General features: G+C 41.5%; 2 protein-coding genes across 6 annotated transcripts in view; both read left to right on the forward strand.

Moving 5' to 3' along the window:
• Positions 1–20110: 20110 nt before the first annotated feature.
• On the forward strand, positions 20111–51933 carry LOC108918441 (monocarboxylate transporter 1-like). 5 transcript variants are annotated; one of them, XM_018725669.2, is made up of 6 exons: positions 35995–36076; positions 36352–36526; positions 40125–40357; positions 47702–47845; positions 48582–49406; positions 50423–51933. In XM_018725669.2, exons 3-6 carry the CDS (start codon positions 40141–40143, stop codon positions 50695–50697), a joined length of 1461 nt encoding a protein of 486 aa, XP_018581185.2. In that variant the 5' UTR covers positions 35995–36076; positions 36352–36526; positions 40125–40140; the 3' UTR covers positions 50698–51933. The 5 variants fall into 5 exon arrangements, with proteins under 5 accessions (XP_018581187.2, XP_018581185.2, XP_018581184.2 ...); XM_018725668.2 differs by having other exon boundaries at positions 36389–36526; XM_018725671.2 differs by lacking the exons at positions 35995–36076; positions 36352–36526 and adding an exon at positions 20111–20218.
• A 3237-nt stretch (positions 51934–55170) lies between these two features.
• sycp1 (synaptonemal complex protein 1) overlaps positions 55171–71854 on the forward strand; it is a 20160-nt gene continuing 3476 nt past the window's right edge. Inside the window, exons 1-23 of the mRNA XM_029247946.1 lie at positions 55171–55258; positions 57058–57193; positions 57503–57587; positions 57690–57733; positions 58054–58218; positions 58324–58391; positions 58627–58700; positions 58801–58859; positions 58978–59044; positions 60166–60239; positions 61752–61860; positions 61990–62084; positions 62438–62622; positions 62702–62769; positions 62848–62909; positions 63269–63385; positions 66505–66609; positions 66740–66843; positions 67272–67389; positions 71000–71070; positions 71189–71258; positions 71535–71597; positions 71729–71791. Coding sequence (XP_029103779.1) covers positions 57059–57193; positions 57503–57587; positions 57690–57733; positions 58054–58218; positions 58324–58391; positions 58627–58700; positions 58801–58859; positions 58978–59044; positions 60166–60239; positions 61752–61860; positions 61990–62084; positions 62438–62622; positions 62702–62769; positions 62848–62909; positions 63269–63385; positions 66505–66609; positions 66740–66843; positions 67272–67389; positions 71000–71070; positions 71189–71258; positions 71535–71597; positions 71729–71791 — 2001 coding nt within the window. The 5' untranslated portion in view covers positions 55171–55258; position 57058. The remainder of the gene's footprint in view (positions 55259–57057; positions 57194–57502; positions 57588–57689; positions 57734–58053; positions 58219–58323; positions 58392–58626; positions 58701–58800; positions 58860–58977; positions 59045–60165; positions 60240–61751; positions 61861–61989; positions 62085–62437; positions 62623–62701; positions 62770–62847; positions 62910–63268; positions 63386–66504; positions 66610–66739; positions 66844–67271; positions 67390–70999; positions 71071–71188; positions 71259–71534; positions 71598–71728; positions 71792–71854) is intronic.

Consider the following 71854-nt stretch of genomic DNA (forward strand, 5'->3'; position numbering starts at 1 on the left):
TGGGTGTGTCCCCTAACCCCCCCCCAGCCTTGCACCCTGTGGTGCTGGACTAGGCTCCGGCTCGCTGCGACCCTGCTCGGGACAAGCGATTTCAATTAATGTGTGTATACTTATTTGTTTCAAGTGATCTTTCTGTTGCTGCTCTTCTGGGGGTTGCCACACAGAATTTCATTGTATTGCGTACAGTGACAATAAAGTATTTTATTTATTTAACAGATGGTTCTCTCCAAAGCAATTTCCAATAAACTCTACATAGTGTTATCAGTCCACATACCTTATTTACCAATGTGACTTACACTGCTAAATACACTACTTACAATGGGTCACTCATGTAGATGTCAGCGGAACACACTCTCTGTCACTCACATACTATGGATGAACCTGAGCAGCATGTCTTTGTGAGTGAACTGAAGCACCCGGAGGAAACTCACACATACGGAGGGAGAATATGCAAACTCCACACAGACTGAGTGGGGATCGAACCTACATCCTCTTGCACCACCACGGTGTTATGAAACAGGAGCACTACTCACTGTCCCACCCCACTTATCAACACTATGCAGTATCAAAGGGATAATAGTCTTAAAATAAAGTATTTTACAGTACTATAGTTGATGCACAAACAATTTGATACAAACAAAAAATCTACCAAGATCGCTGTCCAGTTTGTTTCTTTGGTTTTTCTACAATTTGTGGTTTTATGTGCAATTGCTTGGTGTGGTATGTGCAATTCTATCTTGTTCAAACCATGGACAAAGTGCATGTTCTTCGTTATCTCTTCTTTCGTCAAGCTGCATGTTTGCCACCGAAAGCCGAGAAGGTCTGGTTTCCTGATAAGCATAAGGCCCATTCAGTCTGATGGAGGTAGGGAGATGACAGATGTTGGGGTTCAGAGGGCTCTGTCCGATCCATCGAAATAGTAACTGTCAACAGCATAACAGTGTGTCAGCATTTCAAGAAATGAACACAGGTTTTTTTTTTTCAATTTCCACCTTGCTCTACCTTTTTGTGGTCCTTCAGAAAGGTGGATGTGTGAACAGCTCTAACACGTAGTTTGCAGCAGTGGAATCTCTTCATTACAGTGTAACCTCCTTACAATCACAAGGCACAACTGTCAACACAAAGAGGAACCAGGAACCGTGGGTCTTGTGAAAAGTGTTACTGCAAATGCCCAAGAAAATTTGCCTTTTCAGGGCCCACACTCTGTGGAAATTGATAGTAAAGTGAAATTGTGTAGAAAATGGAGTCGTTTTGAGTAATATAAATTTGAACGTGAAACCCTAAATACACAGTTTGATATCCAGTGGTGGCTGTATGGGATAACAATGCAAAAGGTTTCATAGTAAAAAGTGTGCAATTAATACTTACATAAATTAAAATATGATGTGTTCTAGACTGAAAATGTGCCAGTTTCCTCTCCCAACCCCCCTCCCCCAAAAAAAGTGGCATTTAAATATGATCAAATGAGTCCTTAAGTGCTAGATTTCCCCTTCCTCAACTTGCCTTCATCCAGGGAATTGTTACGGGCTCGCCCTCCATAGTGCTGCAACAAAAATTTTAAGCAGCAGGAGCCGAAGCATAAAACTTCAGTACTGAAAGAAAGCCATTACATACTTTTATGGTTGGGGTGGAAAATTAGCACTCATCAGCATGTCTGTATTGATGGATTAACGTCACACTTGTATGAATGTGCTCCACAGAGTAACAAAATGCAAGGTCTGATGCACAGGGCCAAAGCAGCAAACTGTTTCTCTTTTTACTGCAGCCATTAAGATTTAATTGGCTGAGCTGGTCTTTAGACGCAAAGGGCAGTGAGCACACCGTACTTTAGCTGCCTGGAAAGCAGCTGTCCTTGAACCACCCTGTATATAAACATATGACAGGTAAACTAGATTCTCCTAACAAGAGTGATTATTTACAATTAATGATAATTACAATCAAGAAATGTAGCTAGGTGCACAAAAATGGTCGAATTTTATGCATCGCCAGGTTTTCAAAGAAAATTGCTATCCACTGCTGAAACGTGACTGGAAATCACTTTTATGTGAAATCATCCAATCAGACTGTGAAAAGCCAAACCCTGAACAGAATTACAAGAAGCCATAGTTTTTGTGCTGTTTTATGACTCATGTTATGAAATCTGGGCTTTCAATCTTGAGGGAAGAATATATAAAATGAACAGGGAACATACTGTAACGACTCCGCGTTACTGTTTTAGGAGGGAGTTGTGTGTTTAAATGTAAGTAGTTTCATTATGGGAGATAATGTTAAATGTGTGTAACCACTGGGGGCACTTAGGGGGGAAATGGTAGGGTGACCGTGTCTCCTAGGGTGTTAGGAGAGAGCCTAGGGGTGCTAAGGTAGGCGGGCTGGGAAGGCTGGCTGTAAGCGCAGGTCCTAGAGGAAAAGGGGCCCTCAGACCGAGAGCATCATTTCCCTTGTGCTGGTGTTAGAATAAATCGTTCATTATGAACGCTGCCTCCCCGTCCTTCTTCGCCCCATCCAAACCCACGGCGCTGCGCGCCACAATACATATTTCACCATAACATTACAATGTGTGTGTGTGTGCATATTGTACTGACAAGCATATTTATTAAACTGATTTTTTTTGATTTGATGCTGTCTCAGAAATATCCAATTAACTACATAATTTTTATTAGACTTCCCCTTGATTGTCGGAAGTTCAGAGTTCTCTTGTACAGAATATTAAAAAGCAAGGTCCTGGAATATTTGAATATATCTGCGGCACTATTTGTAAATTTCTGTCCACAGGCGTCACTGAAACAACCTGAGCAACGTTGAACAAATCTGCTGAGAGGAATGAACAAAAATGGCTATTACATCTTTACCCCCAGAAAACTTAAAGCTGATACCACAGGAAAAGGTGTGTTATGCCCTGGGCCACGCCCCAGCAGAACACACTTCACAGGAATTGGGGATGAGTTTAGGCCTCTCCTGGGTTGCAGAATCTCACTCAGAAACCCGTCCCCGGTCATATCCTGACTCCGTATCCCCGCTCAACTCCTCCGACTCCAACCACCGCTTGAATCATTGACAGCAACATTGGATTTGTCCCAAGAATAATATTTGTGCTTCGATTGTTTCACCCGCACTTGTCCCCAACCATGGCACCGACTTTTGCCCTCCATGCCACAGATGAAAGACACCGCATTTGGGTCCTACCTCTCGTCTCCTGGCGTAGTTGTGCGTGACACAGTTGCTATACCAAGGATTAAGGTTTTTTTTTTAAAAAACTTCTCCTTAAAATAGTAAATTGTCAATTCCAGCTATCTGAAATGAAATATCACAGGGAATAAAACATACATACCATTAAAAGACACCATTTTTAATTCAATATAATGAAAGCCTTGGTCAAGTATATAAATACTTTTGTAAGTCACTATATTTATACATGTACAAAGTCAGTCATATTATGACCTGTTTTGAGTAGGGGAGGTAGCTGGGTATAACAAGAGGTTGTCTTTAAAGAAGTCAAGGAACTAATAACAAGAACACAAAAACTGTGACAAAACATAACATGTGAATTAAACTACAAAACCATGTTCATAGACCAAGGAGCTATAGTCCTTATTCCCACTTGCCACTCTCTGTTCAGTCTAACTGCCCTTTCTACTTTCCTTAACTGTTCCTTCGTCAGAGGCAGCTTGTCTTCACCAGCATGGGATTCTGGCTGTGTGCAGCTGTGCACTGAAGGTTAGGATTTACCTGGGTCATGATTCTGACTCACAACAGCTTATCAGGTACTGTAATATATGCAAAATATATGTAAAATAAACTAGTTACTTACACACCCGTGGAGACGCCGGTGGCCTAAACTGAATGCTTTCATGACATTGTCTTCTTCATTAGAGGACTCTTTTTACCATGTTGTTAATGGCCCAGGGCCTTCTTGCAGACCTCCAGTTTGGCTGTAATGAAGCCATTAGTTAAGGTAACAAACTCTGGTCAGTCCCAGAGTTGTTTGAAAGCTACAGGGCACTGCTCAGTATCGATTCACAGTCAGAGATAACTGTTGGATGGAAATACAGTCAAAGGAGAAATGTCTCAATCTAAAAGATCCGGTCATACACAGGCAGCTCAATGGACTCTTTTCTTTCTGCCTCTTCACAATATCTGCCCCTGTTATTGAGAGAAAGCTGTTATTTTATAAATGAGCAAATCTGATAGGGTGCCTGGCTGGGTACTCCGTGCTTGAAGGAAATCCCATATGATATGAAATATGATTCTCCTTTGTTGTCATGCTTATTCCTTCCATTTGGTTTCTGTTCAGCATCAGGAGAAGTATCTGCGTTTTTGAGCTGAGTGGCCCACCCTGCTTCCATGTGCAGACACCTATTTGTAAAAAATTAGAAGAGACATTTTTGTAAAGTATGAAGCATAAGCAGCTTCACTCAGGACGATTCTCAGTTAATAAGGGTCAGGACTTTTTCATTGGCTTTTGGGCTTCTTCGAATTTTAAATACAGCAAAATAAATTTGTGCACGATTGAGCATTGTGGGGATGATTAGTTTTCATTCTCTCTGGCGAGCTGGGACAGCCCTGACAGAAGCCATGTAATGAGCGAAGTATATTACATCTCATGATTGGGAATTCATAGAGCGCTGGGGGGCAGGGGCAGTGTGATTAATCTAGATGCCGCCAGTCCACAGAAATATTATTATGTTGCAGACAATGGGATTCTGGCCAGAAAATCGTGTGATGTTCCCAATGTTCAGAAAAACAGGGTAATTCCAATTTAAGTAAATATTAAGAAGCATTGTGCAGCTGTTCAGGGCAGGGAAGAGATGTGAATTCTGCTTTGTTTTCTCCCAAAGAATCTCTGTTTAACAGCCCTTGATGAAAAGTACTGGTCATTTTGGGATATGCATGACACTCCAACACAATATGCTAGATCAAAGTGTTATATTACAAGTAATACCTCACATTTAAACACAAAAACCACAAAAAAACCTCTTTAGATGTGTGCTGAAAACCGCTGAAGAATACAAGTATAGGAAACACCAAGATGGTTTAGTGTAAACGAGCCACTGCTGTTTGGCATTTCAAGGTAATGGCGTGAATTGTTAAATTATGCATGAACTGCATTTTATCTGCCACCTCATTGATCCAATATTGCCTACAAGGAGCCCTATCTATGTGAATGTTCACCACAGTAAAAAGTCCCACACCTTGTTAACAGGGAGGTGTATCACTTTCACATATTCCAGGAGACTGGAGAAAGTGTGCCAGCCGGATATTGGTTCCCATCATATGATTTCCAGCAAAAAGGGAAAGAAGTCGGTGATACACAGACGACATTTGAGTCCAGATTCTTCAAGGGTAAAGTAAAAGCATTTAGGACACACCACGGTGTTTGTGTAAGACTCGCCCTTTCTCATCTTTGCCTCACCTGGGTCATTAATCTACTTAAAGAGAGAGATCGAGACCCACATTGCAGCATCCATCACTGAATGGTCTCAGTTAGAGCCTGATATCTCCAATTGGATAAAGGATCACTCACTGTCACTACTGAGTACCTGCGCTCCTTTATACAGGAGAAACAAAACGAGAAAATTTTTTCATTGCATATTTTTAAGGCTTATTTTTTACCCACAATGACCTTCTGAGCAGGATTTGCAAAACAGACATAAATTCTCTCTGATGGGAAAATAATTTGTTTTTCCAAAGTTCCTTTCCTAAAAGGAAACCATGCTTTTTTGGAATTTGGAAACATCTCCAGAAATCTGGTGAGAGATGAAAAAACAATGAGCATATATTTGCAACCTACCCAAAGAGGTCTGCAATACATCACTGTCTCAACGTTGTGAGTTTTCATTGAAGAATTTGTGTGGTGCAATGAATGTCAGACCTTAGACCAGTGAGCTTTTCCACCACACACTGCTGAGGGCCCATTACACTAAGAGCCCCAGACCTCCACTGGCTAGAAGAGGCTGTCTATAAGGACCCTGATTCATTGCACTAGCTTCCAGTTGCCCGTAGCAACAAGCCCTGAATTTGTTATGTCTTTTAGCACACAGTGCCTAAAGTTTGGACTAGGGAAACATAAAAATGATCCTAAATCAGTTAAAGTGACAAGAGAGGCACCCACAGGCAATGAATAAGTCCTGTTAGAGGTGCCATTTCAAGTTTATTCAAGGTGATCTCAAAAATCTTTGTTTTGTCACAGATTCAAGGCTGAGCCAGCTCCTCAACTACTGGGATCAGGCCAATGAAAAGTGAAAGGGTCTATGCTGGATCAGTGGACTTGTCCAGCAAGTAATGCATAAATTGTACTTTTGGTGAGATGTACATCACTTTGGACAAAAGCGTCTGCTAAATGAATAAATGTAAATGTAAGTAGGGGGGCGCGGTGGCGCAGTGGGTTGGACCGGGTCCTGCTCTTCAGTGGGTCTGCGGTTCAAGTCCCGCTTGGGGTGCCTTGCGACGGACTGGTGTCCCGTCCTGGGTGTGTCCCCTCCCCCTCTGGCCTTACGCCCTGTGTTACCGGGTAGGCTCCGGTTCCCCGTCACCCTGTATGGGATGAGCGGTTCTGAAAATGTGTGCGTGCGTGTGATTTACTTTTTCAAATTGTACAATCCAGACAATTTAAGTCACACTACAAAGGCACAGAGTTAAATAAACAGATAGATAGATAGATAAATAGACAGATAAATGTACCATAAGGCACCTTGTCTGAAGGTGTCAGCCATGGTAATCATGATATGACGCTTTGGAGAAAGGTTTCTCCTAAACGTCTATAGCAAATATAAATCTTTCTCAGAGCTCTGACAGAATTGCACACAACTTCTTGTAGTTTCTCATTTCAATGGAAGCCTAAGGAGAGTTAGTTCAGCTCCAGATTTAAAGAGTCGTTTTACCAAGCCAAGATAGGTCAAGGTATGTTTTTTAGACATGAATGAACAGGCTATATCTGGCATTCCAAAAACTGTACTGTAACACAAATACAAACTGATATGCTGGGCATCTGACAGGTTTTCAAAAAACAGAAGTGCGCCCGAAATGTGTTTGTTTGGACTAGTGAAAGCACATGAGTCAGGTCTGAGTCAGGTCTGTCTGTGCAGAACAATATGATCACATGAGGCATCACTGTACATTCTCTCACACAGTCTTTGCTTAAGAGAAGTTGCACCAATACTTTAAACTTAATTAGTACTTAAGAGCAGGATGTGAAGTTGACCCAATACACAATATTTTTCATTTATTAATAAGGCTCCACAATTTTGTTTTCCAGTCAAGTTTGATTTTGTGAGGAAACGTACAGTATTTCTACAGATGATACACAACATTGTACTTTTTTGCGCACTTATGAACGTTTAGTTTGCATCTTTAGAATCTGCTTGAAACCACACAATTTCTGTTAAACTGAATTAATAAAGATCATTTAATTGTATTTCTGACTAAAAAAGAAACCTTATATGTACATGGACCTTTTTGTGTTATGTACACAAACTTTATTACCATGTTCTTATCTGCAATGAGTCAATGCTGTACTTGTGGGAAAAGGCTTTAAAACTTTCAAAAACCTTGACTGTTTATTTCAAAAGTCACAGTATTCATTGAAATTGTAATAAAAACTTATGGTAAGAGAGGGTGGTGATGCCATGGCATTATGTTTGTGTGTAGCACTCAGGATCTCTTTCCATGTGTTTGTACCATCTTACAATTGTACTTTTCTTGGACGGGCAGCCACTAGAGAGCCCAGCAGAAATTACTCATAGATTTGAGTCCACGGCAATATTCAGCCAAAAATAGGCTGGCCATCGTATGGCAACAAATAATGAAGAACATCGTTCTCAGAAGCTCTGAGCTGTAACCTTTTCCGGTTCCCCGAACTTAATCGGATTGTGTTTCCGGGCATCACTCTTGCAGCTCCATGACCTCTGTGCCTTTGAACGTCCAGAGTAATCTTCCCCAGTACCAGCGCGGCAGTTCAGAGTGACATTTGAATTTCAAAAACACGGTAATCCAGAGCAGGATGTCTCTCGATCCCAAGGAAATCAGATAAAGTGCATGTGCTTTTTACAAGCGTCTGACTGAATAGGTCAACTAAAGTTCCTTTTTTAGTCTGTAGCAGTGTTTCTCAAAGTGTCTCTCCAAATATTCTTACAAACAGGCCACACAGTTATTTGTCATTGATAGAAAAAAAAGAGGTAGATGTTATTTTTCATTTTATTAGAGAGTTGGGAGCAGCTGGCAGCACGCTGGTTAGAGATGCTCCCTTTGAGCCTAAAAGGTTGTAGGTTTGAATACCAACTTAAGCAAAGTATGTGCTATAAATAGCTCCAGTAAAATTACACAGTTGTATAAATTGGTCAATAGTTGTAAGTAGCTTAACATTGTAAATTGCTTTGGATAAAAGTGTCAGATACATGAAATTCAGATAGCAAACAAAGATTTAATGTATTAGTTCATGCTCTCAGGCATTCGCTTTTAGACAGTTAATCCCCTCCCCAGATCAGGATTTCATTTTTGTGTCCTGTATTTTTTTTCCCTTTGGACATAATGAAGTCCTTTTTGCTGTAATGTATTTTTAACTGGCTTAGTCATCCACTACTGAAAAGGAACCATTGGTCAAAGTTTTTGCCCATTTGAGAATTGTATGACTGAAACTTGTGCAGTGTGCAGATTTGTTTGTGCTGCGCAGAGCTGGACTGTGAAGGTCTGTACCCTTTTGTGTCATTGTGCAGAGTGACGTGCAATGCAGTCTGAATGGAGCAGGTCACCTCGCTGTTCCTTTTCTGCTTTGAGGAAGCCACATTACACGCCCTCCATGCCATCTCAGACATCTGAAATCTAGACTACTGTGCCTTCTCCATCAAAAAGAGCCAGCAAAGTGGTTTTATGAATATTTCATCCCCTTGCCTTGTGTCTTCTCTGGCTGCATATGGCTGTTCATTCTACTGAAGGCTTGACACCGTGCCCCCTTAACACTTGTGAAATATCTGTCGGGATTATGGATTACAGGATGGTCAACCTCAGAGAATGGCCCTTCTTAATCCTCCTCTAACATTATACCTGTGACACATTTTTTAAAGTAACAAGACCCAATACATCTCACACGTATGGAGTTAAAAAAAATAAAGGGAAGGAAAGTATTTATTGTTATGAAGCAAGTATAATATCAGTAATTTCTCATTAACCGCTCATCTGAGTCAGGGTCGCAATGTTCTGGAGCCTGTTTTGGAAACATGAGATGCAAAGCCAGAAAGGGTACACCTTGGATAGTTCAGTGCAACGTGCACAAGTGTAAGGTACACATTTGGTTTTGGCAATTGTTTCCTATTGACAAAGATATCCTGGAGTCACTGCTGCTTTTACACCCAAGTGGATGGCTAATTACAGAAGATTTTTACTGCTTTTGAAAGATGAGCTGTCACGCAGGCATGAGCACGATAAGCAGGTGCATTTAAATGTGTTCTTCGGTCTGAGCAACCTGGGCAGAGTCTAACATTGATTTTTAATGCCTTTAAGGTGCAGGAGCATGCATACTGAAACGCTGCAAAAAGCATGGTAGGCAGAATGAGACAGGAACAATTCAACAACTCACTGCTTGATGTTAACTGGGTTTTGCAGATGAGGCCGGCGCATGCGGAGCATGCAGAGAAAAACGCCGTCTAAGTCAAGTTGCTTCTCATACGTGCAAGCAAAATGACCTTGCTGCAGGCTATCCTCTACTTCTCTCTTCCTAGTAAGGTGTCAGATGTTGGGGAGTGAAAAGGTGATTAATTCCTTTGACTGAACAGGGAGGACAGCGAATGACATCAGACAGCAAGGGCTCTAAGAGCAGGAGACACGCTCATACCCTGCACAAGGTCCCTCAGCCTTGGGTTCAGTTTCACCTGCTTTGAATTCATATAAATCCTGTCCAGCACATCTGATTCCGTGGGAGGATGACCCTACTGTTATACCCTTGTTTCAAACACACACCCAGGTGTTTCCTTGAAACACTGACCAAGAGTGAAGAAAGAGCAACAAAATGTTGTTTTCATTCCTGCTGAAAAGCAGCACCCACAGGCCCTTATACAGTCCCCTTTTTGAGTTCCAGCACACGCCGGTGCTAAGCTGAATTCTCTGGGATGTTCTTCTTGTCACATACATAATTCCCTTTCCAGGGCATTTCAGCCTTTTTTCAGAAAGTGCTCGTACTGGAGTGAGGGCCTTCGGGCCTCAGCAGTGCACCTACCCTGTGTAGGGCAGGAAGCTGGGTCATACGGATATGTTTGGTCAACACATCGTGGCAGTGTGGCAGTTTACATTGAATTTTACCTTGCTTGTGACAGCAGTGTCCAATTGCTGGCTCCTTCCAAAGCTGCATGTTTTATTTGTACACATCCCTGGGCATTTTGGCTGGGCCTATTAGGCCTGTCTGATGAATATTGCATGGGCTTGTGCGTGACTGGTCATCCAGCACTGTTGTTGAATAAAATCTCTGGAAAGCACAAGACTAAATTACCCAAAACAGCAGCAATGAAAATTAATAATTCATTAGCAACTTCTTGGGCTTGGACTACATAAATACTTCCTCCAGCAAGTTTCCTGTAGGTCAGATGAAATTAGAATTAGAAAGTGCTTTGGCAGGAAATGAAGAATAGTACCCTTTTCTTTAAACAAATATATTAAATCCAGATTGCTTACTTTTGGTTCAGTCCTCTTCTAGAATAATGTCAATGCCTCCCACGATATAACACTTTTCCCTTCTGTACATTGTAAGCCGCACAATCAAAATAGAAACAATACTGTATTTAAGCAAAATTGCAACAAAGCTGTCTTTATTTATTGGTTTTTACTTAAAGTTTACTCTGTCCTTTATTGTCTTTTTCTGGAGTCTGAAGTTTGCTGACTGTACTGCAGTTGAAGGATGTAAGAAGGATGTAGCTAATTCTGGTTGAACGTAGAAGAAGACGGAATGGATACACGGTCAGTTGACAAAATTTGAAGCCACATATCGTGTGAAGATGTGTGAAGGTTAGCAATCCATTCAAGAGACTCCATTCCTGGGATGTGGGTGGTACTTGTGATGTGAAATACACTCTAAGCGACATGCTCTTGGGGCAATGGAAAGTGCATATTAAACGGGTGCATGTTAAACATTGTGGTCCTGATTCATGGAGCTTCCAAGACATTGGAAGCCAGAAGTGACATTTAGAATCAAAACTGCTGCTCGTTGGGTGTTCCCGTGCCCCAGCCCAGGGCACTACTCACATCCCCAGCCGACCTACAAGTAAGAGTATTGATCAAGCCACTATGCGCGGCTTTGCACCAGGAATTTTTATTCTGGGTAATGTCCTAAAATTTATAGCCTTGAACCTCTTCTTGGTGATAGCCTGAGTGTGAGAGTTTAAGTATAACTCTCCCCAGAATTCAAAAGAGTCTGAAATTGGGTTCCAGCTCACGGTGTTCGTAGAAGCTTCAAATTGGTCATTGACCACTGGTCTGAAGGAACCACTGCCTGGCTATTCAGGGCTTTGGTCATTTCGTGTGAAAGGTCTTATTCAAATTTACTTTTAACTAAGGATGTCAAATGAGACCACACCACGGCTACAGAGCCTTCAGATTTTCATTGTGTCTGGGCATTCCATTCATTGATTAAAGCCCTTTCTCCAATATAAACAATCTCTTTGCTTTTTTCATTAGCCAACTGGGTCATTTTACAGTCAAGTGAAGATTTATAACTGCAAGAGCAGAGTGAGATTTCATTCTGTTCAAACAATGACCTAAATTGATGACATGAGCTCTGGGATACACTGGACTCCTCTCTTGCCCTGACCAGACACTGAAACATTGGGGATTTTATACTGCCTCTGCACTTGAACCACCGTTCTTTACAGCGTGTAAAAGAGAAACATGCTTTTTCCTCCCAAAAAATAAGCCTGTGTGAAACCACTCAAACACTGTCCACATGATGATGAACATGCAGGTATTTGCATAATGACATCACCTACAAGAACTGTGAATTCATTATATGATTGAGTCTACATGTTAATACCTGGCAAAATAGATTTATCTGACACTTTTCTCCAAAGCAACTTACAATAATTTACCCATTTTAACAGCTTGGTGTTTTAACTGGAGTAATTTAGGGTAAGTACCTTGCTAAAGCATAGTATAGCTGAAGAAGGAATTCAAACCTACAACCTTTGGGTCCAAAGTGAGCAGTTCCAATCACGATGCTACCATGTGGCCCAGTAGTGAATGATGAATGTGTTGACCTGTTTCATAGCTTTGTAGAAAGGAAAGTGGACCGGTGAACTGAATGAGTGGACCAGTGAGCAGGGTGCACACACTCCTGGTCATCTCTACCACCACTGCTAACTTGTGACACGTGAAGCAGCCGAAGTGCTGTTGAGCAGCCCTTGTGCTGGTCTATGTGAAAGGTGGACAGTGGCCCAAAGTGCCTCCATAATGCCAGCTTTGCTCCTGTCCGAGCGAAGGCACCAGGAAATCTACTTTACATGCAGCAGCTCAGTCAATTTCCCTGACTTCACCATGTGGAAAATGGGAAATGTGCCGATGAGCAGTGAAAGTGCAGCTTGAGTTCTGCGTCTTCCTTACGTCAGCATGCCACCCGGGGGGGGGGGGCGTTGGGTTTGACTAGATTTGCCTCTGTGGCTTCATACACGCCCTGTCAGGTGGCAGCACTCCATGAATCCGTCTTTACTGACAGCATAGGATGAAGATGAGCACGTTCACTTCAGGGGTTCAGCAGTGGAGACACTTGGGTCTGGACAATTTGTCTGAGGGGGGGTTAAGCTGTAGGTTGTAGGTGCGTGGGTGCTTTTGAAGGACAGGGACTTGGCTGGCTGCCCCAGCATCATGAAAAGTTCATCATGCTTGGTGCCATGCTTGGAGATCCACTGCGGGAATTAGAGCACATAGCACAATATTGATGTAAATGAATATCTTTGTGGGGGGCGTGGTGGTGCAGTGGGTTGGACCGGGTCCTACTCTCCGGTGGGTCTGGGGTTCGAGTCCCGCTTGGGGTACCTTGCGGCGGACTGGCGTCCCATTCTGGGTGTGTCCTCTCCCCCTCTGGCCTTACACCCTGTGTTGCCGGGTAGGTTCTGGTTCCCCGCGACCCCGTATGGGACAAGTGGTTCAGAAAATGTGTGTGTGTGTGTGTGTGTGTGTGTGTGTGTGTGTGTGTGTGTGTGTGTGTGTGTGTGAATATCTTTGTTCCCCAAGACAGATGGCATTCTGGGAAGCGTGATAAATGATTCTATGAATTGTTCCGATGTTTCTTTTCCCACTGGTCCTTTAAATCCTAAATCACCTGATGTGGGACAATCAGTTTACACAGAAATTTAATAATACATTGTCTTGCATTTTTCAGAATCACGCTGACATTCAGCAAAGTGATGTTTAACCTTCTCCGACCACTTGGTAATGTAATTTTGTGTCTTTAATACACTTTTTTAATTACCAATTGGAAATATTTAATGCTGCTGTTGTTCCTTATTTGAAGTTCATGACATTCATGTTTCCGGACTTTATTTTAGCATCACTAAACACTAATTTCTGTTCTGTGTATGCTACTGTTGCTTCAGTATTGTGGGGTCAAAGATTTTTTTTAAAAAAAACTCACATCTACAGAAAGCCAGTAATAATAAAATAATAAATGCAGAAATGGATAATGTCAGCATGGAGCTGATGGGTCCAGTTTATTGATCTCCAGTTTACAGTTAAAAGCTTGATAGGTACAGCCACCCCATGGTGAAAATTAATAACTATTTGCTGTCATTGCCTAAGTGCAATTTATCTCATTCCAGTGATGCTTGATCCCCAGTAGCTGAAATGATGTTAACCCAAGGGCTCGGACCAGTACTGATACTTTGTATGACAACATTTCTGGCAATGAAGTGATTCAGGGATGGCAATGTCAGCCACCACATTCCCCTCCGTCACTGCAGGACAAAACCACTGAAGAATCATACGAACTCCTGGCTCAGGAGAGCCGCCTTTTGAGGATCTTTGCGGCTCGCTGTTGGATTTCTGTAGTGCCTTGGAAAGGGCCTCATGGTGCCACATCATGGTCTGCTGCTGCTCTTCATCCAGGTAACACTGTGTCCCTGTGCTTTTCGCTGCCTCCCCTAGGAGGCGCTCTTGAGTTGTGAAAAACTGCACTTTGCCGCCATTCTGAGGTTCAAAGTTTCCAAAGTTACAATATGGAAAATATCTTCCTCTGCTTTTCTGCCTTGTTCTTTTGAAGCTATCAGCACAGAGTACTGTACGTTTTTCAAACCGTTTGACAACTAATCACTTCTTTTGAAAATGCCGCGCCTTCGGTTCAAAAACCTTCATCACTGAAAGCCGCTGCCCTCCTCTTCTTCTTTTATTTTCTTTTTTTCAGAATGGTGAAATGTGTGAGAGGGATGTCAAGTTTAGCACGAAAAATAAATGGATGCTGCTGGTTCTCAGTAACACTGTAACTGGCGCTTCATTTATTTGACCTTTTAGTAACTGTTGAACATCCTTTGCTTTGGGACCATTTTCTGGTCCCTTTTTAATTGGACACTATTTGCATATTGGTATTTCAGGCGCTTGTCATTAAACTCATAATCATCCCTTGCTTTGCGCTTTTCTGAATGTACAAACAACTCCTATGACATTTGTTAAAGATGTGGAATTAATTGAATTAGTGCCATGCTTCATTACGCAAGTATGAACGTTCAGTTATTGGTTGGAATATTCTCATCCTCCATGTGAACAGTTTTTAGAATTTATCACAGTTTTTGCTGCACATCCAGCGGTCTGAAGCCATTGCTGTATTCAGTGTTATAAATCAGTTTTCTCTGTCAAAAGAGTCAATTCTGGTGATGGGATCACTAGAAATGAGTAGTTTCAGAAATTCGACTTGTTTGTCAAGCCTTCAGCTTACCATTAATGTGGTACTTTTCTTTTTTACTTTGTTTACATTTATTTATTAAGCAGGCGCTTTTCTCCAAAGCGACTGCCAATGAACTCTATGTAGTGTTACCAGCCCACACACCTTATTCACCAAGGTGACTTACACTGCTATATACTTTACTGACGATGGGTCGCTCATCCATACATCAGTGGAACACACTCTCTGTCACTCACACACTATGGGTGAACCTGAACACCATGTCTTTGGACTGTGGGAGGAAACCCATCTAGACATGGACAGCTGGGAGACCAGTAGTTAGTGCAGTTGCCTTTAGACCCAAAGGTTGTAGGTTTGATTCTCAGCTGTAGCACCCTTGAACAAGCTACTTACCCTGAGTTGCTCCAGTAAAAACTACCCTGCTAAATAATTGTAAATACCTCAGTGTTGCTGTGGAGAAAAGCATCAGCTGAACAAATAAATGTAAACTATATATAGGTAGAACATGTGAATGCCACACAGACTGAGCAGGGATTGCCCCCCCTGGTGCTGTGAGACAGCAGTGCTATTTGCTGTGTTTTTATTTGGAATCTGTAACCTACTTTTACCAGAGAAATTAAGCTACAAACAATGCTCTTGTGATGTCCCTCTAGAACAGTCCCCACAGATCGTCAGTGAGATTTATGTAACAGGGTATACTGGGTGTAGTATGAATTTATGGTTTGGGCTGATGTGAAACACTGGGAGGACGAGACGCATGACTGTATAGGAAACAGCCGTAACCAAATGGGAACTCTTATTATAAGGAGAGGGAAATATTTCCATCCCAAACAAACCAGAGCTTTACAGGGGACACAATAAGTTAGCGTACTGGTCAGAGTTGCAGAGTTCAAATCCCACCTCCAGCTGTAGTACCCTTCAGTAAGGTGTTTACCCTAATTTGAGCCAGTAAACTTACCAGCTGTATAAATGGGTAAATAGCTGTAAGTAGTTAAACGATGCAAGTCACTTTGGAGGAAGGTGTCAGCTAAAGGAATAAATGTTCCATTGCAGTGGAAGGATTTTTGGAAGCAGCATAAACAAGTGTACATTGTTTACACGCTCAGGAGCACAATGCCGTCACTGTATCGTGGCATTAGCTCTGGAACTTGTCCAGCGACCTCATGGATGTGACACTGTTCCCGTGTCTGAGATTTTATTGTTCTGTCACCCAATCTGAAGCCCATGAACCCCCCCCCACAGAAACAAGCCTTTGCACCTTGTGCTCTGGGGAATATTCCTTCTTTGATGCACATTTCTATTTTTCTCTTCTGTCTGTGGTTACTGAATGTTTTACTGCCACAGTGTGACACCACTTCTATGGCAGTTGAGATGAGCAGTGAAAGTATGACACATTTTCTTATCTGAAGATCACACACATCTCTGTCCTCCTGCTTTCTTAAAATTCATGAAATGCTTCATTTCTGAAATGTGTGTCTGCTTTTAAATTATGTAGTGAACCACTTTCTTCATGTTTGATGAGAACCAATACACTGTCACTGAAACCAGGAAGCTGTGGTCTTGTGTTCAGCATGGTGACTCAGTGTTAACACCATCAGTGTTAAGGGTTTAAATGCTGAAGGACACACAGACCTGGAGATCAGTTTGCAGCGTCAGTCATATGGACTGCAGCATTTCCATGTGCATGAATGTGCTTCTGGGAAAAAAATGCCCCCTCATTGCCTTACCACAGTCCACTCTGAGAAAGGGAATGTTTTTACCCTGCTCAAACTATGATGCCAAAGGGGGTAGCAGGGAAAACCTATCATTGTGTCTTAGTATCTTTGTATTCTGCTTCATTGTTCTCAGATAGCCAAACTGAACACTGGTTTCCTGGAAGAAGAGAGAATGTGGGACTCCAAACCAGCGGAAGCAAGGTCCTGGGATTTGGAGCTATTGGGCTTTGTATGAAATTAATTTTTTAAAACTCACACACACATTAGTAGTGGGGCAGGTTCTGTTTCTGATAATGCACATCAGCTCTTTATTGAACTCTGCACATGTTCAGAATGAACTGAATAATATGAATGAATATGAATGAATCCAATAAGCACATGTGGGAACCTGCAATACATTTGAAATTATGTCTCTAGAAACTGTTCTTCAAATAGACTGAGTAGAATAGATGACATCAGGTAACAGCTCACCCTGTTACCTGTACAGGAAGATCTGGTAGGATGTAATCCAAATAAAAACATGTCTGACAAATAAAACACCTATTTTAAAAATATGTGATTTTTTTTAAAGTGATGCATTTTCTATAGAGCAGTGCAACAGCACCAGTACTAACTTCTGGACATCCTGCAGAGGTCTTTTTGCCAAGCCTGCATACCTGGCACTCCTGTTAATGGAGTGCATAAACTGCCTCAAGGTGTTTGATGGTCTTTTTTGGGCAGGAGTGTATAACACCAGTCAAACCAGACCTCAGCTTATCCCTGCCACACGAAGATTGGTAAAATCTGCCAAAGCCACTAATAACATAACCACAACTTTGTTATCCTTTTTGCATTCTCAAAACAAGAAAATGTGTTGCACAGTGGCTAGGAAAGGAAAAGCACAAGTTCTCCACAGTATAAATAAGTGAGTTCTAAGAGTAAACAAACATTTTAACTGCATGAGGATAAGTCAGAGCAGCCTCCCCCCCCCCCCACACACCATGAAAAGCTGCTTGTCTCCAGGCGAACCAGAGCCTAACCTGGCAGCATGAGGCACAAGGCTGGAGGGGGAGGGTACATACACCAGATGGGACACCAGTTCACTGCCAGGCACCCCAAGCAGGACTTGAACCCCAGACCTGCCAGAGAGCAGCCAAATTCCAAACTTGCTGCGTCACCGCACCCCCCATGTCAGAGCAGCCCCGCTGTTTGAAAAAGTTTAATTGTGATGACATGATCAGATGGTACTTCAATAGCTCAAGACACAGAAATAGCACAGAAGTAGAGATCATAATTCTCTTTTCAGCTATACTTCCATGATTTCAGGCCTGACACGTCAATAAGCGTCACTAAGTCCTCACTAAAGTGAATAAATACAAATCACTATGGACAGTAGAACATAAAAACCTTTGCTATCTTTGCATTTTGTGAAGACATAGATATGGCACCTCCATGGTGACATTCAGATTTGTTCGCGTGGATATTGGGTTTAAGGATTAAGCTATTAGAACTCACATGAGCTACAATGCTTGAAAGTACTGTAATTCTAACTCTAATTCTAATTCTAATAAATTCTAATGTCATTATGCCTAATGTCCAAAGCCTGAGTAAAACGGAGCTGATCTGAAGTTCCCTCAACAGGCTTTGTCTTTGCTATGCAGTAGGGCTTCTCACTTGCTAATAGTTTCATTAAGCACTGTAATTAAGGCCAAACGAACAGTATAACTGGTTTAATTTGGCAAGAGATACTGCAAAAGCTTTTGTATTGTAATACCAAATTGTTCATAGTGCTGAGACTGACCAAATTGTCAGGACTGATGTAAGATTCGCTATCATGATGTCACTGAAGATTCTGTAGCGCGGTACAGATGTATACATTGCCCAAGGATATGACAGCTGGGCTTCAGCACAGATATGAACCTCGAAATCTTTTCTGTGTTACATGTGAACAAAATACCATGTGAACACCATGAAAACCTGCAGGAAAGCACAACATCAAAATGCAAAACAATTTCTCCATTAAATGCACATCAAGGGAAAGGTATGTCATGAATGCAAGTGTTTCAGCAGGTGAGCACTTTCCTGAGAAGATCCTGCGGATGCTGAGCTTAAGCATCACAGAGTCTGACATCCTTTCCCGTTTTTCTCCTTCTGTGCCTTATCTTCGGCAGCAGCTCGTTCAGATTTGGCCACAAATCGGATTGAGCCCCACCCCAGCCCCTCTTTCCCCACTGCAGGAAGTCTGCATGGAGATTTCTTCTCTTGCTCCACGGTTTAATTGAGTGTGTTCACTCTTGATGCTACAAGTGCAGAAGTTGTTGTGTGTACAGTAACCCACACACACTGACTGAAACCGCTCATCCCAAGCAGGGTTGCAGCAAGCCAGAGCCCAACCTAGCAGCACAAAGTAAAAGGCTGGGGGGAGAGGGACACACCTAGGACATGACACCAGTCCATCACAAGGCACTCCAAGTGGTATTCAAACCCCAGAGCCGCCAGAGAGCAGGCACAGGCAAAACCCGCTGTGCCACCACACCTCCGCATGGTAGCCCAGTGTGACAAAATGTTTTTGCAATGTCTCAAATCCATATGGTTCTGTTAATATAAAACAGAAGTCATCCTAGTATATAATACCTCTCAGTAAAACAAAGTAGACGTAGTTTTCCTTTTTATCCATAACACACTTATATTCAATATTCAGGTGACTGTAGATGTGATCAGGGGTTACACAGCATATTCCTTAAACTTCCAATATGCAGCAGGAACACAGTGCATGTTCAAAGTCCCTTCATGAACTATCAATTGCCTGTTATGCTGCATTTTTACATGTATTAGCCTAACAGTATTTACACATAACATTTAAAGATAATCTTCTGTTAATCAACTTTACATTTAGCAGACACTTTTCTCCAAAGAAACTCACAATGAACACTCTGTAGTGTTACCAGCTCACATACCCAAGGTGACTTACACTGCTAGATACACTACCTACTGGGTCACTAATCCATACATCAGGAACACACACACCCTTTGTGTCACTTACACATTGTGGGGAACCTGAACAGCATGTCTTCAGACTGTGGAAGGAAACCCACACAGACATGGAGAGAACATGCAAACTCCACACAGACTGAGCAGGGATCGAACCCACCTCCTCTCACACCACCAAGGCACTGTAAGACAGCAGTGCTACTTGCTGTGCGGCTGCACCACCTTCCAATTCGAGAACTGAAGACCCCAGATTCAAAAGGTCTCGATAACAATCATGTCATTAATAGAATAGTAGCTTTTAGAGTTTAATCTTTATTAACTACAAGTATCTAACATATATGTTTGTGCGTTTTGGATAAGTGCTTAGAGGCAAACATTCAAGTGGCATTAGGACACCACACAGATATAAGCTGTGGTCTATGGATCGATATGCATGACAGTAATGTGGTAATGAGGACGAAGGTGATAAAGGTGTAGAGAACTCAGGTCGCCTTTACGTGTACGAATGCCCAGTGCGAAAGAAGCCGTAGCGAACATACGAAGCCGTTCTGCGCATGCGCAGTGCAGCTCTGAAAGCCACGCTTCCACCCGTGCACGCGGATAATTGTCTCATTGTGAGACGCGCGCAGCCGCTGGGTGATCATATACGTGTTCTGGAAGCTCGTGAAGGGTAAGATACTCATACACTACTGCACTGTTCAATGTGGTATAAACAGAATACTGGGCATTTGGCCCTGCCGAGAAAAGTGTTACAGCAGCATATGTAACTTAGCTGGAACTTTTTACTGTGACGTCTTCGTGTTCACAGTGCTCAGCGCGCCACACACAGCACGCGCCACTAAGACTTAGTGACTAAGTACGAAGTGTGTGTGTGTGTGTTCTTCTTCTTCAGTCTTGTATCTTCAGTTTGAACAGATAGGAACTCATAGAGAAGTATATTTAGAGAACTTTTTGTAGGAATGAATGTTTTTGATCCTGTTCTAATATGCAGGCTAATTCAACCACAATGCCATGTCATGTGATTAAGATTAACTTACATTTTGATTTTACTCAGTATAATTGTTTCGAATACAGCCAAGTCCTCCTCTGCTTGTTGTGACAGGTCCTGTCTGGCCTGATGAATATGACAATATCTCTTGCTCTGTCAGAAAATGAAGTGAACTGTGTAACTGAAATGCACTGAGTTTCTACTGTAATACTTATGTGTAATAATAATTTGGAGCTGAACAAAGCTGTTGGACAGTGTGTAATAGTGCTAATACTAGTCTGTTCAATCCATTTTTTTTTTTCCTTTATAATTCTATTCAATTCATTTTTTTTTCCTTTTTTTCCATTTTTCTTTCCATTTTTTAACTTCCAAGTCAAGTGCCAAAGCAATAGGTCGGATATCTAGATATTTACACCACAGGTGAGCCACGAAAAGAACCTTTTCCTCACTCAAACTGCAGTACTAAAATAATTACTTGTAGAAAAGTGATGTGTCGTCCAGCTTTAGACAAAGGCACCAAAATACAAAACACCTATAATTTTTGGGCATGATTTGACCCCGACTTAATTTCCTTTCTGTGCTTTTTTTTTTTTTTAAAAAAAAAAAATACAAGATCGGAAAATATATTTTTACATTTTAATAAGAGCTAAGAGAAGTAGTTGGTAAATTACCCAATTTTTGCATTTAAATTTATGGTTATGAATGTTTTACCTGCTGTGCCAGCACCGCAAGCGTTTTATTTATTGGTCAGAAATGTAGACGTGATTAATGCTATGACAGCAACATAGCAGAACAGCACATGAACTGCCCTTATTTTATTGCATCACTTAGTGCTGTGCGCAGTGTTTTTGTACTCTTGAAATGTACCAAGATTCAGTTTACTTCCTCATTTATTGAGTTTTTTTTTTTTTTTTTGTTCCTTGTTGTGTGGTGTGTCTTTGCGACATCCTCTCCCTCCCATTCCCCTTTTCTTGGTCCGACTCCTCCTTTGCATGCAAGTTTATGTGGAAATTACATTAAGCAACAGGAATAACGCATTACATGGGTCATCAGGACCTTGAAATAGTCACCTTCTGCTCATGTATAAGAAAAAGGATGGCTGTCACAGCTCACATGAGGCCTTTCAGCCATCTTTATGCCCTAGACTTTCAGTCACTTTTGGTGTTTACCATGTAGTGCTCTGTTGTGACACACTAACTGGACACTTGTTTTGAACACCCACTTCCTTCTGCACCCTTTCCTTAGTTTCTTTTCTTCTTATCGAAATTTATTCCTAGTTACTTTCCATTTGTCAGTGTACAAGTATGGTGACAGTTGGAGTCAACATTGTTTGTGCTTCTCAGAATTTTGTGGGTATCTTAAATATTCATTCAGTTTTTTTCCAGAATGAAAGGACTTCATGATTTGTCTTTCCTTCCATTCCAGCAACATTCTAGGGCAACGAATGATCCTTGTTGCTCTTTTCTTGTCTTGCTCTTAAACGACTTTTTTCTCAATGAAGTCCTGTTAAATTCGTTGTCCGTCATCAGCAGCTCTTGCCAGTTATTCAGGATTTTTTCACTCCATCACTGTATAGTGAAGATGTGGCATTAGAGCAAATGTATAAATCTTTGTAGGAGAAACTGCAGAATATCTCTGTCTGAGCACATCATGTAAAACTTAAAGGGTAAAATGGCAATAAATCATTCCATGTGTTTTAAGCTTTTAGTGACTGTCATGTTCTGTCTGCCACGCTCTCCGACCCAATTGTCTATTATAGAATATGAGAGAAAACCCACAAAGAATTTTAAAGTGCAACTTGGACTACATGCTGAAACTGCATAAAAATGTAGCTTTTTAAAGAAAGATGAGGAAGAAATAAAATGCTAATTTTGTAAGGAAAAATTTGTGGAGTTCCTTTGCCTGTCAAAAGATTATATTCTCGTAACAGAAAGGTGGGCTATGATGAGACAGCTGGTAGTGTAGGGGTTACAGGTGTTGCCTTTGGCCCCCCAGGTTGTAGGTTTGATCCCCACCTCTGGTTGTACCCTTGAGCAAGGCACTTACCCTAAATTGCTCTAGTAGAATTACCCGGCTCTATAAATAGGTAAAAAATTGTAGGTAGACTAACATTGTAAGTTCCTTTGAAGAAAAGTGTCAGCTAAATAAATAAATGTAGGTGTCAGGAAAGGGTGTAATAAAGACAGCAGAGGCAATAATTTATAATGAAGTTATACTTTTAATCATTTGCATATCTGAGGTGTTTGTTGCTCTTGTTAATTCTCTGCTATAAACTCCACAGATCGAGTTCCTACTTGCAGTTTGTTCAAATGTTGCCACAGTAAAACCTGCTCATGTATCTAAAGTGGTGTTTACCAGGTTTGTATGTCAAAAAAGGTTTAAAAAAAAATAATAAAAAAAATTGGACAGTACAGCAGAAAACACTTTTTGTTTTCAGTCTCTAAGTGGCCCAGTTTTGTACCAGGGTATAAGCTTGCTTTGTTGGCCATAGAAGGTTGTGGATTTAAGTTTGCAGTGTGGAGAAGCTCTTGAGAAATGAAGATGTCTGCAAAGGGAGGATCAGTGCCAGTGCTCGAGTCACACTTTTACAGCATGACAGTGGCTTCTCACCACTTTTCATCCATGTCTTTTTCTTGACATAATGAGCTCTCCTTTGTAAGCAGTCCCTAACCAGAAACAAATTTGCACATCCCAAGGCTTAGACATTAAAAACATGAATGGGCCAAACAAGAGTGGAACACTTGAACTGTTCACCTCAAGTACCACTGACATTTCCATTGGAGCTAATGGTGGAACTGTGACATCACTTCACAGGGGGAGCCACTGAGGACCCATGTAGGTCCCTGCGTCTCAGTGTCTACATTGTCCATTCTTGTGATCAGTTTGATGACAGTGCAGTACCTACATGACATGAACATGGCACTTCCTGTATGTAAATCTGTAGAGATTTTTAGCAAACTGGTTCCTGGATAAAGTGTCACGGCTCTGCAGATATAGTCAAAGAAACTTTCTCCAACAATGATGTTTCGTCTAAACTGAGTGCTATTGATTTAAATGCATGAACAACACAGAGTGTCTTTTATGTCATGAACTTCTTGTAGACCAGCAATTTCTTGGATGTATTTCATAATTGTCCAGTCAGATCGAGAGGCAAGTTACTGGTGCACGATTCCACATTTGCGTATAGATCTTCATGTCCATCTGTCTATGCTGCTTGGTAAAAAGTCATAGAGGATACAAATCTGTGATGAGATAAAACGAAATGTGGTCAGAGGTTACTTTTTCCAAAGGCCCTGCTAAAAGACACCTTCTGAAAAGGGACAGTTTTCACTGTCACACTTTCACACCTTACACACTGCTTGAAATTCACTGTAGCTCCTGCTGACCACTTCTCTGGCTCTGTTTATCATTTGATCTGCTTGAATAATTTGTTGCCTAAAATATTTATATTTTCATGTTCTTATTCTGGGGGTGCGGTGGTGCAGCGGGTTTGACTGGGTCCTGCTCTCAGGTGGGTCTGGGGTTTGAGTCCCGCTTGGGGTGCCCTGCAACAGACTGGTGTCCCGTCCTGGGTGTGTGTCCCCCAGCCCTGCGAACTGTGTTGTCCGGTTAGGCTCTGGTTTGCTGTGACCCCACTTGGGACAAGTGGTTTCAGACTGTGCGCGTGCATGTGTGCATTCTTATTCTAGCTAAGGAAAATGTGTCAACACAGGGATTGTTGGTGTAGGTGTTCAATTAAAAAAATGGAATTCCTGGGGGAAAAAAAAAAAAAATACAGTACCTCTCTGAACTGGCTTCCAGACTAAGATATTCCCAGCCCTCTTACTGTGATGATGAAGATTATCATTGTTCTTTTTTTTAAAAGTTTTCTTATTTTTAGAGTGAATATGGCAAAAAAAGCCATGTAGTTTGCTCGACGGTTAGACTAGCGAAGTATTACTTCTTTAATGTAAGTTACAAGTGCTCCAGCATGTAGAGTGAAAATTTACTTTATGCCTGCAAACCATGGGTATTTGAGGCACAAATGCACTGTATTGATATTAGTTTCCATAAGCTCTGACGGAGCTCCATTATTTGCAGCTTTCAACAGCAGCTTTCAACAACCGCTTCCTTTAGCTTGGAACCCTTACAGCATCATATTTTTAAGTTTTAGTAGTGCATTTTTTACAGCAATATATGACAACTGCCTTGTCTTTGATTTCTCTTTAATCACACTTGGCTTCTGTAAACCACCGCTAATCCTATATAGAGCCATTGAGTTTGCGCTCTGCTAGTTGTTTACATGTACAAATTTATGGAACAATTGTACTGGAATTAATTTGTTCATGAATCATTAAATCTGAATTATAAACATTTTTCTCTGCCACCTGACAAAAAATGCCACTTGAACGCTTGCTGCTTAACTTTCAAATTCGGTTTGCTTAGAAAAAGATTCACTTGCAAATGCGGGTAAAATGCCTGCACAATAGAGCCTTGAAGTGAGGAGAATGCAGCTGAACCACATTATGGTTTTTGTATTGGAAATGAGGTCAGAGACAGAGGGCTACATTTTACAGCAGCGGGAAGTGCTGCCAACTTATTATCACATTAGAAATGCTCAGCTCTTGTAATCATAAGGCTGTCTAATCAGATCTGTCTCGCCTACACCAGAATCTACATAATAGATTGGGCTACATAGTCATTTCATCAATGACAGCATGTCCTTATTTCAGGGAACGAGGATTTGGTGTTGCACTAAGCAAGGAAACAACAGGCAATACAGCAGCTTTACCGTTTTGGCCTTTGATTATGTGTAATATGGATATAGGCCTTTCTGAGGGTCTGGAAATGGGTCCGGGATAGATGGACGGAAGTGCCATTGAGTCTTGGTTGACTCGTAATGACCACAGGCAAGGGAGGAACAGAAGTGCTTTGCCAGTGCCTTCTTCTTTGACATCTGGGGGTGTAAACAGAGGATGAAATATGCAAACCCCACACCTAGCAAGCAGCTCGGGAGCTCTGAAGCGCTGATTTTACACACTGTGCCACCATGACCCTACGGAGTATGGGTGTAACTGTTATTCAGCGCCATATTGATTTTTTTAATTAGTTAATTCTAATAATAATTCTGCTTTCATTGCACATTTCGCATGAACATGGGCAAATTATGTTTTGATTCTTAGATTAATGACAAGATGATTGAAACCTTTATCAAGGTTCCCAAACATTCAGCAGTTGCAGTGGTCATATGCAGAAGCCACCAAGTTTTTTGTGCTCTGTTTTGTTCCCCAGATGTTGCGCTGTGCTTTTTTTTCCCATCGTATGTAGGTGAGGTGCTCTCACCTTCCACCCTCTTAACCGTGTCTACCAACTCCAGCTGTTACAGCTGGAGGCTTGAATGCACTCATTGATTCCCACTCCAGGTCACATCAGGCTGCCAGGCCCTCCAGGGTCCACAGGGTTTCTTTCCCAGGCATGACCGGTGTTTCCCAACCATTCAAGCTGCTGAAGGACACAATGCAGGCCAAGAATCATGACATGTTTTGGAAGCTTGGCTGTGCAACACTTCTGCCAAATCTGACCAGCATGTGAAAAATGGTATGTTCCAGGGTTGCCAAAGACCATTTCACTTTTCCTTTGTGACCAGGCAGGATGGAAGATAAATTGGCTGTCAGAAAACCATCACTGCTCTTGAGACATGTTTTGAATACCAGCTAAATGGTAACAACAGGAATTTGAGGTGGAACAGTAGTAGCTGTAGTTAAGCTCTGAGTAGAAATGCGTTAAGACCAGTTTTGAAACCTCAGAGCTGGAGTCATTTTATTGACCTGTGGTATGATGAGAAAGTAGCTGCTCTGTATTTTACCTGCATTTTCATGAGCAGGTTCCCTCTGTGCATCTTGGGAAGAGTTGTGACTTTTTATAGACAAGGATCCAAAGTGAGTGTCTGTGACATGTAGATCTGATCTCTCTGGAATTCTGCTGGCAATTTTCCATGCTCATGATGTGATGGTCTTACAGAGCTATGAGGCAGTTCCACAGTTCACAACACCAAAGAACAACAACTTGGCTCACATCCATGATTGTGTGAACCTGACATTGATCAGTTCTGCTTGCAGAGCCTGTAGTCCAGGTGAATCTTGAGTGCTGGCCTGCATGATATATTTAAAAAGAGAAAATAATGGCCATATGAAGAAGTGCAGTATTGTTGCTGTGTCTTGCACTATTGACATGTGTTCTCTCTTAGTGTGGTTGGTGGTGAACAACAAAATGTGCAGGTAAAATTTGTTTAAATATTAAAATGGCACCAGCATAATGCATCATTTTTCATATGATACACGCATTCACATTATGCAACTGTCTGGTTATACTGTCGCAATTGCATTGTTACTGCAATAGAAGTTTATTATCACTAGGGGGAGAACCCTAGTTCACACAGGAACTAGGCTTATTAATTAACTATTCTCACAACTGTAACTGCTATGCCAGTAAGTAACACACACACACACTTTCTGAACCACTTGTCCCATACGGGGTTGCGGGGAACCGGAGCCTACCCAGCAACACAGGGCGTAAGGCAGGAGGGGGAGGGACACACCCAGGATGGGATGCCAGTCCATCGCAAGGCACCCCAAGCGGGACTCGAACCCCAGACCCATTGGAGAGCGGGACCCAGTCCAACCCACTGCGCCACCATGCCCCCTCCAGTAAATAATAGTATGTGTTTATTAAATTAAATTATAGTTATTTTTAGGGGTGAAAATAAAAAAGGATTTTCTTGTATATTCACCATTAACATACTGTTACTCCTTGTTTGACACTAAATTATTTTACAACACCATTACAGGGACTCGGCTAATGCATTTGCTTTAATGTGATTTGAATTGAGTATACTTCACACGCAAGTGAGCCATGGTCAGAATAAGAATTTTGATCTGAATTTACAATTGAAGAATTAGGCCTTCTTCAGTACTAAAAAGTAACAGACAGGTTTGAGTCCTGCTTGGGTTGCCTTGTGACAGACTGGTGTCCTGTCCTGGGTGTGTCCCCTCCCCTTCCAGCCTTATGCCCTGTGTTAGGCTCCGGCTCCCCGCGACCCCAGATGGGACAAGCGGTTCAGACGATGTGTCTGTGCGCATGTGCAATATTATGCAACGTCAGAGTAACTCATCAATACCATAAGCAGGTGTTATAGGAATCCTCAGAGGTGGGGGCTAAAGGACACAATTTGCAGGGTGGTATGCCTCCTTTACTGGACATTGTGGATCAGGACTGTTTCCGGTTCATTTCTCAAACATTAATGGCACCTGTGGCTGTGTTGACCTTGTGTGGCCTTGTGTGGCTGTATCACGTCAAAGAGATGCACACATCTTTGAGTCCTCTTAGGCCGACAACCCCAAGTGTAGTAACAGTGTTGGCATCAGGTCTAAAGAAATCAGCTGAGAAAGGGTCAATGTAGCCATTCTCTGTGGACTAGAAAACAGTATGTCTGTCCTCCATTAGTTAGTACCATCATATGGTACAGAAACACATTATTTATGTTAAAGGATGTCTGAGAAGGCCAGAGCAACAGAGCCATGAAGCAATGGAGCCATGGTACTATGGAGCAACAGCTTCCACAGACCTCTATAGGAACGCATTGGTCTTAGAGTGACCTGAGGGGGCAGCACATGGACCTCTGTGGATTTCTCAAGTATTGAACTTGAGAAGCTACCCCAGGTTGGATCGTAAGTTTCAAGGGAGGCAGGGACTTGTGCACAGAGGCCTCTGTTGTGTTCACATTGTTTTTTGTGGGAGATCTCTCCTCAGCTGTGGTCCATCAGTGGAAGCTACACTTGTGCTGCAAACTGAAAATTCCTTTCATGTTGAGTCATTCTATGTACATATACTGTACTTATACTGCAATACACTGGCGCCCTGTCCAGGTTGAGGCTGTACCCCTCCTAGCCTAGTGCCCAGGGATTCCAGGATAGGCAGTGGACTGATGTGACCCACACACAGACAGGCGGTTATTGCAATACATAGAGGCTAGTAATTGCACAGAGGTTGTACTTATATCCTGCTTTATCGTGCACCTTATTTATGATTGTACACCTTTTTGAAGATAAGCATTTATCTTGAAGTTTCACAATCTGCTTCGCAACCTTAAAAGTGAACAAAAGGAAATCCTTGTCTCAACAGTTGCACTTTTCTCATATCCTCTCTCTGTCGGTCTGTTTTATGAGACTACTTCTGGTAATATCTGTATTAGTGTGTCTACAGATAGAACATATTTATTAAAGCTTTTACCAGGGCAAGAAGTATGTTTTCACCGCTTAGCAGATGCTTATACATGAATGAGTGAACTTATACATAAATGGAATGCCATTGAGTGCAGGCCAACTCAAAGTGACCACGTATGTTTCCGAGGCAAGAGGGTAACAGGAGTGGTTTGGCTGAGCCCTCTTCCATGCACGTCCATCCAAGCAGGACTCTAACCCTGCACACCAAAGCAGCTCAGGAGCTGTGAGGCACCAGCTTGACCCACATTGTCCCAAGCTGATGTACAACTCTGAAGCTCTCAACCTTGTTACATTTGTAATTTACTATACATATCAAAGTATGAAACAACAGATTTCAGGACTTCACACCTGTCTGCTGTCAGTTGATTTCTTCCATCAGTTGTTTTCATTGCTGATCCTTGTGTTTTTGGGCACATGAATTATGAAGTTTACAGCAAAATTCTTCTATTTAAGAGTTATAATGCTTTATTTCTCTGAGGTATTTTCTTGGAATTGATTCTGAAAGCAGTGGTGAGGAGCAGCAGTTTTCAGGTGAGAAATTCCCAGATTCCAGTTTACTTTTCACAGGCTGAAACCCTCAGTATCACACAGGAGGTATGGAAGCTGTTGAGAAAAAGTTCCAGATCTTACTGCTGTTAGCCAGCAGCAGAGCAAGTGTTTTCTTGGACATGTGTCCAGAGGGTGTAAATGTAGTTCTACTCTTTGCACTCTACTTCCTTTTTTTGGTTTTTCAAACCTGCCTGAAAGATTCATCAGTACAAAGACCTTGCTGTGTGTAGAATCACAGATGTGGAAGGCACAATATAGCTCCTAAAATGAGTGATTTTCTTTGCTTGCAGCCTGATGCTATTGTAAACCTGAACGAAAGGTGAAGGCACTTCATGTTCTTCACTAATGCAGCTTGGAAAGGATACTGCAGCATTAGCTACCTACAGTCCGTTCTCCAAAAGATTGTTCCGCAATCTTGTATTAAAATTAACATGTATTCTCAACATGTGTTAATATTCATAAGACACAGGTCTAGACTCCACAGCAGTTTCCACTGCTTTCTGTCTGCCACACTGTACATGCCTTTTTAAAGATGGGCCAAGAGAGAGAATGATAAGATATGGTCCAAGCTGTGTAAAAGCCCATAAAATTTCCAAAGCTGTAAACATCAAGTATGATTCAAGGTGTATTAATACTTTAATTGGCCACATATAACAATTTTGATGTCTTTACTTTCATAACGGATGTTAGTGTGCTGTTTTGGAGAAGTTTCCCATGTCTCTTCATTGCTGTGATATAGTTGAACACCAGTCTGCTACTCTTACACTGTTGATTTGCATCATCTGAAAACACTAACTAGTTTTTGTAATTCATCCATTAAAGTTTCCTCCTTGTTATGTATCCAAATGTATAATGTGGAATTTGTAGTATCTCAGTGGATGTCTTGCTCAAGTGAGCCAAGAGTGCCTTAGATCCTAAAATGTACCATAAATGTTTATATTACAGGAGAAAATGAATGTAGAGCAGACATAAATGATGATGGAATGCATGTCCAAATGGCACACATTTTATTTTTGAACTGAGTTAAAAAGTCAATATAGAGCATGACTGTAATATTATAAAAAGGGGGTGCGGTGGCGCAGTGGGTTGGACCGCAGTCCTGCTCTCTGGTGGGTCTGGGGTTCGAGTCCTGCTTGGGGTGCCTTGCGGCGGACTGGCGTCCCATCCTGGGTGTGTCCCCTCCCCCTCTGGCCTTACGCCCTGTGTTGCCGGCTCCGGTTCCCCGTGACCCTGTATGGGACAAGCGGTTCTGAAAGTGTGTGTGTGTGTGTGTGTGTGTGTGTGTGTGTGTAATATTATACACACAAAATAAGAAAAATTGCTCTGTCTGTGTGGATTTACATTTATGAAATAAATTTACCCTAAAGGAGCATGGTAAAGGAAACTGGCAGCAGTGGATGTAATATCAGCAGGCTGGATGTCTGTACCTAATTGTTTTGCAAGCAGGGTTTCGTACCAGATGTTTGTGTATTCACTTGCAACATATTGTGCCGTTGGCAGTTGCTTTTTAACCCCAGCTAATCATTGATCTTGGGTTTATCGTAACTCATTCTCCACTTCTGTATGTGCAGTTTTACCTTACTTGGTATCAGCAAATTTGAGTGTGGGTGAAAAGTCAAGAAACCTGAAGTGACGTGCTCTGCAATGACCTGGACCTTTTTAAACCTTTTTTTTTCACCACATTTTTTTTTGTTACACATTTTACTTTACATTTATTCATTTAGCAGACTGTTTTCTCCAAGGCGACGCACATCTCAGAGAAAATACAATTTATGCATTACATTAGGCATTAGAAGACAAGTGTATGGTGAGGTGCTGATATTATATTTGTTTGAAACTTTCAAATATTGAAAGGATTGCTACATTTTTCTGGTCACATCTCATGAAAGTATCCTTCCAACCATCTTTGTTTTAAAGTTAATGCTCATGGACACACCTTTTTTGTTCAGGTCACGCCTGGGGTTCCACTTGATGTTGTTTAACTACGTTCCAGTCAGAAGCATATATTTTTGGGAAGCCGAGTTTTATCCAAGTGAACGTAAACATTAATACATTTTGCCCCAGTACTTGGAATTGTCCAGGTTGTGAGAAATTTAGTCAAATCACAGGTATTCAGTACCTTTATAATAAACTTAGGTCTATTCGAACCTGCACAGCTAGGTACAGGAACAGCTTTTACCCCACTGCTGTAAGAGTACTAACCAGTGTGCCACCTTTAGTAAATAGAGTTGGACTGCTCCACCCAAGCACATCGGTAAATTACACTGCCACTTTAAGCATTCTCATTCTCTCGTTCTGAGTTCTCTGACTGTCAGCTGGCATTATTGTTACTACTGTTACCATTATTTATTGCTATTGCTGTTGCACTACTCACTGTCATTGTCATTGTTTTATTTATGCAATATTTCTTGTCTCTGTCTTTGTCCATCGTCTGTGGAGAAGCATTCAGGAAGATTTTCATGATACATGTGCATGGTACTTGTATCTATGACAATAAACTTGAAACTTGAACTTTTGGACACTGTGCCCATCAGACTGGACATTTAGGCACACTTGTCTGGCCTGATGGAGGCAAGAAGCTATGTGGTAGACCGAGATATGCAGCTTTGTTAGTGAAATACAGAAAGGCTGTCAATGGACAGACAGATAAAAATAGTAATTTTTCATACAGTACGTGTAATTCCTTCCCACAAACTTCATTCCTCTCCCAGTGCTGATGACCATGCATATAATTTACTTTGCATCGTCAGAATTTCTGTTTCATCTACCGACTCCGATAAAATGTACAAATATCACGCTTTTTATAAACTTTGGAAACAGTCTTTTATGTTCTCAATATGTTTGCTTTACCCTGGAATGAATTTTGTGAACAAATTACAGTTTGTATTGTTAGGATCCAAAAAAATGCCTTGTACAAGCTTTTACAGTATATCCATGGTATCCTACATTACAGTTTCAACCACACACACTTGCTGAAGCCACTCATCCCAAGCAGGGTCGTGGCAAACCTGAGCCTAACCTAGCAACACAGGGAGCAAGGCTTGAGGGGGAGGGGACGCACCCAGGATGGAATGCCAGTCCGTCACAAGGCACCCCAAGCAGGACTCGAATCCAAGACCCACCAGAGAGCAGGACCCGGCCAAGCCTGCTGCACCACTGTGCCCCCCCCTCCTCCAGTTTCAACCAGTGAATTCTAAACTAGATTTCAGGTGTAATGTTCTTTTTGCTTATATTTACAGCAAATGTGTGAATGTATCCAGCCCTTTCACTGTCATGATGTGCCAGTCCAAGCTCCCTCCTTCAGTCCGTTTTTGAATCCTGTCAGTTTGAGATCTCAAGGTCATTTCCTCCTGTAGACCTCAGAGACCTTTGGACCCAAGTCTGGACACTGTACCTCTGCTGTCCTCTCTTAGAGCTCATCATAAGCTAAATTACAGTTTTAGGTTTTACTTGGCTTTCCAGAACCCTAGCTCACTGCCTGCCGATGGCCCTTCTTTCAACAAGTGCAAAGTATGTGCTGTGGTTCAAGGTATTTCTCCTTTGCAGTACTGTAATGACTCCCTATTTCTTATTAGTTCTCTACAATAAAGTTTCACTAACAGCAGCTCATAATTAGCTCTCAGATTGTAAACTATAGGAGAACATGCCCAGGAGACATCAGAGTTCCCTGTGCCCTCTGGCTTAATCTGGATTAGCAGTGTATTAACATATGGTCCTTATTTGGAAAATTTGTAGGACTCTTTTAGAAGGAGATTATCACTTAACTGTGATGGGGAAGCTGATGACTGTCCTGTATGATGCTTGAGTTTTCTGCCGTAGCTTGTGTACGTCTCTCCAGGGCAGCTTCGGGGAATTGCCTTTGGGTGTTACATTTTTGTTTGCATTTATTATTCTTTTGCTAAATTTAATACGTGTATTACTGGCAGAAACAGTTTCCTGCCAGACTGTCAGGTGGTATTTATACCTCACGCTAACAGCCTAAAGATCATTTACAAGACAAAAGTGTAGTGTGCCGATTAGCTTCTCAATAAAACCTTCACTTAAAAAGTATTAAATGTGCGGGCTTAGATTTGAATAAAAAGAGCATATTAAAGACTCTGATTTGTACGTTCATCCTGATTGCTCCTCTGCAGGCGTTAATATGTATTGCTTCTTTGTTAAATGATCTGTCGGGTTTTCTGAAGACTTATGGGGGCTGTTAGGCCCGATGTGCATATAGACCGCTCATAAGCTTGGGGAACAGCTAACCTGCTGGGAGGATAAACACTGGCTGTCTCGAAACTCTTGAAATCATTCAAACCAAGGCTGTAGGCATTTAGGAGGCACTTCAGCAGGGCTTGATTGATGACACTGAAATAAGGTGGTCTGGGAATTAAAAAGATGGAATCTATGGTCTGTCATGGCTTCTTAGTACTGCACTGTTATGTTGGCTCAGGAGGGGAGGCAGTCCCTATCCTTCCACAGGCAAACAGCACTGATGCTAGATAGCTGCCTTGTTATTGGTGACCTGCAGTCTTCTCTCCCTTCCTTTTGCAGAGTCTTGCTTCAAAGTCTTCCAGAATGCAGCATTTTTTGCCAAAAGCTTAGACTTTTAGTGTGTGGGGCCAAAGAGATGCTACTGTTGGAGTCATGCAACATTTGGTCACATATAGTAGGCCGATTTACCTTCTCGTCACTACGGTAATCCTGTACAAAAAGCCACCGCCAATGAGAATTCCTTCTTCTCTGAACAGTAAACAAGTCTTGAATTCATTTATTCTGCTCTAAATGCCTTCATCAGATTTGGCTTCTGTTGCTGTTGTTAGAAGTTGACCGGATGACTTGATCTTGGGCCGAGGTTTTGTTTTTAGATAAAGGCAGTGGAGGTCTTTTACTGATGTAGTCTGCTGAAAAGAAGAAGTGATGTGATGCAACTAACCTTATTGAGAATGGGTTGTGCCTCTTGAAGTTTTACGCTGTATGTCATCAGTTCATGGACAGGAATTTGAGAAACTTTGTTTTGTTCAAGGGAAATGCCACATCATAGATGGGTTCTCCATATTATTTACTGTTTTTTTTTTTTTTTTTTTTTTTTTCTTTTCCCTTCCCCTTGTATTCAGCGGCTTTCCAATGTTTTCTGAACTTCAACACATTTGGCATGGTGGACGTGAGAACTAGCCATGGGTCTCTTAAAACAAATTCAGGCCAGTATCATTGTGTACTAAGTACTGGTCAACTGAATATGTTTAAAGGCTTATATTAAGTTGAGTGTTTGGCAGAAACGGGGGTGCGGTGGCACAGTGGGTTGGACCACAGTCCTGCTCTCCGGTGGGTCTGGGGCTCGAGTCCCGCTTGGGGTGCCTTGCGGCGGACTGGCGTCCCGTCCTGGGTTTGTCCCCTTCCCCCTCTGGCCTAACGCCCTGTGTTGCCGGGTAGGCTCCGGTTCCCCGTGACACCATATGGGACAAGCGGTTCTGAAAGTGTGTGTGTGTGTGTGTGTGTGTGTGTGTGTGTGTGTGTGTGTGTGTGTTTGGCAGAACTTTGATCGAAACTATGCCAACATATTGTAGACTTTAAACTCATCCACATCTTTTTTTTTGCGTGTATTTTTTCAGTGTGACGTCTTGTTATGTTCAAAGTTTTCAAACAGGATGAGATTTGAATCTAGTCCTGTTTGTTTACCTTAATTTCTGAGGTCATTACTGGTAAAGATTTACCTTGGTACATCCTATTACTTGTCAGTATTAGTTTAAATGGTCGCTAGGAGCATTTATCTTACTCCAAACAGTCCTTATGAAAATTCTGGTGTGATTTATGAGAAATGAAGTTAAGAGGATTTAACAGGATGTTGTGTTGCCCCATGCACACACAGTATGGCCTTATGCGTTACCATCTGTAAGATGAATATGGTCAATATGGAAAACACTGGCCACATATTGAAAGACATGAAATAGCACAGAAATGTATGACTGTTACAGGGGGGCGCGGTGGTGCAGTGGGTTGGACCGGGTCCTGCTCTCTGGTGGGTCTGGGTTTCAAGTCCTGCTTGGGGTGCCTTGCGACGGACTGGCGTCCCGTTCTGGGTGTGTCCCCTCCCCCTCTGGCCTTATGCCCTGTGTTACCGGGTAGGCTCCGTGACCCCGTATGGGACAAGCGGTTCTGAAAATGTGTGTGTGTGAAATGCTATAGCAGAAAAATTATTGCCCTTTCATTATAAGAACTAATTTTCCATTGAGTTTGGATGAGGGAAGTGAAAGGTGCCAAAGGTCACAGGTTCAAATCCCACGTACAGCTGTAGCACCCTTGAACAAGGAACTTACTCTGAATTGCTCCAGTAAAATTACCCAGCTATCTAAATGGGTAAATAATTGTAAGTAGCTTAAAATTGTAAATTGCTTTGAAGAAAAGCATCAGCTAAATTAATAAATGTAAAATGCTGATGTTTTTTCTGTAGAGTGACTTAAAATGTTAATCAGCCTGCAGTCATTTACCTGTTTATACACACACACACACACACACACACACACACACACATTTTCAGAACCCCTTGTCCCATACAGGGTCACGAGGAACCAGAGCCTACCCGGCAACACAGGGCGCAAGGCCAGAGGGGGAAGGGGACACACCCAGGACGGGACGCCAGTCCGTCGCAAGGCACCCCAACCAGGACTCGAACCCCAGCCCCACCAGAGAGCAGGATTGTGGTCCAACCCACTGCGCCACCGCATCCCCTACCTGTTTATACAAAAAGGTAATTTTATTGATACTACAGCATGGTGTAAGATTTGGACTTGCAACCTGCAACTCTAAATCAGTAACTTTAACTACAGCACTACTTGCTGTGCCCTGCGTGTGTGTTTTTGAAATTATCCTTTTTAGTACACAGTTGTTATTAATTGTGCAATGTAATATTCTGTTACTCTTGTATGTTCTATGTGTACTTTGGACCTCCTCTCAGGAAGAGGATCTGTTCTGAACTGCACCACACAAGTGTTTTTGAATTCAGTCTGTGGTTTTTTTCATGAGGTCCTTCATTCATAAATTTTATGTTGCTGGCCGCAAGAAATCCGTTAGATGGTGGTCAAGACAACATTGCCGCCTGGTAAAGAGAGGCCTGTCTCCATCAGCATTTGAATAGTCATACTGGAGGAGGGGTGCTCTTTTGCTTGTCTGTGAGATTTTCCACCCCAGCCTGAATAAGGTAAGCTCGTTTTTCCTGTAACATACACATCATCCGCATTATACTCAACGCAGGTTGTATGGACGACTGAATGAAGGAGAAGGTAGTCATAGCTGTTACACTGTGCTGGGTTTGATTTCTCCTCTTAACGTGTCATTGAGGATCAGTTCACCAGCTCCACTTCTAAATTGTATGAATAAATTAATGGCAATAGTCATACTCTGGTCTATGATAGGAGAGCACACTTGAAGCTTACTGAAAGACATTTTTCCCTCCAAAACGCATCCTTCGCCGTACACTTATTTTTTGGGATGGATGGACATATGCTGAAGAAGGCTTTCCCACCAAAACGTGTCTGGCCCGGAAGAACAAAACCATCTTTCGGTACTCTTGAACTGTGCTTTCCCATCATTGCTGAAAATGCTACAACAGGGGGTTTTCAAGCCCCCAAACCCTTTATTCCTTATTTTAGTACAACTTGAGAATTCTTTTTTTTTTTTTTTTTTTTTTTTTGTTTCTTCCCATGTTGTGGTATAATGATGTTAAACTAATTTACAGAAAGTGGTCTGAGACCACTGAATCATAGTGCCGTTCAGTGAGAAAGCAATTCACACCTCTCAGAAATAGAATAATTTTTGTAGCTCTTAACTCTGCAGCTTTTCCACAGGACACTTTAATAGGGAGAAAAGGTATTGTTTCACTAGAGGAAATAAATACTTCCAGTGTTTCAGGGCTTACCACTGGAAGAGACACAAATGCTTTCATCCTCGAGGTAGCTTCTAACTGCTATATACTATAATTTTTGCATCAAACAAGCTTCTGTGGTGAAAGGGCTGCTGTCTTTTTCAGTTTGTTCACATATCCCTCACAGTGCTGGATCCTTGCTTTCTTTTCAGAAATTGCTATTGCATATGATGTAATTTAATTGATAGAACTATATCAGTATCAAAATGTAAAGGAAATGCCAGTTTCCCAATTATTTCCGTAATATTGATCTGCTTGCAATCTGTCAAAACAGATTTTTTTCTTGCTGTACTAAATTTTAGCCCTGAAAATAAGTATTTAGTGGCACGTTCTGAGAACTTTGTGCAAAAACACTGGTTAAAAGGAAATGTCGTAAGAAATGGTGGAAACGTGGCTGATTATTATCGAGAGGCTGTTTTTACATTCGAAGGGTATTCCACACTCTTGTTTTCAGAGTTCACTTCATTTTAGCCCTTGTTAAGCTAGTAGTAAACTAGAGTGAGAGGCAGGAAGGTAAAGGTGATATCACTGGAAACCAGTGATCTCTGGTCCATTGCCTGGTGCCGTTGGCTGCAGGTGACAAAGCCGATCCCAAGAATCGAGACGAACATTTAACAACATTACTGCAAAGGCGACATGAACGTCCTCATTGCCTGCCACCTCCTTCTTGCATTGGGCCTTCTGTGGCAAAAAAATAAACACCATGGATTCCCCAGTGTTCCTTAGAAATGTAAGCAGCAGCTTATATTCAGTCTTTGAATTTTGAATCTCCTTAAAAATACCTCTTTGACATAAACTCCATCAAAGCGCCAGCAGATGAGTGTCAAATGGAGGAGATGGGTGGGATCGGCGCTAAGCTTCATTTATCCAGTATTTACAAACTGCAATAAAAAATTTAATTTAACAAACAGACTGTCTATTTAGTGTACTGTATCTACTGCGTTTATGTCCGCTAATAAATTATAAGAGGCAAAATCAATAATAGAAGACACTCTGGCAGTAATATGTCCTCTTAGGCTAAACACGTATCACAATTCATTTGCTTTAGTTAAATTTCTTGTGTGACACATTCTTTGCGTGCCAATGGCTCTCTGATTTTTGCTTTTATAAACAATTTGAATGAAACAAAGTAACTTTTTATCGTACTCATTCCTGAAGGAAATCTCTTAACACTTAAAGTCACTAGTAGGTTTCACCATCATTCAGGCCTCTAATTAAGACGCCCGAGTTATTGTATATAAAGAGAAGGTGAACTCTACTGAATAGTCTTTTATGAAGAAGGCAGAATGCGTAGAACAGATTCATCAAGATAGCAAAGCTTGCAAAGGAATGAGTGTCTATGCATGTATGTATACATACATGTATATCTGCACCTCTGATCCATCAGCATGGCAAGCAACATCCTGAAAGCAGGGCACTCAAAATGGGTACGCTGGGCAAGGTGAACATGCAAGATTTCTGGGCACAAAACCTCTCCCGCCTGAAATAGGCCCATTTACCCTGATTCACCATTGTTCACACAAGGGAAAACAGCATGGGAAAACATGTCTCTTTGCATTTTGCCATTTTGTTCTGTTCATCACATTTATGCTCTTTTAAGAGTCCTCCTTTATATTGCCGACTGAGTTGTTCACCACATTTGCACCTCCAGCCCTTTCATAAAAATTACCTATTTAGTCAGAAGTCCAGTTTTCAGGACTGACAAAACAACATTAGACAGTCATTTTCATAACTTATTCTGCTCCTTTATTGACTGTTTTTGGTGGAGTTGCTGAAACAGTATATGAAAAATGATATGAAAAGTTAAGAATGGTGCTGATTAGGCTGGGTTTTCTCCGGTCTTTTGTTTTGAAAAGACTGACAACTGTCTTCTGTAGCAGCAGCTGCTGTTGCAGGATTCCCGTTTCTCCTCTTTGTCCACCTTTCATTCTTCTGAGGTACGAACTTGCATCTAAATGCCAGATTCAAAGAAGTCCATTTAGCCGTTAAGTGAAGATCAGTCTTCTCAGTCTGCAGCGGTCCTCTGCATTTCTACCACATTGAAGATGCTCCAGTAACTTCTAGGGAAGGTCTCCTCCTCAACATTTGTCCCTCCACTGTAGCTCTGGAGACCCTTTTCAATGTGGTGCATATAGATCAAGCTGTTTTATGTGCTGCAGGCTGACCATGGGAATGTAATTTATTCTGAGAAAGACTCTAGGATTCCAGTGCTTTCTGACCATGCACATCTTCCTTTATCATCGCACCAAAAGCTGGCCATGAGCGTGGTATCCATGCAACGAGAGTCCGCTGTCATCCTCTTAGTCTTCAAGGAGTGCGCTTTGCCCCCTGCTGTGTGTTTATTTTCCCCTTCCTTTGGTATTTCATGCAGCTGTGCGCGAATCTTAACCATCAAGGTCCTTGGATTATTTCCATTTGGTCCAGTGAAATAAGCATTATATGTTAATTGTAAATTCACAGAGGCTCATTTTATTCACTGCTGCTCATTGTCTTTTCCTAGAAGAAAGTGGTGCTCTGAAAATGCAGTATGTTTGCTCCACTAGGTACCAGTGTGTATTTGCATTATCTGCTCTTAGTACTTGGAACCTTCATTAGTTTTGTTATATTCAGTAGTGTACAGCTCCCTGAACCTACGTTGTTGATGATGGTGGTGATGAACCTGAAGAATTTATGCAATAGGACCCTTTAGCAAAACTGCAGTCATCATGCCTTTATGTGTTTCATGCTCCTTGCTTAAGGATTCAAAAGCAATTGGGCCTTCTGGGGTTTCAGATGACAGTTGAGGAAGGCAGAGGTTAGTTCCTCAGTCTCTACATCGCCTGGTATCTCAGATGCGTCTGTGATTTTTTTTTTTTTTTTCTCTCCCCCCTTGCAGACATTGAACTGCAGCCATGCCATCCGCTGTCGGAGGACCTGTGGGTTACACCCCTCCCGAAGGAGGCTGGGGGTGGGCCGTGGTGGCAGGTGCCTTCATCTCCATCGGCTTCTCCTATGCTTTCCCAAAGTCCATCACCGTCTTCTTCAAAGAGATCGAGGATATCTTCAATGCCAGTAGTAGCCAAGTCTCTTGGATCTCCTCTATTATGCTGGCCGTCATGTATGGTGGGGGTAAGTCAGGGGTGGCACACATTTAGGGTGGAGGATTAGAGGCATATTACTCAGACAGTGAGAGAAGCCCTTATAAATTGTCTTGGAATGGTCAAGTACCTCAGTTAACCCCAGGAACACATTGGAACAATCCTTTCCACTCATGCGTGATGTGGCTCGTAGCGTCGCACTTCAACGTGCAAAAAGAACAGTTTTACCACAGCACAGGATTTGCTGTCACACTCTGTGGCACTTTGCTGTCTCTGCTCAACACCTCGTTTTGCTTTGTTTAACTGATGGTGGAACACATTTTCATTTCCCTCTTGGGAGGTCCCCAATCTCCATCATCCTGTTATCATTTGCCTCTCAGTCTGACCTCTGACACATTCCCAAGGGGCTGTACCTCAATAGATGGTCTCCTCCAGCTAATTCCAAGTCCCGCAAAGATGAGAAAGCAGGAGAGAAAAGAGGAAGAATTGCACCACACCACTGCACGAAGCAAACACACCGGTGTGGTCTCGTCCAAAACGACCCTGGTAGCTTTTCCCATTCCACATTGGAGAAGGATGCGCTGTGGGAGTTTAAAACGCTTTATGCATGGTCACTGTACCAAAAACCTTTGAGTTTGAGGGGCTTCATATTATATTGTATAGCAAATATTGGTGCTCATGGCCCGTCGTGAATTTGTTCCTTGACTTGGAGTGGATTTTGGGTATTGGTAACCATCAATAGTCAATCGTTAAACGATTTTGTTAGATTTCTCTGATAGTTGATTAGGTCTCACTGAACAATGTATTGTATTGAACACAAGAGAGGTTTTCATTATGACAGTGACTGTACTGCTCAAGGGTCTTTTCAGTGTTTTTAGAACTTGTGATAACAAGAATTACTCTTTATTATGAGGAAAATTTTTAATCAACATCTTTTCAGCAGATACAAGGATTAAACTGCATTCTTAGTGTTTTATTTCCAAGTTTCATCTTTTTTTTTTTTCCTTTTTTGGCTTTCAGGTAAAGCCACATGTTTCAGTTCTCACACAGAGATCTGCATGGGTGAATACACAATGTCATGGCTGTTTGGGACACATGAGCAGCGATGCTCAAGTTTCTTATTGGCAGCACAGGCGCTGCCCTGTTTGGGTGTAAGGATAAGCTCTCTGTGAAGTGCAGTTACAACAGTATGATTTCCTTCCAAAAAACTGGTTTCTTTGATCAATCTGATGTGTGTTTTTATGCAGATATTAGTCATGTGGATTAAAGTAAAATGATATACATGTGCCGCAATTTGGTTTTAAGCATTTCTTGTGTTGCCCCCCCGCCGAAAGCAGTAAATATGAACAGTAATCCCAACGAGTAATACTTTTATCTTGTGTACACACTTTGCATGCTTTAAGTAAGTGGACTTCTAGATGAGTGAAGCGGAAACATTGTATTCTTAGAGGTTCATTTCATTCAGGCTGCACACTGAACTTGTTGTCTTTCGTTTTGCTTAAAGTTGGCCGACTGCAGTGCATTTCTGTCCGCTTGATTCAAGGCTTTTGTTTCCCATATCCTTTGAGATTGTGCATCCAGCTCTGCTTCTTTGGGACTTTCTATGTCATCTGTTGCAGGGTAACTCAGGTGCATTTTGCTGGCCCAGGGTACAACAGCAGTGTCTGTCTTCAGGAAGAAAGGATGCCAGGGCAAGGAGGGGGGCTGACATAGGAGGAAGTGGGGGCTGCAAGCTGTGAAAGGAGCAGTTTGCTCGCCACCTGGGGCTTGCTGACCTTAGAAGCCAACCGCACAAACGCAGGACCTTGATGACTCGTTGGTCCGCACGTACGCCACAGTCGGCGCCCTTCCTTTCCACTCGGCAAACAAACCGAGTCAGCAGCAGGATTCCTTCTGTTAACATGGTTCACATTCCCTATTCCCCTGAGGATTAAACCCCAAGTACAAAGTAGCATCAGCCAAGGGGTGGGAGGGTATAGTTACCTCTGACCTATGGTTCATTGTGTCAGAATAAGCCATGCAAGTTCAGGTCCACTGCATCCAACTTTGTCCACAGTTTGCTTCTGCTGCATGGACAGTGTGCTCCAGAGGTGCCACATCAGCAATTTTTGTGTTCTGCCAGACAGCAGTTTACACGATAATGAGAACTGTTGTAGACAGAAATCATCAGAGTGTGTAGGATTAATCCCATCCCCTCCGTTGAAAAGGGCAGTGCAGCCGCAAATGCACCGGGCACATTGCCTTTTCCGGGAAACCTTGTATTTAACTCATTAAATTCTCATGTGATATCCATGGTCGAGGGAAGTTGAATGTTTCTTGCTCATAAACAAGAGATATTTTCAGAAAGTTTATGTTGCATACTCACGGTGATCCATTTAGCTTGTTCATCTCCAAAGCAGTTTTAGAGCTACCCTAGTATTCAGTTGACGCTTTTGCCCAAGATGACCTACAAGGCTGGGCATGTTCCACTGAACTCCGTTATGTTATTCAGTCTTCTTTACAGCAGAGCAGGGTCACTCACTCACTCGCTCACTCACACATAGTCACCCTACCGACAAGTTAGTCACCGGTTCACCTGAAACACGTTTTTGGACTGTGAGAGGAAACCACAGCATCCGAGGAAAAACCCATGTGGACACAGGGAGAACATGCAAACACGTCACTGAGTCGGACTTAAACCCACATCCCACATCTAAACCCATAGCCCAGGAGCTGAGGAGTTTCTCCAGAATGATATGTCATGGATGACTTCTTTCTGCTTGCTCCAGTGAACCAAAGAAGTGATGCTGTGCTTCTTGTTAAACTAGATTATGATTGTAGATGTGTGGTCCAGACTCAGGTGAGTTGGCTTGAAGTAAGAGTTCAGCTGTAGGAGACCCTGTTGACCATGCCGCAGTCTTAAATCCGTCAGGAGTCACCATGCAGGGCCCATAAATAGCATAGTGTGTAAGGTGGATAACACACTGTTTCACAGTGAGCCATCAGGGATAGGATAGGCACACCATGAATCCTTCACTATATCAGGACTGTGTGGAGAACACGGGGCACTATTTGATATCATCGATGTCACATGACACAGTGGCCACATTTTCCATTGTGTTTCCTCTGTGGAAGGAGGGTCAGTTGACATCAGGGACCCCAGAGGTGAGACCACATAGCACCCTGCACAAACACTCACTGTGTGGCCATGTTTAGAATTCTCTCACTGTTAGTCTGCCATGTCTTCATATAATATGTGTGGATGTTTTTACCTGTCAAACTCTCTTTTCGCTGATGTGTTTAGAGTTGTGTGTTCACTATCACCACTCCTTTTTTGAACATGTGAAGTACAGTTTATGGGTCTGGGCTGGTATGTGTTATACACACACACTGGCAATAACCGCTTGACCCCAGTGCAGTCGTGGCAAGCTGGAGCCTACCTGACAACACGGGGCGCAAGGCCAAAGGGGGTGGGGACACACCCTGGATGGGACACCAGTCCACCACAAGGCATCCCAAGCAGGGTTTGAACCCCAGACCCACCACACAGCAGACACTGGCAAAACCCACTGCTCCACCGCACCCTCCATGTATTGCATAATAAAATTAATTTGTAGTTTAAAGCTATTCAGAAGTACTTTGGACAAATGAGTAAATATATTTATGGGCATTCAGGATACGTGTCAAAACCATTGTTCCCGTTCTGCATTTCATCCATTGCTTCATGTTAATGTTACTTGGAACGTGGCTTAATCCACACGCTTAGATACAACATCTCACAGCTTTACTTTTTTTTTACTAGACACGTTTTTCGCTGAGGTGATTAAGCTAAAGTGTCTTGGCTTAAAGGTAAATGTAGGAATGAACCTGCAGCCATTTTCTCACGTCTGATATTGGGCCCTGGAGCTAAAAGGCAATCTTTTCTTTAAAAGAAATCTGCTCTTTAAAGCAGAGTTCTTGAATTCACGGACCTGAACATCATCTGCTGTGGATCACTTGCACCAGGAGAGCTTATGAGTTTGAGTGATGTTAGGCTGAGTCACAAGTATCGGATTATGCTATTAGAGGCTGCCAGATGTCGCCTTGTGTGTCTGTAGGAACGTCGAAAACCAAGAACAAAACAATTTTAATAGGAAAGCTATGCTGGGAATTGAGAACCATTCTGGATCAGTGGGTATCAGCTGAAATCTGTCTTGTTGAGGCGTGAGCTGTGGATGTTGGCCTTTTTTTTTTTTTTTTTTCGAATAAGGACCGTCACAAGGACTCCGCTGCCCCCTGTAGGTCCCAGCTCTTTTTACTGCTTTGTCTTCCAGGTGGGCTTGAGGGCAACCGTTTGAGAATGCTCTTTCTGCTCTGTGTAAATCTTTGTCCTGCACGTTGTCTTGGCCATGACAAGCAAATGAGTCCCGACCCGTTTTCTAAACAAATCCCGTCAGCATCAATTTGTGTCCCCTTGGAGGAGGGCCGAGTCATGGTCTGTCACGTGAAGCCCACTCCCGTCGAGCTGCTAGTAGAAGCCCTCCTCTCATATTGCTCTGCGGCGGTGACCTGCTACACAAAGTGCCTTTGGCTGCAGTGGCGTTGTGTACACAATGTCCGTTGTGAGGTTTTTGCATTTTACTCCCATGAGCTAACTGAGCCTGCTTGTAAATACAGGACTTCTTGTTTTTCTGCATGGCAATCGACCAAAGCAGCAAAGTAAACAGACATTTCTCAAGCAAACGATGGATAAACAGAATCCTTTCCAGATGAAATGTCAGTTAGACAGTGTTGCAAAGCTACTCTTTATGGATGCGCTTGCCAATGGCACTTCCATTTTTTTTTTTTTTTGTCCAAGCGAGAGAAAAATGTTTTTGTAAGGAAGCAAGTGGTGTATGGCTGTAAAATAAGATAATTCCGTGTTTAAAAAAGTGCAGCTTTGAAGAGGAGAACAATACTTTGGGCTCACTGGACCAAAAACACGGTAACAGCAGTAACAGTTGGGAGAGAAACGAAGTATGCAGTAAGAGGGTATTTCATGCAGTTTTACACTTCTGAATGGACTGAGGACTTCTATTCAAGACTGCACTCTGTGAAGAGGGACAGTGGAGGTCGAAGCCTGAAGAGCTTGTGCTGTTGTGAAACTCAGCAAGTAGTTCAAGGGGAAGCTGGATCTCTTAGCGTTCCATTGCTGCTCCGTTGGACAACCATTGCGGCTCCATGCACTTCAGTTGTGGCTGTTGTGTGAGGGTGCTCCGATCCATTCGCATTGTCTGCTGTCTTTTTGGAAACGGATGGCTGTTAAAAATCCTAAATGAATCCCATTAGTAGTATTAGTTTGCATTTTCACACCCCTGATGTCGGTTGCCAAGAATGAAGCAAAGGAACTCGCGATGGTGTGTGAATACATCATACATACATAATTTCAGCAAATTCATTGTGAAAGAGAGCCAGGAGCACATTAGCACAAGGAATACTGCACAGGTTAGCGTGGGTTTCCTCCCACAGTCCAAAGTCATACTTTTCATACTCGCTTTTCTCTGCGTCAGACATGTTGAAGGGCTCCATCTATTCAGAGACCAAGTGCAGTTGTGAATTCACACACAGTAATTGAAACATTTGTTAAATCCTTATTAGCTGAATGCAGACTAATTTGAGCAGTTCTAGCCTTTTTAAATCGCTGTCCTCTTATTCTCTTCTTCTTCTGGAGCATGTGCTAGAAACTGTTCTGAGATCAGTGCCATGCCTGCTGGGGCCCTGCGCCCTGAGGACAGAGCCTGTATGCCCCCTGCTGGCGGTCTTGTAAAATATGCACGGTCCTTGAGCGGGAGCTTTGCACAGGGGGTTGGCGTTTGGCTCTTTGCCCTGCCATACCCCCTCGCCCCCAGTGGCGCTGTTGTGCTGCCCCAGCCTTAGGACAGCCCCTCCCACACAAGTGTCTAGTAAAGTTACACTTGAAGACATGGAGACTTCCATTTAGGGACAGTTTGGGTCTTTGCTGCTGTATTTCATAGCGTTTGGAAACTTCCCCTTGCAGCATTTGCTTCCCTTCACATGACCATTGTTTGCATGCAGTTGTGGGGCGAAAAGATTTCACCACAGAACAGACAAGCAGTTGTACCTTGAAAGTGTTCTTTTGGACCTTGAAAGTGGTCTCTGGAGAAATGACATTTTGTTCCACTGTGTACAAGCTGTATAGAGGAATGACAATGAAAACAACTTGAACTTGAAGTTGAACTTCTGGCCACCCCCCAGGGTCTGCTTCTGAGGATCACCCCTTTCCAGCCCTCACAACCATAGACCTCCTGGCATCACTGTTCACCTTCCACCAGAAATCAAACAGCACTCCATCCCTCCCTCTGGTGTCCCAGGTATCCTTGACAACCCGCACACTAGGGGGACATGGCATGTGAAATTATCTGGTGTGGATCACAAAATAATTTTTCTCAGAAGGAAGGCTTTAATGAGCGTAGCACTGCTGTTGTGTACTATTAGTTATGCAGGAGCACAGCCCAGCGCTTCACTTGCGTTTCAGCACAAAGGGCCTTTTTGTCGTCGTCGTCGTCACCATCGCCGAGTTCACACGGATCATCACCCAGTACGCGGGCAAATACACAGATGGACCAGAGGAGATCACGCTGTACTGGCAGCACTTTGTTTGTGAGGCGATGTCCCTCTTGTGGTTGGAGGTGGAAGTGTTTTCGGGACCCGGGGAGGACGGTACTGTGGGAGGGGCTGCACATGTAACTGCTAGTTTGCCTATGCAGGTGGTGAGGACCATTCTGTTGTACCCTTTAGCTGGGTGTTTGGCCTATCTCACGTAACTAAAGTGTTCCATCATACGCGTTTGGAACTGTGAGTTTCTTCGTTCAGAATTTTCAAAGTTACCAGGCACTTTTTTCCTTTTTTGCTTTTATAATGTGTCTGTATCTAAAGCTCTTTGTTGTTGAGTGCAGTTTTGTCTACTAAATGAATTAATAAATATACATGTGTGTCAACTAGGTAGCACAATTGTAATTGAATGCTTATACCAATTTCTATAAAAGCTTATTTTTAAAAGTTGTATATGAATCAAATTAACCATACAAAATGGTGTATAGCCTTTGTGTACTTATTTCAGTTTTGCTTATTTAATAATCAGTAACAGCAGGTATACCAACATGCTTGACTGGTTTTGAACAACTCTTTGTAATTATCGTATACATTTTGTTATTATTCATGCTAGCCTCAGAATGAACTTGTCCAGATTTAGTCTGAAGAATTTTTATCCCAATGAAATTGTTCACATTGAGTGTGGAATGACCAGTTGCTGTAATGAAGTCACCCTGTGCTAGAACCTTGTATGATTTTGACAATGTGCTGTCAAACTCCCACCCCCTCACCCCCCCCCCCCCCCCCCCCGACTCCTTTCCTCCAGGTCCCATCAGCAGTATCCTGGTGAACAAGTATGGGAGCCGTCCTGTCATGATAGCTGGGGGCTGCCTGTCGGGTAGTGGGCTGATCGCTGCCTCCTTCTGCAGCACAGTGGTCGGCCTGTACTTCTGTGTGGGAGTAGTTGGAGGTTTGTGTGTATGTGTTTTGTCTGTGTGTGTGGCCTTTGCAATCTGGTTTCATTCACAAAATCTGCATTTTGACTCTTATGTCAATACTTTTGTCCTGGCTTTAGTATTTTTATTCTTGAAATGTTTATTTTACTCAAATGAGTAATATGGAGCTATAATTATGTACTGGAGATATAGTATCACTTCTCAGCTCATTAATACAAAATAAACCATCAGACTGCTGCGGTGGCAGACATCACACGCAACATGGGTATAGCGGTCGTGAAAGTGGACTGTGGGGTTGCAGATAGCCCAAATGAGTTGCATCATTAGCCAAGTTTTTGCAATCGCAGTGCCACTACAATACTATCACTATCAAAGCACAAATTGCTGGGATGCCAAAGTACAGAGTGATAAGTGCTAGGAGTTGTAAAGCACTGAAGCTTGCATTGTGCTCAACAACAGTCCTCCTGACTGGTGAAAGACAATGTGCCAGAATTCCCAGCACTCTCTTCTCTGGCCAAATCGCACCTATGTGTCCGTAGCCACTGAGCAAGTCTCTTCTACTGCATGTTGATGTTTTTGAAGGAAGACATGACAATAAAGAGAAATTATAGGACATGTAATATCCTGAAAATATTGCATTTTGAAGTCTGCATTGAGATATGAATCATACCATGCTGTTAGGGTATCGTCCCATGCCTTTGATATGCAATATCTATCTCCTTGTTACTGTTTGGCCTTGGACCATTACAGGTTTGGGACTGGCCTTCAACTTGAATCCAGCATTAACCATGATCGGGAAGTACTTCTACAAGAGACGGCCCATTGCTAACGGAATCGCCATGGCTGGCAGCCCTGTCTTCCTATCCACACTGGCCCCCCTCAACAGTTGGTTTTTCGACAAGTTTGGCTGGAGGGGCAGTTTCCTCATCCTGGGAGGACTCCTGCTAAACTGTTGCGTGGCTGGGTCCCTAATGAGGCCTGTCGGGCCCAAATCCACCCCTGTGAAAGCCCTGAAGGATTCTGGAAAGGCAGGTGATGGCACAGAACTCACAGATAGCAAGGTCAAGGAAAAAAGGACAGTGCTTCAGAAGATCAACAGGTTTATTGACCTCACCCTTTTCACCCACCGTGGTTTCTTGCTCTACCTCCTGGGCAATGTGATAATGTTCTTTGGCCTCTTTGCACCGCTGGTCTTCCTCAGCAACTTTGCCAAGAGTAAGGACATCCCCAAGGATGAGGCAGCCTTTCTGCTGTCAATTTTGGCCTTCGTGGACATGGTGGCACGCCCTTCTATGGGTCTGGTGGCCAACACAGCCTGGGTGCGGCCCCGCGTGCAGTACTTCTTCGCTGCTTCTATTCTGTACAATGGTGTGTGCCACGTGCTCGCGCCATTGTGCACAAATTACGTGGGCTTCGTGCTCTACTCCATCTTTTTCGGTTTTGCTTTTGGCTGGTTGAGTGCTGTGCTCTTCGAGACTCTGATGGACCTGGTGGGCGCTCAGCGGTTCTCCAGCGCTGTGGGCCTGGTCACCATTGTGGAGTGCATACCTGTGCTACTGGGCCCCCCCATGCTGGGTAAGAAAAGATAAATATCATGCATGCTTGGATTGTTATGAACAACATGGGTGGAGTAAGATAAGTCAGCTGTATGATGTAGCTTTAACTGCAACTGTAACATGCACTTATTCCTAAACGAAGCCCCTAGTTTTTTCCCCCACGGGTATTTGACAGTACACACTCCCAGGAAGCACACTTTACAATTACAGGCTTCCTTTATATAACAGTCTTCTAATAATGATCATACTTTATTGATTACTGTGTGGAAGTAACTCTGATGTGTTTGGACGTTAATCCATTATTAACTTTGATGCGCTGGTCCATATGGGAAGCATAGTGCTTGAAGCAGGGTACACACCCTGGTACATGGGACACCAGTTGATCACATTAAACTTGCACACACACATTCATTCAGTCATATACGCACACTACAGACAAGCTCTATATACAATTAGCCAGACTCAAGCTCACAGTCCAAGAGTGCTGAGGAACCTTCTGTGGCCCCAAATGCCCAAGAACAGCAGAATAAAACAACAAAATTAAAAAAAAAAAAAAAAGAATGGTAAGATAATTTATGTGGAATATGTGGATCTTAAATTTGCATTTAAAGGCATCCACAGCAGTTCTCATATTCTGTACTTTACACTGATTGAGAGTTTCTCTAAGCTGAAAAGATAAGGTGAAAATTTTGAATGTTTCATGGGAAAAATGGGTGAACCTTCTGTGGCTAGGGAATGCATTACCTGTATCTCCTATTTAAATTTCCCAGTAAAAACAAGAATACTTTTTTGGAGGAGATCATCAAGAATATTACACTGGTTATGCGGGGAATCCTGTATATACTCTATAATCCTTTATTAAGACCTAAATGCTGGTTTTTAAAGCCTACTTTACCTCTGCAAATGACTAAAATTTACTCATTCAGCTCAGCCTATGAAAGGTACTACAGCAAGAACAGAACATTATCCTAAAAAATTTTACCTGCTGTTTCTGTACTAAGGCCAGTCCTAATAAAATTAATGTTTTTCCCTCAGGCATGTTTAAAGATGTCTATGGTGACTACAAGTACACCTACTTTGGCTGTGGAGTCTTTCTGATCCTCTCCAGCATCATGTTGTTTGTGGGAATGGGTATCAACTACCGCCTACTGGAAAAGGAAAGGTGTGAGGAGGAAGGGAAGATGAAGCTGAAGGAAAAAGGAGAGGAGTCTAATGCGGACAATACGGCCAATCAGAGCCAGGCTGAGAATGATATAGTGCAATCCCTCAAAACAGTGGAAGAATCAAATGCCAAGGAAGACGCAGTGTAACGGCTCATGATCATCCTGTAAAGCCATTTTCTGGTTGAGAAAATGCACATGCAGTTGGCGTATCTGTTCAAGATGAACAATGGCTTCTTCTTACGTTTGTCATTCAGGGGTGTTGTTCACAAAGACATCACCCATCACCCCCCAGGGCTTTCTATTCCTACTGTTCTCTGACCTCAACTCCACCAGTGAGCACAGCATCTTAGGAACAGTACAAAGATGTCATGGACAGAAGCATTACGTGACATATTTTTATAGGTTTTTTAACAGTAGGCAATATGGTGCTTGCATGGATAAATAGCACGTCTACAGATTTAACATCATCACTGCTTTGTAGCACCTTTTGTGGGTTTTTTGCAGGTTTTATTTAAAGAAGTGTCTGGCTTGACACCATCTAATCAGTCTTATCGCCTTTTAACAAGGGCGTAATCTTATAATGCCATAATTCAGATTCAGACCTAAGGAAGAGCTGATTACAGTAATGCCAGGAATTTATTTGGTGTTTGTTTTTTTTCTTCTTTTTTTTACTTTTTGTGTTCAGCATCATACATGCGATGATTGCTCAGACTAGAGATAAACAGGACTTCCTCATAAAACAGGGAATTCCAAGTTATGAGCAAATGGAGTTTGTATAGTAAAATTGTCATAACAAGCTATCAACTCACACTTACATACCTTACAAGAATAAGCATTACTGTACAAAGTACACACCATGTGACTTTGAGCAGCAGATGATTCAAACAGCTATCCCCCTCCTGTTCAGGTCAGTTATGCTCACAAGCTTCTTTCTTAAAACCCATGACTCTGATGAGGCCTAAATCATGTATCTTGTATTATGTTTGATGTAGTATTTTGCTGATGAAATGTTAATAGTCTAAATGCTGCTATAGAATTTTGGAACAACCTGCTGGCTTTTGCATATTGTGTATTTAACATCCTGAAAATGTGTTTATCTCTTTAATTTCTAACTACCATTTATATGTTGAAATGCTCTAGCTGTGAGATCGTAAAACTGTGTTTGGACAGTATTTCAGGTAACGTTTGTGTTCAGGTATTTTTTTCTCCACCTACAAACTATGTAAAAAGCTGCATTTAGAATAACTTCTAATATTTCATCTCAGTCCAGGATTACTAATGACAAAACACATGGGACCCTTAAAATGTTAATTACACCTTTTTGCTGCTAAATTTATAGGGTTATGAATACTGTAAGTTGTAACATTAAATGTTTTTAATTAAGTTCTTTGAAAATCTGCTTTTCATTTATTTTGGTTTTCATAATTTTTGTACCATTAGGTCAGTTTGTCTTACTGCCGTTGTATAGAGAACTGTGTGTTCGGAAGTTGTGGAGGGGCCAAAGCAACGAGTTAAAATGTGCACATTTTTGACAACGTCATTTAATCAAATTTACGTTTCTGAGATCATAAAAATGAACATAGAGGGATAGTTTAGCACTGCAGTAGTATAGAGGAATTATGTTTTAAACACTGCTGTTCTGTGACTTTTATATAGGCTTTGATTTTTCATGTGTCATCCATGTATTATTTTCTACAAAAGTACTTCTCAGGCCCCTTGGACCTCATGTCTCCTTTCAATTTGTCCTTAATTCTTGACATACTGTAAACTTGAATCACCTTTTACAAAATATGCATTCCATTTCGCACTGCCTTTTTTTAACAGTGAGGGCTGTGAATGCTGTTATCCAACAGAAGGATCAACTCATTTTATTGCTTTAGTCCTTAAGAAGCCCTCACCTAAAATACATAAAAATTAATACTGAAAAGCAACACATTTCTCATGACTATCTTAAATAGACCTGTGCGGGAACAGTCAGAGAACAGCTAATAATTGTATTATGGTGTCAGTGAAGGGAAATAATTTTTACTTATTGGAAAAGAAAGTGCATGCAGATATTACATCCTGGACTGCCCAGTCATGTTCCACTAAGATTGTGGAGCTTTGAAACATGGTTATTTATCACATGGGAATTGTTGTTCCCAGCTCTGTTGTACACAATCAATTCAAAATGTAGTTGCTGAGCTTTATTTTTTCCTCTTTCATTCTTTTTGTGAGCAGTGCAATAAGTTCTTTGCTGCTCTTTATGACATTTGCAATAGGAAATGAGCCATGTTCATGAATTATGAATTTGATTCCCCCCCTGGAGTGTTTTTTTTTTTTTTCCTCCCCCCTTCCTTTTCTCACAGAAAAGGAGTATGCCAAATTGTTAAATTCTGTTGACTGCTAATTGTAATAAATGGGATATTTCATTCCCATCCTACCATATGCCATCAAAATACAACTAAAACAAAATCTTTAGTCTTCTCCCTTGCTATTTTTCATCTAACATTGAATGACAAGGTTTGGAATAACATTGTTTTCCTATTGCACATATGCAGATGTCCAGTAAGCAGTGAATTTTTCTTGTTCCATACATATTTTTTCCTGGTGTTTATTTTCTCCAGGTTGTTCACTCAAGTCTGCATCCATTTCAGCTCTTGTGGCTGCCAGGAAGCCTGAAAGCCGTGCGTTGCTTTAACAATATGCTTCCCCAGACATGCTTGGTTGCATTCTTAAGAAGTGTTGCAGTACACTCACAGTGTGGTGGGATTTGGGGGCTGGAGGAGCAGAAATCCACAGGAGTCATATGTCTCTCTGGCAACAATTAACATTCACTGTGGTGGAACTCCAACTTACAGTCAGCACATGATGTAGATGAGACACTGACTGAAGACTGGCCAAAAGAAGTCAGCCTGCAGTCAGTATGAATGCTTAACCTGCCTAATCCATTTGAGACCCATTTGCTTCATGGCTTTTTTTTTTTTTTTTTTATAGAAAACATGGAGCTGTACAAGTCACTTCTTTGTTTAATTTCAGAAAATATGGTTATGGATGGAATTGAATTGTGTTGCAACACAATTCATCTTACTATTCTTTTGCTTACATTAAATTGATGCTTAAATTAAGTTAGTGTGATTAAGGTTTTTCTTATGACATGAGTTGGAAAATCTTGTTGATTAAGAATACCTGCCAGAATCACCTACTTTTATAAAGTAACTATTTGGCAAAAAGGAAACACGATTGCACATTCTTGTGCATTTATTGTTCCATGCAATATATCTAATAAACACAGTACAGCTTTATTTTTTGAAGTATTTAAAATTGTGTGTTTTTTTTTTTTTTTTTTTTTTTTTAAGGATACCTAGCTACAATAAAAGTCCCTTGGTATGTGCAAATCTTTGTGATTTTGCATTTTTTTTTTTTTAGGTTTGCTTCTGTAAGTTCTCAAATTTCATGAACTATTTGAAAATTTAAGTATACAAAAAGGTACATAACTGTATGCTACAGAATGAAATTCCATGACTTTTTGTTATGTCAGTATCATTTTGCAGGCAAGATTGGAACTGAATGTTTATGGTGTTTACGTCTGATTCATTCACATCCAGCATCAATAACCTTTAATGGTAAACTGCTCTGTAAATTCAATTTTAAAAAATATAGTTAGGGATTATTTGCAATCTGTTTACTCATTCATTCCATCTGTAAGTCAATCTCTAAGACCAACAGCCTTCACCCTCCAGCAGGTTCAAACACCTGTCAGGAAATTTCTGCCAAATTGGACAATTTGCTCATTCCATCTGCTTCATTGGTGCAAAATCTGGGAGTAACAATTGAAGCAAGTCTCTGCTTCTACATACACAATGAATCCACAAACTCGGAAGTATGTAGGCTCTATTCCTGAAGCACAATTTGTCGTTTTTGACTATCTATGGGACTCACATGAAAGAAAAAGGTGACCGTGACAGATCGGGTGTAATGACAATTTATGGAGCTGTTAGGATTGGGAGTGAAAAGAGCCTGAGATGCGTTTTGTGAAGCTTCTTTAATGTTGAAAGGAATTCTTCCGTTATGAGGGAGAGGGGGAGCTTATTCCACCACACTGGAGTCAGAACCAAGATGTGTCAACATCTATAATAACTGTCCTGCTGCGAATGTGCTTTTGTTTAAGGCTCTTTAAGTTTATGTACTCTAGTTATACGTGGCTTTTCAGAAAAGCGCATGCTGAATGAACAAATACATTTTATTTCGCATGTAGCCTACGGTGTAGCAAGGTAATAAGTGACTTGAGTGCTTAGAACCATTTCTTTGGTATACTGAGGTTTGCTTGCGGAGCGATGCACACAGTGTTCATTTGTCATGTTTTCTCAGACACTTCGCGGGGTTGTATTTCCCCTCGTTCTCCGCCTCGTTTTCAGTTCCCGGTTCAATCCACCTTCTCGCGCACAGTGCCGCAGCTCCGCGTGGGGGAAGCGGACAGACTGACCGTTACTGGGACGTTTACTGCGAAGCTTTTCCTCAGGCTTTTCGTCAGAATAGCGTGGAATTGTTTGCTAGGTTGCTCGTGTTGGATAAAAAGTCTTAGAAGTTACACAAAACGCGTATATCGTAGGTAAATAATAATATAGTAATAAATTATCTCCTAGTTACCAGATTAGTATTACTGAAGTGAGTGTTGCGAATAGTGAAAAGCAGCAGGACCTGCCTGTTTGGCTGAGAAAACTGACGAGTTACGTATATTATTTAGTCATCTAACTTTTTAACTTGATGTATTCATATGTTACTGAAATTTTTCTTTTACAACAAAATTGTAGCGTTACAATATAATTGAGTCAAAAGTTGAAGCAGCAGTAGTAGTATAGGTACGTCTGTTCCAAACTGGGTCTCCTGTAGTAAGAAGGAGTATTTAATTCAATTACCTTTATGTCCTTAACTAAGCTATTTCAGAAATTAAAAAAAAAATCCTTTGCACAGTTAATGTAACTCTAAAATATAAAATCTAAAAATATTAATTTAATGTGAATAACAGTTTTTCCAGTTCAGGGTAGCAGAGTGGTTCAGAGTCTGGAAGCTGGGTACATGGTAAAAATACTCTTTTATGTGTGTGTATTTAACAGTAGAATTTGAAGGCTGAAAAACAGTATTTCAGTTTTTTGGATTTAGACAGTAACTTTATGTGGTGCATTGACTTGATAACTGTATTAATACAGTTAGTGCCCTTTAAGTATTTTATGATCCAGATTCATCTATTATAAAATGGTCAATTAGCTGTGAACTGATGCTTTACAACATTTTCCAAATTGTTTTAAAAGGTGGAATGTCTTTAAATGTACTGTTAAACAACATTAACTGAAGATATAAACATACAGGACAGAATTTAAGTGTTTATGGCACCGTTTCTGCCTGTATTTTAACAGTAAAGTGCATTTTACTGTTATAAAGTCAGTCACTAATTTGTAATGGTTATTTGTGGTAACAAAGATAGTAAAACACAGCACTTATAATTCTGCATTCAGTAGTAATTTTAAAGTTAAATGATTGGAAGCTTTTTTCAATTTTTTTTTACAGAGGACCCTTTGGATGGGATGTCCGCAAGTCATACATACACTCCTTCAAACACTAGATCGAGTAGCCAGTTTGCCTGAAATGCATGTCTCTTGATTGTGGGAGAAAACCAGAGCACCAGGTGGAAGCTCACACAAATATGGGGAATATTAAAACTCACATACACTCAGTCATATTCTAACCCACATCTGAACCTACTAGCCAGGAGCAGTGAGGCACCAAGCCTACCCACTGTGCCCCCTTGTCTGCATTAACAAAAATGCTAAAATAAAAAAGAAATCTTACAGAGTATAACTATCTCTGAGACTTCTACAGAACCTAACTCATAAATAAATACTAGGAAGTCTATTACGGAGCTCTTATTAATCTGTGAGTAAGTAATAAAAGTGAGATTGGGTTTATGAACAACTTTATTTCTTAGGAAATGTGTTCCTAGGCTGAGGATCCAGTGTATAGCGTTACTGCTAACACAAGGTCAACCTAGGATTGGAACAGACTATGAAGAATCATTTAACAAATAAAAGTTATGAACAATGCAATAGCACAGTTTGAAGCCAAAGCCAAGATATTAAATGGAGCAAATAATAGCAACTTGGTTTGACAACACAAGATCATCACTTCACCAGTAAATTGTTACTGTTTGTTTAAAGTTTTTTTCCAAAATGAAAAAAGTGATAAAGGAAAAATTACATAACTAAGCAGTTGGTATTTATTTTTCTGCTTTGTGTGTAGTTTGAAAAATATTGTACAGCCAAACAGTACAATATACATGCAGTGTATGATAAACTTGAATGTACAAGTGGAGATGTTCAAAATATGATGCAGACTATGAAATAGAAAGGGATCAAATATTATCTGAAAAATTGTGATAGAATATGATAAAAAAAAAAATTGATTTTGGCACAAGAACTCTGCAAAGTCCTAACAAAAATTTATTTCTGTTTTTTTTTATATATTTCTTAGAATGGAGAAGGAAAGAGGCTTTAATTTCAAATTGTTGGTGCCACCAAGGATCAGTACTGGACAGGTGTCAGCTGTGAAACCTCAAGAAGTCACTGCAGGCAACTTAGGCTTTACCCAGCCATTATATACAACTAACGTGCGTAATGTGTGTGTCAGTGTTTTCAATTAATGTAGAAAGCAGAGTACAGTAATCATTCATATCAATTGCAAACAATATCATATCAAGAAGAAATTGTAACATACATGGGTCCGGGCCAGATGTTATATTTTCAGTGTTTGTTTGATTTATTTGTTTCATTTTCTGCCAACAAAGAACTCTCATGATAGAAATACATAGTTAAATAATGAAATCCTAATGGCCATGGAGTGGTTTTAGCTGCATTTAATATGGACAATGCTACATTTTTTTTTATCATATTTCTTATTTGGATGATTTTGGTTTTAGATTTTTAGTAAATGCCATGACAAAGATTTGAACATGCCGTTCCCAAATGCCAAGGTGATGTCCACCTCAAAATCTGTCAAAACAGGTAAATTGAATAAACTAATAAATGAACTAAAGTGCAAATTCAGTGAAAGTTCATCCTTAGAGAATAAAGATGTTGTTTATAATAAGTATGACTTTTTTTAAGATGCAGCCAGGAAAATTGCAGTAATTCCAATGGAAAAAGATCAGGTGATGTGGAATTAGTTACTTATATGTAAACAGTATCAGTCAAAAGTATATTGCTGGAATGTATTTTTTTTATAATTAACAATATTTCACATAGTATAAGTTTGATTTGGGTGACGATATCACTGAAAAGATTTTCCTCTTCATTTAAATTTAACGGAGACACAGCTACAAAGTGTAAAGCACAGAAAATCATGTTTGATTTTTACTAAGACTGTATATTTTCATGTTTTGAAGAATGTTAAACAATTCAATGAATGAATGTTACATTTTTAAAGAATATAAAGTATAGCAAAAAATCTGAGTGATTTTATCCTTTTTAGAAAGCAAGCAACTACAGTGAGCTGTATTCTGAACTGTTTGTGGAAGCTGAAAAAATAAAATGTTGGAAGATTAAAATGGAATCAGAGATTACACAAAAGGACAGGAAGTTGCAGGAAAACAAACAAACAATCGAAAACCAACGCAAAGCCATTCAGGAACTACAGGTGAACTGTATTTTTTCTTTTGAATAGTTTGAAATTATGTGCTCAGTTCTCTGTTTTGTGTATGGGTAATACAGTTAATGAATTGCTTTTTTCTTTTCACTGAAGTTTGGTAATGAGAGCCTTAGTATGAAACTGGAGGATAAGATGAGTGAAAATGCTGATCTGAAGAACAAGTATGTGGTAGATATTCATATTTAGCTAACTGATATTTGTCATATAATATAAAAATTACAAAAACTTACTGTGCAAAACATGATTGTGACCTAAATTTGATAAAGGTATTATACATTTATCTTGTTGTATTGCATAAAAGTTTCTTTCAGTGGCTCCTTGAATAAAAATGTTTAATAAGAGTAAGCAAAAGATCAAATTACATACTACATTTGAATGATATATCTCGACTTACAGAAACAACGCAACAAAGAATCTGTGTAACATTCTCAAGGATGCTTTTGAAAGATCAGCAGAGAAAATGAATATGTGTGAGTAACAAACGTATATTTAATTTACTTTTACCAAAGAAATATAATAGTTCTGTGCTGAATATGTTTCATAAACAGAGCTTTTTGGCTGCTTTTACAGATGAGTCCGAAAGGCAGGAAACTCACCATCTGTTCATGCAAAACAGTGATACCGTTCAGGTAGATCTAGTTTCCTATTTTATGGTTTAAACGGACAAGTTAGAAACGAGATTAGAAAACTGTCAGGTATTCTCACAATTACTGAATTCCTTATGTTTTGTTCAAAATTTTTTTCCAGAGGATGATTGCTGCATTTGAAGCTCTTCGTGTTGAAGGTGAAGTTGATAGACATAAAATGTTAAAATGTAAGTTTTTACATCTGGATTCATTTACTTAGCTGATGTTTTTTTTTTTTTTTTTCCAAAATGACTTACAGTTCTAAGCTACTTACAATAGCTTCTTAGTTTATACAGCTGGGCAATTTTTAGTGGTACTATGTCAGGAAGTGAGATTCAAACCTGTGTCCTTTGAGTACACAGCAGCAGCTTTAAGCACTATACTACCTGTTGCCCCAGTACACCAAATGCTTATTATAAAGAATTCCTTCAACCTTAATTAATTGCTTTTAAATTTGATTTTAGATGACCCCACTGCAGCAGCTATAGTTTTTCAGACATTGGGCACAGATTGTGGTTGTGAAGCTATAGTTATCATACAAATTATTTATATTTACATTTATTTATTCAGCCGATGCTTTTCTCCAAAGCAACTTACAGTGTTGAGGTTAAAATCATATATGAGTTCATATATATTTGTTATTTGAATCTCCTTTCTGAAGGCAGCCACTTGAGTGTTATGTATCAGAAAATCAAAGTTTTAAGCAAACAAGCTGTCTTTAATTATGTGCCTGTACCTATATATCTTTATCTGTTCCTGAATGCTTTTTTGGGCAATGAGTTGTACATTGCATTGGAGACAAGCTATTTGAATAGAACATTTCAAATTTTATGGCTACCACTCTGTGTTTGCCTATGATCACAAGCTCCGAGTAGTCAAATGCTAAAAATAAAGATTGTCTGTAAGAATACAGGATTCACACCCTGGGACAGAGTGTGGGCCTCAACAATCGCAGAGGCCTTTAAATTTGAGCCACCACTTCTAAATCTGGAGAAGCTTGAAAAACGATGCAGGCAGGTAATATGGTCCCGGGCAACCCTCCTGTACCTGGCTCACATCATGTAAGAAGGGCCTGGGGCAGACCTAGGAAATGTTCAACAAAATACATCACGAGGATTCTTGTGCATCCTGCTTAGCCTGCTTTCCTTATTACTGTGATCATGATATATTCTTTCTCAAAGTGGTAAGCCTTGAATTTTTGTAGTTTTATCTTCCCATGTTAGTATTTAGAAAAGTGGCCTTAAAAAAATCCAATGTATATTTTTTTATTTCATTAAATATATTTATTTTAATACATCTATTTTTCCAGTCAAAAAGGAATTAGAAGCATATGAAGATATTAAGGAGGGGTTTCAAAACGAATTGAGAATCAAACAAGAAGAGGTCAGTTCTTTATTCTTGTGTTGTAAAAGTTGTATAATTTGGGAAGAATAATGCACATAAAATCTAAACACAATTTACCTATACAGTATGTGTCCACTGCAAAAGGCTGTCTGACAATCTTGTTTTAATCTGTTAGTTTCCAATCCAGGATTTTAACTGTAGCCACAGATGTGTCAAATGAAGCGTGACATTGGTCAAAAATGAAAAGTTAGCTAGAGTTTATTAAAGCTGCCATGTTCCCAGCCCGAAGTAGAGGGTCGAACACAATTGCAGAGCACCGAATTTTATTGAGGGGAATCCAAGAATCATGGTCTCAAGACAGGCAAGGTCGTCGATGTGCGAACGTTGTTATCAGGGTAATCCAAAGTTGTTGTCAAAGTACAGGCAATGCTCAAAACACACTAAGCAAAGGGGGGGGGGGGGGGGGGGGTCAGGAGTGAGGCGAAGGAACAGGGACAAGAACGGTACACAGTAGCGAGTAGATTGGCTGAGCGAGGTTCCGCAGTTGCTACTGCTTTCTGTAGCCTTTTATGCCTTTCCCCTTGCTGCGCCCCCAGGTGTTCTGCATTGTGTCGATGGTGTGGGTGTGGCAGAAGCATAGTTTCGACAACACAAACCAAGGATTTTTGTGATCTAAAGAATTTTATATGAAACCTGGTATGTTTCTGTTTCACTGACAGGTCAACATAGCCAGAGTATCAGAACTCAGCCAACACTGCTTCTTCATTTTTAAGTTTACATCCAGAATTCAATATCAAATTATTTAATGTGGCAAAAAGAATAGTATTGAAAATCATCAAAACATTTGCCCTGCAATAAGAAATTCCATCAGACAAGAACAGTGGTCACTGTAGAAGGCACTGCCAGCGATAGACACTTGCAAAACACAGCTCCAGAATCCATAAAATGATTTTTAAAACAACCATACAGCAGAGTCAACATATCTGTAATTCATTCTTCATAAAAATGTATGTTCTAAGACTCACAAAACTGCTATTACTGCTTGTCTACTACTCAGAAAATCTTTCATGTAAAGACCAATAAACAATGTGTATAACCTGTCAAAACATAGACCCCTGAGCAGTGGCAAATAGTAATGCTCCTATGAGTAGTCATTTACTCTTTTTTGGACAAATGGACAGAGTTATATTTGGAGAAAAGCAAAGGTTGTGTTTATCTCATAGTGGTGAATCTGTACTTGTGTTAAGCAGGCATTTCATGGGAGTCATCGGTTCATTAATTTCACTGCATGGTTATATAATGTATATATTGACCAAAGACTGATGTTATTTTATGTATCCAAGTGTGTCACAGTGTAACAAGGTAAGCCATGTAAGTTTCAGTAAAAGCATTTGCTTAGTAATGACAACTACCTAAAGTATTTATACAACGAAATGCTCCCAAGTTTTTCCTTTATTTGACACTGCTGGAGCTGCAGTTAATTGTTATAGCCACACTTCAATACTGATTCTTTGCATTATGGGTGTTTTTTTTTTTTAATTTTTAATTAAGGTAATGACACTTCAAGCAAAAATGATTGACAAAGAAAACAAACTTCAGGAGTTACTGCAAAATTTTCAAGATACAGAGCAGAATTGTGTTAAGTTTCAAGAGGAAGCAAGTATGATTATATTTACAGTGCTTAAGCTGTTTGGTTTTTATGAAGTATGCTTTGTTTTTTTTTTTCACTTGATGCCTTTGGTACTTGTATATGCTGTAAAGATTTTGCAGTGAACACATCCATTCCTAGGACAACACTATGAAATGTTTCAAGCTTCTAAACAAGAACAAGAGAGCCTTTTTGAAAAACTGCAAAGAGCAGAACAGTCCAATAAAGAAACTGAGGTTAGTATTTGAAAACAATATCACAAATTAGTGTTTCAGGCTAATCAACTTCTACACTTGGTGTCTCTATTGGGAGCATTTCAGATTCTTCTATTTTTTATTCCTGGATTTTGCATACATATCCTGTCAGTATTTGATTAGTTGCCATGTTCCTGCCTTATTTGAATATGCTTTATCTTCTGCTGGCTGCTAGCACTCAATCATTTAATGATTTACTGTTGTTTGCTCCATACATATATTGACTCTTGACTGTGTGATGAATAAGATATTAAATTATTCAGAGCATACATATAGATTAAACCAGAAAACTGTGTTCTAAGGTTTTTTTTAGCTATGTAACAATTTTTTTTCAGGGAAATATGCAAACTCTAAAGACAGCTCTGGAGCAAAAGGAAACTGAGTATGCAAAGGTCCTTGCAGAAAAAGACAGTTCTCTGAATGAGCTTAATAAGTTGAAAGGTGAACAAGAAGAGAAATTTCTAGAGATTCAAACTGCAGCCCTGGTATTAGAGGAATCACTAAGATCTGAAAAGCGGAAGTAAGTTAAAATAGCTTATCACATCTTTTAACCATGCATATTATTAGTTTCTTTACTGCACATGCCTTTTCTTTTAAAGGGCAAAAGAACTTGAAGCCTCACTGAGTTCATTGACTGAGGAACTGAAGAGAACAAGTGGGAAATTAGGTAATGTTTTGCTATACCAAATGAAGCATAACACCAAAAACTGGTTTTTAATTAAAAATATTTTATTTACCATTGTAGGAGAAGTTGAACAAAAAAAAGATGAAAAAGAAAGACAAATGACAGTTCTCAGAGAGGATATGGTATGTCTCTCATTTCAAGAATTTCTTGTTTTATTTGAAAAAGCATTTTTTTTTTTTGCAAATACACCCATCCATAGTCAACAACTGCTTGTCCCGAATGGGGTCGCGGCGAAGCGAAGCCTACCCAGCAACGCAGGGCACGGGGGGGGGGAGGGGGACACACCCAGGACAGGACACCAGTCCATCGCTTGGCACTCAAAGCAGGGGTCGAACCCCAGACCCGTCACACAGTGGGCACCATCTGAACTTGCCGTGCCGCCACACCACCACGCCCCCCTGGTTTTACAAATACAGTATGTTGAGAATCTATGTAACTTTTAATTAAATTAAATAAATGAAGTGTTTGTTCTATGCTGCAGGATATCAAGGCAAAGATTTTAACATCATTAGAGCAGAAGTTACAAATGGTGGAGACAAAGGCATCACAACTTGGTGTGGATCTTCAGAGTAAAAATGCTGAAATTTTTCAGTTACAGGTGAGGTTGTCAGCTCTGAAGAACACCAGCCATGCAACTCAATTAACCGAATGTATTTTTTTAGTATTTAATGAATACTGGGGCAAATTCAAAATAACTGTAGTTTTTTTAGTCTTAAGTAAATTGTCCTTACTGTGATTTCACTTTACATAGTGTGTCTGTGTTTATTATATTATATTATTATAATAACATATTACTATGTAGTGTAATATTTTATATATATCAGCTACAATTCAGTAAAATATTCAGTTCAATTTATTTTTATAGAGCGCTCTTCTCACACAGTGATACAGAGCCCTTTAACACAGCCATAAGGCAAGAAAAACAAATACATCAGATAAAGAGACAAAGAAGACAGTTGACTACCGACTATCATAATATAATGTTCTTAAAGTATGCCTACTGGCAACAGAGGAAAGGAACAAAAGCTCCTAACCGAAAATCAAGGGAGAAAAAAAACCTCTGGGGGTCCAAGGGCCAGTGGCTGCCCACCCCTCCTGGGCATTCTAGGTTAAGTGACAATTCTAAGCCAGTTTACAAGTAATAATGATACTGTCGTTGTATGGTAACAACTCAGCACGGTACGTCTCGTCCATCATGGCAGTTGGTTATCATCTTTAGTCAGCATGGGGGTCCGTCTGTGACCGTCGGCTTGCCTCCTCAGGTCTTATGTAAGGAGACAATGCTCAACAAGAAGAAACACAGTAGTTAGTAATTTGTAACTTAAACAAGTAAATTTAATTTGCATTGGTATAGAGGTGGGAAATACTGTGCATTAAGTATAATCCTAATTAATTTTTTGAGATGTAATCTCATATAGTTTAATTTTAACTGATTAATAATGGAATTGCAAATTACCTGAAATCAAACATCTTACAAGCTTACTTACTTACAAGATAGAGTCCTACATAAATATTAGGAAAAGTGGCATTTACAATCTTCTCCTGTTTTACGAAGGCATTGTGTTCCAGAAAAGCCCTTTTTTACTTTTTTTAATTATTTTTTATTCACTGAACAAACTAAGAGAGTTTCTCAGCTAATGGCTGCTTAATTCAACGTGAGTTTGATAACCACTCAGTCTATGTTGTATTTGCATGTTCCCCTCCTTGTTCATGGGGTTTTCCTCCCAAAGACATGTTTTAGGTGAGCTGGTGACTCTGAATTGCTCATTGTTAGAGTCTATATGATCGACTGTGTTTGTGCACACATGTGTGTGTGTCTTTGTTTGTTATATTGCTCTGCTCTGTATATGTGTGAATGACTGTAGGGAGTTACAGTAAGTGTGGTGTGTCTAACACTGAAAGTCACCTGGGATCTTCTTCTTCTTCAAGTCTTCATAAAGCCATAATCAAACGGGCATATCTTCAGGGATCACTCTATCCTAAAGTACACACACACACACATTTTCTGAACCGCTTGTCCCATATGGGGTCACGGGTAACCGGAGCCTAACCCGGCAACACAGGGCGTAAGGCCGGAGGGGGAGGGGACACACCCAGGACGGGACGCCAGTCCGTCGCAAGGCACCCCAAGCGGGACTCAAACCCCAAACCCACCGGAGAGCAGGACTGTGGTTCAACCCACCGCACCCCCCTCTATCCTAAAGTAAAATTTTCTAAAACGTAATAAAAGTCTTATGAAAAGCAATGACAACCTAGGTGTACACTCAATAAAGTTATGAAGTGTTTCAAACACTATGATTTTCATCAGTTAAATTAATTTTGACTGTAAAGAATATGCAAGCAAATATAAAACATAGTTCTGAAGGCAGTAGTCACTATCTGAAAATAACAAATGAGGAGGAGATATCTTCCTTGTGTAACAAAGCAATTTACTGCACTGTGAGTGGTCTGATACATTTGTACCCAGAGTAATGTTCAGTTTAAACTAATCCAGAACTGAGGCAATATTGGGCAGAACTCATTTTCATAATTTTAACCTATTATCATTAAATTCAGTAAATTGCGCACCATTCTGAGTAGTGTGATGAAATGATGAAATCTCGTGCTGTCCTGTCTGGAATGTGAATTATCTTTTTGTCCAGAATATCCATACCGTAGTCATCTTATCATGAGATCATATTTTTTATAATGAAAAAACGTTATTGAAAAAATCAGTACTTATGAGGACCTGGGCATTGGTCCTTAGTTTTGAATCTTCTTCTGTATAGGAAAAAACATCCATCCATCCATCATTTTCTTAGCTGCTTGTCCTTTAGGGTCGCAGTGGCACTAGGGAGAGCAGAGAAGCCCAGACTTACGGCTCAGCTCCCCCTCCACAACTACAGTCCAGTACAACAACTGCACTACTGTTGCTGCTGCTCCTGGTCTGCAGCCTAGCTCATGCTTCATTCTCCCCTTACTCGTGAAAAAGATCCCAAGATGCTTAAACTCCTCCACCTGGGTACAGATTTCTTCCTCTTACCTGAAGGAGGCATGCCATCCTTTTCCATGAGAGAACCTGAGAGATATGCCTCCCTTATAGGAGTCAGGGCCAGAGGCTCCGGGGTATCAGAGTCCATTTCCCTAGTGGAAGTCACTGAGGTAGCTGGAAAGCTCCGCAGTGGCAAGGCACTGGGGGTGGATGAGATTGGTCCAGAATTTCTTAAGGCCCTGGATGTTGTTGGGCTGTCACTGGGAGGCATATCTCTTGGGTTTAGGAGTTTCTGAAAAAGCTCCTTCCACCTCCCGACAATATTCTCATTTGTGGTCAGAGTTTTTCCACTTTTACTGAGCACAGCTTGAGTGAAGCTTCTCCAACCCCTCCTGAGCCACCGGATGATTCTCCATAAAACATATATAGTAAATACTGTATAGGTAGTATATACTGTATAGGTTTCAGTGCTATCCGCGGTTTAAGGTATTCGCTTGGGGTTTTGAAACATATCCCCTGCAGATAAAGGGGATGTACTGTACTGTATTTTTTTACTTCTCTTAAATGACATTTGTTTAGTCGTTATTTACAATCATAAGCCATGATGCAGCATCATGTACAAACCAGAAAGCTGTTGACCCATATGTTCCCAGCCTGATTGACTATCTGTAAAATAGACTGATTATCTATTTCAACATTTCTTTTGGAAAACCATGCCTGTTCATTGTTCTTTTCATTCCTTGTAGAATATACTTCAGATACAAAATCTTGAGAAGAAGCATGCTGAGGATGCACTTGAAACTTTCCAACAAGAGCTGAAGGATTTGAAGGAAATAGTTCAAACAAAAGAGGTTTGTGTCTTTATACCTTTTTACTTACCTTGCCTCATTCTTACTTTTTATTTTGAAACTGTAGTTATTGATGGACATCCCTGCTCTGGGCATTTTTGTGTTTAACACTTGTGAGCTCTTTCTTTTACAGGTTGAACTCTTCGACATGAGGGAGAAGTTATGTGATGTCTTAAGAAATGAAGGAAAATCAGATGAAGAAATTAATCACTTGAAGAAGGATATTGAGAATTATAAGTTCGTTTTTATAGTATAGTTACATGTTTTCACATGTTAATTTCAGTAACAAAGTTGCAATGATCTTTATGAGTTCACATACAAAAAGAAGTTCACTTGTTCCTCAGCTTATGAACAGAATTAGGACTGGAAGCCCATTTGTAACTCAAGTTGTTTGTAAATCCACTTCAGTTGTGCTAATAATTAAAGCTTAGCAATACCATCGTCCACTGATTTACTTGCTGGTTAGGTCCTGTGAAAACCTCTGATAAATTTAGATATCAGTCATGTGGAAAATGTTTGTATTTTTGAAAATTTGTTTATAAGGTGAGGAACCAGTGCACAATATTCTGGGATTGAATGCAATAGATCACTAATAATAATGGTGAGTTTTTTCCCAGGACATTTACTGTCTTTATTAATGGTCAGGTTTATATTCCTTTTTTAAGGAAAGCAAACAGGGAGCTCATGGCAAGTTTCAACAAGCTCCAGATTCAAAATGAGACAGTTGCACAACAAACCCCAGGCAATGTGTCAGAAGCAAAGGCACTTGAAGTCCACCTAGAGGTAAGCATATCTGAAGCCTTGCAGAACTCCACATCCCTAAGGTATCTATAAGGTATCTAATGTCATTTTATACTCACAGTTTAAGAAGAGATTGGAAAGTTATGACAAACTATTGTATATGTGAACATCAATCAAAGCCCAAATGTAAACTACCATGACCTAAAGTTTACAATGAAAGGTTTTGTTTTAAATAAAATTCACAAGGTATTAGTAATCCCTAAGATAGAGTTAATAATGTCAAATTAATACATTTAACTGGATGACATAAGCAAACCCCCTCCGTGAACCGCCACCTTACCGTGGTGGAGGGGTTTGAGTGCCTGAATGACTCCAGGAGCTATGTTGCCTGGGGCTATATGCCCCTGGTAGGGTCTCCCATGGCAAACAGATCCTGGATGACAGATGAGACAAAGTGCGGTTCAAAAGCCCCTTAAGAAGAAACTAAAACCAAGGCTTTTGTTTACCCCGCCCGGTATGGGGTCACCGGGGCCCCACCCTGGAGCCAGGCGGGGGGGGCTCTATGCCAACGGGGCCTGGCCGGGCTTAGCCCAAAGCCATGACGTGGAGCCACTCTTCGGTGGGCTCACCACCTCCCGGAGAGACCGTAAGGGGCCGGTGCATTGTGATTTGAGCAGTGGTCGGGGCCGAGTGCCTGGTCGACCCAAACCTCGAGCGCCAACTCTGCTTTTTGGGACTTGGAATGTCACCTCACTGGCGGGGAAGGAGCCTGAGCTGGTGCGGGAGGTTGAGAGATACCGTCTAGATATATTCGGGCTCACTTCCACTCACAGCTTGGGTTCTGGAACCACTCTTCTCGACCAAGGGTGGACTCTCCACTATTCTGGCGTTGCCCAGGGTGAGAGGCAGCGGGCAGGTGTGGGCTTATTAATAGACTCTCAGTTTAGCCGCCATGTGTTGGAGTCTACCCCGGTGAATGAGAGGGTCAGGGAACAGTCTCTCACTGTCGTTTGTGCTTATGCGCCTAGCGGCAGTGTAGAGTACCCGGCCTTTTTGGAGTCCCTGGAGGGCGTGCTGGAAAGTGCTCCCACTGCGGACTCTGTCGTTCTACTGGGGGACTTTAACGCCCATGTGGGCAGTGACAGTGACACCTGGAGGGGCGTGATTGGGAGGAACGGCCTCCCTGATCTGAACCCGAGCGGTGAGTTGTTATTGGATTTCTGTGCTAGTCACGGTTTATCCATAATGAACACCATGTTCATGCATAAGGGTGTCCATCAGTGCACTTGGCACCAGGACACCCTAGGTCGGAGGTCGATGATCGACTTTGTAGTCGTTTCTTCTGACCTTCGGCCATATGTCTTGGACACTCGGGTGAAGAAGAGGGGCTGAGCTGTCAACTGATCACCACCTGGTGGTGAGTTGGATTCGATGGCGGGGGAAAAAGCTGGACAGACCTGGCAGGCCCAAACGCATAGTGAGGGTCTGTTGGGAACGTTTGGCGGAGGCCCCTGTCAGAGAGGTCTTCAACTCCCACCTCCGACAGAGCTTCAACCAGGTCCCGAGGGAGGCTCCGGGGGACATCGAGTCTGAATGGACTATGTTCCACGCCTCCATTGTCGGGGCAGTTCGGAGCTGCGGCCATAAGGTCTCCGGCGCCTGTCGCGGCAATCCCCGAACACGGTGGGGGACACCGGAGGTAAGGGATGCCGTCAAGCTGAAGAAGGAGTTCTATCGGGCCTGGCTGGCTCATGGGACCCCTGAAGCAGCTGACGGGTACCGACGGGCCAAACGGAACGCGGCTCTGGCAGTCGCCGCGGCAAAAGCTCGGGCTTGGGAGGAGTTCGGTGAGGCCATGGAGGAAGACTTTCGGTCGGCCTCAAAGAGATTCTGGCAAACCGTCCGGCGACTCAGAGGGGGGAAGCGGTGTTCCACGAACACTGTTTACAGTGGAAGTGGTGCGTTGCTGACCTCAGCTGAGGATGTCCTCGGGCGGTGGAAGGAGTACTTTGAGGATCTCCTTAATCCCTCTGACACGCTTTTCGTAGAGGAAGCTGAGGCTGGGGACTTGGAGGGGGACTCGTCCATTACCCTGGCTGAAGTTACTGAGGTAGTCAAAAAACTCCTCGGTGGCAAGGCTCCGGGGGTGGATGAGATCCGCCCTGAGTTTCTCAAGTCTCTGGATGTTGTGGGGCTGTCTTGGCTGACAAGCCTCTGCAGCATTGCGTGGAGTTCGGGAACGGTGCCTCTGGACTGGCAGACCGGGGTGGTGGTCCCTCTTTTTAAGAAGGGGGACCGGAGATTGTGTTCCAGCTACCGGGGGATCACACTCCTTAGCCTCCCTGTCTATGCCAGGGTACTGGAAAGGAGAATCTGACCGATAGTCGAACCTCGGATTCAGGAGGAACAACGCGGTTTTCGCCCTGGCCATGGAACACTGGACCAGCTCTATACCCTCACTAGGGTGTTGGAAGGTTCGTGGGAGTTTGCCAAACCAGTCCATATGTGTTTTGTGGACCTGGAGAAGGCATTCGACCATGTCCCTCGTGGCATCCTGTGGGAGGTACTTCGGGATTATGGGGTTCGGGGCTCGCTGCTACGGGCTGTTCGTTCCCTGTATGACCGGAGCAGGAGCTTGGTTCGCATTGCCGGCAGTAAGTCAGACCTGTTCCCGGTGCATGTTGGACTCCGCCAGGGCTGCCCTTTGTCACCGATTCTGTTCATTATCTTCATGGACAGAATTTCTAGGCGCAGCCAGGGAACGGAGGGTGTCTGTTTTGGTGGCCGCGAGATCTCGTCTCTGCTTTTTGCGGACGATGTGGTCCTGTTGGCTTCATCAAATCAAGACTTGCAGCGTGCACTGGGGAGGTTTGCAGCTGAGTGCGAAGCGGCGGGGATGAGAATCAGCACCTCCAAATCCGAGGCCATGGTCCTCAGTCGGAAAAAAGTGGATTGCCCCCTCCGGGTTAGGGGGGAGCCGTTCCCTCAAGTGGAGGAGTTTAAGTATCTCGGGGTCTTGTTCACGAGTGAGGGAAAAATGGAGCGGCAGGTTGACGGACAGATCGGTGTGGCGTCCGCAGTAATGCGGTCATTGCGCCGGTCTGTTGTGGTGAAGAGGTTTACCGGTCAATTTACCGGTCAATCTACGTTCCTACCCTCACCTATGGTCATGAACTCTGGATCATGACCGAAAGAATGAGATCACGGATACAAGCGGCAGAAATGAGTTTCCTCCGCAGAGTGGCTGGGCGCACCCTTAGGGATAGGGTGAGGAGCTCAGTCACCCGGGAGGAGCTCGGAGTAGAGCCGCTGCTCCTCCGCATCGAGAGGAGCCAGTTGAGGTGGCTCAGGCATCTGTTCCGGATGCCTCCTGGAAGCCTCCCTGGTGCGGTGTTCCGGGCATGTCCCACTGGGAGGAGGCCTCCGGGCAGATCCAGGACACGTTGGAGAGACTATGTCTCCCGGCTGGCCTGGGAACGCCTTGGGGTTTCTCCAGGGGAACTGGAGGAGGTGTGCGGGGAGAGGGAAGTCTGGAGGACTCTGCTTGGACTGCTGCCCCCGCGACCCGGCCCCGGATAGCGGAGGAAGATGGATGGATGGATGGACATAAGCAAACAAGAGAATGAAGATCTTTGATGTTTTCCATCGTTAGGAATGTAAGGCAAATGAGAAGAAGACCAAAAAAGAAATGAAGAAACTAGAAGAAGAAAACTATCAATTAAGGTAAGATAGCTTTGTTGTTGTTCAGTATATTAATAATAATGATGCAAATAATTGTTGTGGTATGATGGTGTTAAAGTGATAATGTTAGTGTTTTTAAATTGGTTATTTGTTTTCTAAGAAATAAAGTGGAATCTTTGAGCGTAAAAGTTGAAGAGAGGAAAACTATTCAAGAAAAATATGAGAAGAGTGTAAGTGAAACTGCATTTACTCAGACAATTAGTTAGCTATTCCCATCCCAACATGGCATTTCTGCAAAGATTTCTAATGAGATTTTTGGTTAAAAAAGATTAACCATCATCTGACTTGTCTTAATGCTAATGACCATTAATTATTAAGCAATGTTATGTATAAAGCAAATGTAATCATGATACTGAAGTTTAGGTTTTCCTAGAATGGACACATTCGTTGTTTTAATTTGTACCACAACCATAGAAGTGACTAATTGATTTTTTTAATTGTTTCAGATCCAAAACTTACAGAAGGAAATTGTGAAAAAAGAAAAATTACTGAACTCTGTTGAGATGAAGGTAAATAATTAGGTGAAAGTAAATAGTTAGATGAAGGTAAATAGTTAGGAGGGCTATTCTGTCTGGATTTTTTTTTTTTGTTTTTCATTACCATATGATATCTATTGCCATTGTCATTATTTCATCTCCAGCTGATCAATGGTAAAGCAAAACTAGAAAATAAAACAAAAGCTCAAGAGGAATGTCTAAGAGAGGTCAGTAATAACAACAGTTAGTTTAATTTAATATAATTTTATATTAATTTAACCTGCTGGTCT

Source organism: Scleropages formosus, chromosome 22, assembly GCF_900964775.1.
Source record: "Scleropages formosus chromosome 22, fSclFor1.1, whole genome shotgun sequence".
Taxonomy (NCBI): domain Eukaryota; kingdom Metazoa; phylum Chordata; class Actinopteri; order Osteoglossiformes; family Osteoglossidae; genus Scleropages; species Scleropages formosus.

What these genes read in the sequence shown, in the direction of transcription:
- LOC108918441 (XM_018725671.2), top strand. Translation starts at nt 40,141, where the DNA reads ATGCCATCCGCTGTCGGAGGACCTGTGGGTTACACCCCTCCCGAAGGA. An exon ending in GGCCGTCATGTATGGTGGGG is followed by an intron (nt 40,358 to 47,701) that starts GTAAGTCAGGGG and finishes CCTTTCCTCCAG; the next exon opens with GTCCCATCAGCAGTATCCTG. An exon ending in ACTGGGCCCCCCCATGCTGG is followed by an intron (nt 49,407 to 50,422) that starts GTAAGAAAAGAT and finishes TTTTTCCCTCAG; the next exon opens with GCATGTTTAAAGATGTCTAT.